We start from the raw sequence: 72089 nt of genomic DNA, 5'->3' as shown, positions 1-72089 counted from the left end.
TGTAAAGGGCGGCGCTACAAATGTTTTAACAATTGAGATTGAGCAAAAAGATGTGTAACGCTGTGAGGGGTGTGAGGGGCATCCTCCCGATGTGTCTGCCAGAAAACTAACTCCGCGTAGGGGCATTCCCCATTATATATTCGCTCGAAATGTAATAATCAGAATAATCAAACTAGACCTGCAATCGTGGCACAACGATATGCGTGCAATGACGGGCGATTTGGCACCAACGGTCGTCTATACTAACATAATTATAAACAGTATAATATGGTGTCTAAAATGCAATTAACTCACAATTTTGTGTGTGAACATATATAATACTTGGTATCATCCGAAAGTGCACTTAATTGCCGTCAGTTTGACACCATTGTCATCTGCGCGCAATGTACTACACGCATTTAACACGCTTTTACGTAATGCATAGAAAATTCATCATTTTTAGCGATAACTTTGCGCTGAGGTCATTGAAATTTACCAAACTTGGCAGACAGTTGTCACGTATATTGATACATGTGTCTGCTAAGTTTCATTGTTGTAGGTATAATGATCGCAATTTTAGAGCAAGTTGAATTTATTTCGCAATTTTCTCAAATTTGGTCAAAGATAGGGCATATAATTTCGTATATGGCTTGAAAGGGGATATCTTCGGGTATCTAAATCCAAAAAAGGGTACGGGTCTGCCAAGCCATTATGGAGATTCGGCCACAGAAAGAAAGCAAATTCCCAGAACTTTAGAGAGCGCTTTTTATTTTGTGGATAGCCATTTGAGCGTTAAATTTGGCATGGCTATGTGCAAATATGAGATAAAGATACTGTGAGATTTAAATACAAAACGGAATTTATATGGAAAAGTTATGGCAGTTTTAGATTTATACGGGTCCATTTTTCAAGAATTTGAGAGATTTTTGACGGAGTCGGTTTTGGATTTGAATTTTGAGTACGAAGATGGCATTTTGAAGGTCAGGTTATACGTCGCAGATGAAAGAACATCTCTTAGACTATCTAAAGGAATTTGGTAGAAGTTTGTAGGATCTAGGATAGTGGAGATAGGAAGAAAGAAAGAAAGGCCTAAAAATGGACCAGAAACGGACAAAATGGCGCCTGGATGGTTATGCATGAGAGATTTTGAAAATCGAAAAAATAGGTGACCTTGATGAGATGCTAGAGACTATGCCTTTGAAATTTGAACTGAAATGGACATGAGGAAAGCACCTAACTAGTATTAACAAACACTACGTGCATAACAAATGCGATTTCCTAACGAGGAAAACAAGAAGAATATTAATTGTGCATAATGTGAACGAAAACAAGGCAATGACGAAATTCGTCATTACAATTAAAGACAAAACAAAACTCGCTAAGGATGCCTTGGAAAGGGCGGCGCTACGAAAGGCCTTAACCAAAGAGGTAGGGCAAGCAAAAGTCTTAGACTGTGGTGGCTATCCTCCCGAGCATAGAGAAGAAATTTCAAAGATGACAACTCACTGGCCAGGAAACTTACGCTGCGTAGGGCATACCCCCTCACATATTCGCTCGAATTGTAATAATCAGAATAATCAAATTAAGGAAAAAACGAAACTCGCTAATGATACCTTGGAAAGGGCGGCGCTACGAATTGTTTAACCAACTTGAAATAGGGGCAAAAAGATGTGTTAGGCTGTGAGGGCCTTCTTCCCGAGCATAGAGAAGAAATTTCAGGGCCAGATGACAACTCACTGGCCAGGAAACTGACGCCGCGTAGGACATACCCCCTCACATGTTTGCCCGAATTGTAATAATCAGAATCGTCAAATTAAAGAAAAAACCAAACTCGCTAAGGACGCCTAGGAAAGGGCGGCACTACGAATGGCTAATTCAGATCTGGCCCAAAAATGTCTTATTCTGTGGGGGCATCCTCCCGAGCATAGAGAAGAAATTTCAGGGCCAGATGACCACTCAGAGGCCAGTAATGAGAATAACAAACTTCAAGAAAAAACGAAACTCGCTAAGGATGCCTTCGAAAGGGCGGCGCTACGAATGGCATTTAACCAAAGAGTTCGGGCCAGCAAAAGTCTTAGACTGTGGGGGCATCCTCCCGAGCATAGAGAAGAAATTTTAGGGCAAGATGACCAATCACAGGCCAGTAAACTGACGCCGCGTAGGGCATACCCCTTCACATAATCGCTCGAATTGTAATAATCAGAATAATCAAATTAAAGAAAAAACAAAACTCGCTAGGGATGCCTTAGAAAGGGCGGCGCTACGAATGGTTTAAACGAATGAAATCGGACCAACAACAGTCTTAGACTGTGGGGCATCCTCCCGAGCGGGGAAAACAAATTTCAGGGCTAGATGACCACTCACTGGCCAGGAAACTCACGCAGCGTAGGGCATACCCCCTCACATAATCGTATGAATTGTAATAATCAGAATCATCAAATTAAAGAAAAACCCAAACTCACTAAGGATGCCTTGGAAAGGGCGGCGCTATGGTTTAAACAATTGAGATCGGGCAAAAAAATGTGTTAGGCTGTGGGAGCCATCCTCTCGGACCGAGATAAAGTTCATGTTATGAAAAACGCCAGGGAAGTTCTTCAAGGTGAAAAGTATTATTTTGCTGACGATTTGACCAAGGCTGATCTCAGTGAAAAGAAAAAACACATGAAGGAAGTACAAGAGCTGTATACAAAAGGAACCAAACTTCGCTTCTTTGCTGGGCTTTGGAGAGGAAATGGTGGTGTCCCTTATTTTACAGCGTAGTGTGACTTTAAACCACATCCTCTTGACCACACATTGAGCTGCCATCGACCACACAAAGAGCTCTCTATTTATTTGCTTTATGATGCGAAGTAGATGTAGATCCATGGTCACATACCTCTTCACTGAATGTAACCAGTTTTACAGTAATTTACTACTGGTCTAAATGTATGTCTTCTTTCCATTCTACCTTACATTCTTTTGTAATATTCGTGTTAGCTTTTCTTTTGTAAACAGTACATAATTTAAGGAGAGGGTTTCACTGTCAGTTGTTAAACATGTATTTTTGTTATCTTTTAATCTTTTTTCCAGTGTTCTACTGCTTGTTTCATTTTTGTTTTTCTTTTCCACTCTCTATCCCTCTTTCGCTGTTTTTCTTTTTCTTGCCGACTTTTTCTCTCACTTTTTCCGTGTTTTATCCTGTTCTTCCTATAATGCATATTTTTGAGTATATTCAACCGTTTTTGTTGTTTATATATATGTCCTTTTCTTTTGCACGTAGTAGGCTGCCTTTCTTTATGAATGAATCTTTTAATTATGAATACAAATGATGATGATATACTTAACTATCTTGAATCTAGCGCAGACTCGTTAGAGTATGATCTTGGTGATGGCAATGACGCTGTCACGAGTCACTGTAATTATTGTACAGAAAGCCAATTCTCTCAAAAAATAGGTAATTCTGGTGATAACGAGCTTTCTTTTCTACATTTTAATGTTCGTAGTATGCAAGCAAACTTTGATAAATTAAATGTATCTTTGCAGAACATGTGCTACAGTTCTACGATTATAGGAATCTCTGAAACTTGGTTATCGAGTGAAACTGAAGGAAATGTATTTTCTCTTCCAGGAAGTAATTTAATTATGAATAATCGACAAGATAGAAGGGGAGGAGGTGTCGCGTTGTATGTCCCCACGCAGTTGAATTACCGAGTTTTAAATGAAGTTAATGTGATGAATGATTTAATGGAAAGTGTTTTTGTAGAAATGTTTTTTCCTGGCAGACGGAATGTTATAGTTGGGGTCGTTTATAGGCCGCCACAAGGTAATGTGAATTTGTTTATAAATGAAATGCAAACTGTGTTGTCAAATTCAATAGTTTTGCATAAAACAGTCTTTGTCATGGGTGATTATAATGTTAATCTTCTTCAGCACAATGAGAATGCATACGTTTGTGACTTTTTGAACATGTTTATATCTTTCTCTTTATTGCCCTTAATAACTAAACCTACCAGAGTTACAGACACTTCTTCTATTCTCATCGATAACATTTTTTGTAATGTACGACCTTTACCAGATGCGGGTATTATAATTTCAGATTTGTCTGACCATTTTCCAGTATATGCAAGGATGTCTTTTGGTATGAATATCCGTGATATTTCTAGTAATAGATATGTTCGAAAAAGTAATCCTACCAGTATTGCTAAATTTAGAGATGAGTTGTTAGCAAGTGATTGGAGAGAAGTATTGAGTGATTATGATGTTGATAGCTCATATGATAAATTCTTAAATACATTCTTTTTGCTGTATGATAAAAATTTACCTTTATGTAAATGTAATACCAGAAATCGTAGAACAACCCCTCGATTGCCATGGATCACTAATTCTATGTTGAGGTCAATAAATAGGAAAAATAAGTTGTACTATAAGTATAAGATTAGTAAATCTCAGTCTTCACATAGGAAATATACTATTTATCGGAATACTCTTACTTCAACCCTACGTGCTGCTTAGAAGCAGTATTACTTTGCTCAATTTCAGGCGACACATAATGATATAAAAGGGACATGGAAAGTGATTAGGAATGTTTTTAAGCCAAAACAGAAAGCGTCTGATGTAAGTAAATTAAACATTGATGGGAATGTAGTGGATGATCCAGAAGTTATTGTAGATAAATTCAATGAATATTTTTGTAATATTGGCCAGAATTTGTCGCGTGTCATCCCAGAGTCTCAAAAAACATTTCAATCTTTTTTTTAGAAAACCCTAATCATAATAGCTTATTTTTATTGCCAACGACTGTAGAAGAATTATTTGATATTGTACATTATTTAAAGAATAAGAAAAGTCCAGGTTGTGACTTTATAACAAATGAGTTGATAAAAAATGTAATTGATGGTATTGTACAACCCCTCGTACATATATTTAATCTATCAATGACCACTGGTGTTGTACCCATGAAAATGAAAATTGCAAAGGTTGTGCCCATTTTTAAAAAGGGTGATGCCCTTATCTTGAATAATTATCGTCCTATTTCTTCGTTGAATTCCTTTTCTAAAATTCTTGAGAAGCTAATGTATACTCGGACGATAAAATTTATGATGAATGCTAACATTTTGTCTAATTTTCAGTTTGGTTTTCGTGAAAAACACACTACCACTCATGCTATTCTACATTTGGTTGATAAGATATCCAGTGCCTTAGATGCACGCATGCATACATTGGTGTCGTCATAGACTACTCTAAAGCGTTTGATACTGTAAATCATTATATTTTAATAGATAAACTGTGCCATTATGGTGTTAGGGGAATAGCATTAGATTGGTTTAGAAGCTACTTAACAAATAGGAAACAGTTTGTTACTTTAAATGGAATTGATTCAGATTTGCGGGACGTCACTTGTGGGGTCCCACAGGGATCCCTTCTAGGCCCGCTTTTGTTTATTGTGTATATTAACGATTTTCAACTTTTCGCAAGAATGTTATCATTCATTTTATTTGCAGACGACTCGAGTGTATTTTTCTCTCACAGAAATCCACAAACTCTTTTGCAGACTGTAAACTCTGAGTTGACAAATGCGACTTTGTGGATTCATGCAAACAAGTTGTCTTTAAATCTTAAAAAAATTAATTATATGCTCTTTAGTAATTCCCTGAGTATATTGCCTGGAAATATAATGTTCAATGGTGTTGAGATTGAAAGAGTATCTACATTTAAATTTCTTGGCCTGCATATTGTAGTATCATATTAGTAAACTTTGTAAATTATTGTCAAGAAATACTGGGGTAATTTATAAATTGAAATCTGTGTTCCCACTGAATATTTTACGTATGTTGTACGGAACTTTAATTTTGCCATATTTGCACTATGGTGTGCTAGCTTGGGGCAACTCGTTCAAATCTCAAATGGATAAATTACTACTGGTACAGAAAAGAGTAATACGAATTGTTTGTAATACACACTATCTTGCGCATACAGATGTTCTTTTTTATAATAGTAGTGTTTTGAAAGTTGAAGATATTTATCATTTACAACTAGGAGCTCTAATGTATGAATTGAATGCAGGTCTACTGCCAGTAGCCTTGGCTAGAATATTTAAGAAAAATAACCAAGTTCATAGTTATTCCACACGTCAGGCGCAAGCATATCACTTGCCTCTTGTTAGAACGCAATTTGCCCTTACTACTGTGGGGTCCACTGGACCGAGGTTTTGGAGTTCCCTTGAACCAAGAATAGCGCAATCAGTCAGTATTTATGTATTTAAGCGCAAACTGAAGTTACTATATTTGAGTCGATATCGTCTAGATTTATAGTTGTGATCAATATTTAAGAAAATTAATTACTATATAGGTCAGCAAAATTCTACTCCCATCTCTCACATCTATTCATCTGTCTGTCTTTTTTTGTTTTTGTCTGTGTTTCAGTCCTGTTGCTCGTTGTATTTTCCTGTTTCTTTTGTTTATAGCCATTATTTAGTAGTCAGTAGATTTTATTTTATTATACTTATTTATGTTTATATTTTATCAGTTGTTTAGTTAGTTTAGTTTGTCAGCACTTAAATGTATGCATCATAAGCTACTCATGAGGGACCTTAAATCCACAAGCCTTGCTTTCAACCAAGGTCACCTCATCTTTCTTTTGAAACGCCATATTCTGTAAACTTGTTATATTCATGTCATATTTGTAAAGTGTGTTATGAAATAAAGATAAATAAAACTTGAAACTTGAAACTTGAAACTTAAAGAAGAGATTTCAGGGCCATATGACCACTCACTGGCCAGGAAACTCACGCCGCGTAGGGCATACCCCCTCACATATTCGCTCGAATTGTAATAATCAGAATCATCAAATTAAAGAAAAAACAAAACTCGCTAAGGATGCCTTGGAAAGGGCGGCGCTACGAATGGCTAATTCAGATCTGGCCCAAAGTTGTCTTAAACTGTGGGGGCATCCTCCCGAGCATAGAGAAGAAATTTCAGGGCTAGATGACCACTCACTGGCCAGGAAACTGATGCCGCGTAGGGCATACCCCCTCACATAATCGCTCGAATTGTAATAATCAGAATAATCAAATTAAAGAAAAACCCAAACTCGCTAAGGATGCCTTGGAAAGGGCGGCGCTACGAATGGTTTAAACAATTGAGATCGGGCAAAAAAATAAGTTAGGCTGTGGGAGCCATCCTCTCGAGCATAAAGAAGAGGTTTCAGGGCCAGATGACCACTCACTGGCCAGGAAACTCACGCCGCGAAAGGCATACCCCCTCACATATTCGCTCGAATTGTAATAATCAGAATAATCAACTTAAAGAAAAAACGAAACTCGCCAAGGATGCCTTGGAAAGGGCGGCGCTACGAATGGCTTGAAAACAAATTTCAGGGCCAGATGACCACTCACTGGCCAGGAAACTCACGCCGCATACGGCAAACCCCCTCACATAATCGCTCGAATTGTAATAATCAGAATAATCAAATTAAAGAAAAACCCAAACTCTCTAAGGATGCCTTGGAAAGGGCGGCGCAACAAATGGCTAATTCAGATCTGGCCCAAAGTTGTCAGATGACCACTCACTGGCCAGGAAACTGACACCGCGTAGGGCATACCCCCTCACATAATCGCTCGAATTGTAATAATCAGAATAATCAACTTAAAGAAAAAAAACGAAACTCGCCAAGGATGCCTTGGAAAGGGCGGCGCTACGAATGGCTTAAACGAATGAAATCGGACGAACAACAGCCTTAGACTGTGGGGCATCCTCCCGAGCGTAGAAAACAAATTCCAGGGCCAGATGACCACTCGCTGGCCAGGAAACTCACGCCGCGAAAGGCATACCCCCTCACATATTCGCTCGAATTGTAATAATCAGAATCATCAAATTAAAGAAAAAACGAAACTCGCTAAGGATGCCTTGGCAGGCGCGGATCCAGGGGGGGGGGGCGAGCGTGCCTTGCCCCCCCCCCCCCCCGCGCGCAAAAAAAAAAAAAAAAAAAAAAAAAAAGAGAGAGAGAGAGAAGGAAAAGAAGGGAAAGAGGAGAGAAAGGGAAAAAAAGAAGAGGAAGAAGAAAAGAAAAGAGGGAAGTAGGAGATCAGGGGGGGGGGGAAGAACTTGCCTCCCCCCTTCCCCCCCCCCCCAATAAAAAAATAAAAGAGAAGCAAAGAAAGGAAAAGAAAAAAGATAAAGAGGAGATAAAGGGAAGGACAAAATAGGAAGAAGAAAAGAAAAGAAGGGGGATATCAGTTGCAATTTTTGCCGCCAACAAGTTGTGGATCGAGGGAGGGGGGAAGACCCTAGCCTCCCCCCCCCCCGTCCCCGCTAAAAAAAGAGAGAAGAGGAGAGCTAAAAGGGGACAAAAAGAGGAAGAAAAAAAGAAAAGGGAGAAAAGAAGCGGAGATCAGTTGCGGTTAATCCCGCCAACAATGTGTGGAGCGGGTTGGGAACCAAAATGACCTTGCCCCTCCCTCCCCCCCCCCCCCAGCAAACCTAAAAGAGAGATAAGGAAGGGAAGGGAAAGTGAAAGAGGAGAGAAAGGAAAAGAAAAAAGAGAGAATGAAGAAAGGTAAGGGATATCAGTTGCAATTTTCCCGCTAACAAGGTGTAGATCGAAGGGGGGGGGGGGGGGGAGGCACTGGCATACTGATAGGGGAGGGGTTGGGAGAAATAGAATTTAAACGTGGTTCATTTATAATTCCGTAACGGTGGTTAACAAATAATGCTGAAATGAGATAATTTTCCTCACTTCATGCGTTTGTTGGAAAATGACAAATTCCTAAATTTACAGCCAGGCAAGAAAATGCTTCTTGAGATGCCTACATATCAGGGCCAGCGGAACGGCGGGGATCGGGATCCTCGAGCCCCTCCCCCCACACTTTCTTTGAAAAAGTATATTAAAGAGAAATAGAAAGAAAGAAAGCGAGAAAGAAAAAAATAGTCAACTGCCAGTGTCACATTATAATGGGGTATCAAAATATGCTCATCTGACCGTGATTAAAATTAATGCCTAAAATCCTAAGGGCTCTGCCCCCTGGATTCCACCTAGGGCCCTAAGGCGGGCCCTTAGATGCTCACATGACGGTCATTTAATGCCTAAAACCCCTGATTTCTGGGGGCTCTGCCCCTTGGACCCCACGCCAAATAGTGTCCTGCTAGTGTCACAAATAATAAGGTATCAAAAATGCTCATCTGACCGTAATTAAACGCCTAAAACCCCTGAGCTTCTGGGGGATCGGCCCCCTGGACCCAACCAAGAGCCCTTACGCGGGCCCCTCGATACTCATCTGACCGTAATTGAGTGCCTAAAACCCTTGAGATTCCGGGGCTCCGCCCCCTGACCCCCAAGCCAATTAGTGACCTGCCATTGTAACAATTAGGTATCAAAATAATGCTCATCTGACCGTAATTAAATGCCTAAACTCCTGAACTTCCGGGGCTCTGCCCACTGGACCCCGTCTAGGGCGCTAAGGCGGACCCCTGAATACTAATCTGACCGTAAATTAAAACCTTAAACCCCTGAGCTTCCGGGGCGGACAAGGTATCAACATATGTTCATCTGACAGCAGGCGCGTAGCCAGGGGGCGGTGGGGTGGTCCCCCAATAAACGCCGGCCAAAAAAGAGAGGAGTGTAAAGGAAGAGGACGTAGGAAGAAAAGGGAATAGACAAAGAACACAGTGGCGGATCCAGGGGGGGGGCCGAAACGGCCGCGGCCCCCCTATTGGCGGCGCAAAAAAAGAGGAAGAAAAGAAGAGAAAAAAAGAAAGGAGAAGAGGAGAAGAAAAAAAGGAGAAGAGAAAAGAAAGGAGAAGGGAAAAGAAAAGGAAGAGAAGAGAAAAGAGAAAAGAGAAAAGAAAAGATAAAGAAGAAAGCCCAACTCCCCCCCCCCCCCCCCCCTCCCTCCCACTCCGGGGTCGGAGGGACCGAATTTGTGTTCCCAAAATTTCCGATAAAGAGTTACTTTTCACGCAACAAAGTCCGGCCCGTAATACACAAAAATCCGGCCCGTACTGACTTACACCGGAGATAGAGGGGTGCTTTCTAAGAGAGGGAACATACATGTGCGTACCCTTTACTGAGTGGGTGGGGGGGAGAAAACTCGGTGAGAAAGGGGGAAAGACAAGGAAATGGCGCTAAGTGATAGTAACGACGAATAAGGGAAAACTGCAATCGGGAGATTTGGGGTCATTCCAGAAGGCTTGGCAAACGTTATTGAATAGAGGGGGCCGAGCCGGCCGCATAAAATCTCGAGCCGCGGATTCAAAGTTAAACGAGAAAAAAAGCCTCTGCGCTACAAAGGTCATCACTCTTTAGTGAGAAATTTGAAAAGGGCACAATATTTTGGATGTCTTTTAAATAGAAGCTATATTATACTCAGCAGTCAAATTTTAAATTAACGGTAGGGCCGCTTCATAACTCTTATTTTGCCCTTCATTTGGATTCAGCTCATACCAACTCGCTTGTGCTTGTATTTGAACTCATGTTGGTAGTAATCATGGACAGGAGCGGCAATCCTGGGCCCGATAGGGAGACACGTCCCCCAGGAAGTTTAGAAATATAGCTAGAAAGAAATATAGCGGAATTTTCTAGAATGCATGATTTCAACATTGCAAAATCTCGCTTGGTCGCTACGCCCCGGCCCTCGCCCGATAACACAAAACTATGATATGACGCTCCCGGCCGTGATTTATCCATGGTTGGTGTAATAGATTTTTTTTCCCCTTTCATTACTACTAACCTAATTGTGTGCTATCACAATCATGATTGTTTCATTTTCCCTTTAAAGCAGGCGCGTAGCCAGGGGCGGTAGGGGCAGACAAAAGTCGAGAACGGTACAACGAATCGTCTTATTTCTCTAATAATTTAATGAAATGTCAAAGCTTCCGCGCTTCGCTCGGGAGGGGGGGGGGCAACTGAAATCAGACAAGGAATGGTAAAAAGAATCGTCTTCTTTGTCTAATAATTTAATAAAACGTCAGAAGTTTTACGCTACGCGCGGGCGGGGAAAAACTGAATTCAGCCAAGGATTAAGAGTCGAGAATGGAACAACGAATCATCTTCTTACTCTAATAATTTAATGAAACGTCAAAGCTTCCGCGCTTCGCGCGAGAGGGGGAAAACTGAATTCCAACAAGGTTTAAGAGACGAGAATGGTACAACGATTAGTCTTCTTCCCCTAATAATGTAATGAACCGTCAAAGCTTACGCGCTACGCGCGGGCGGGGACAAACTGAATTCAGACAAGGATTAGGAGTTGAGAATGGTACAAAGAATCGTCTCATTTCTCTTATAATAATATTTAATGAAACGACAAAGCTTCCGCACTTCGCGCGGGAGGAACTCAATTCAGACAAGAATTAAGAGTCGTGAAAGGTACAACGAATCGCTTCTTTCTCTAATAATTTAATGAAACGTCAAAGCTTCCGCGCTTCGCGCGGGAAGGGGGGGGGGGCACTCAATTCAGACAAGGATAAAGAGTCGAGAATGGTACAAAGAATCGTCTCCTTTCACTTATAATTTAATGAAACGACAAAGCTTCCGCGCTTTGCGCGGGAGGGGGGGGGGGAAACTAAATTCAGACAAGGATTAAGAGTCGAAAGTGGAACAACGAATCATCTTCTTTCTCTAATAATTTCATTAAACTATGAAAAGCCAAAGCTTCTGTGCTTCGCGCGGGAGGGAGCCGAGGGGGGCTGAATTTAGTCAAGTAATAAGAGTCGAGATAATAATAATTAATTAAACGTCAAATCTTCCGCGCTTCGCGCTGGAGGGGTAAACTGAATTCAAACAAGGATTAAGAGACGAGATTGGTTCAAAGATTCGTCTTCTTCCTCTAATAATTTAATGAACCGTCAAAGCTTACGCGCTACGCGCGGGCGAGAAAAAACTGAATTCAGACAAGGATTAAGAGTCGAGAATAGTACAAAGAATCGTCTCCTTTCCCTTACAATTTAATGAAACGTCAAAGCTTCCGCGCTTCGCGCGGGAGGGGGCGGGGGAACTCAATTCAGAGAAGAATTAAGAGTCGAAAATGGAACAACGAATCATCTTTCTCTTATAATTTCATTAAACTATGAAAGGCCAAAGTTTTCATGCTTCGCGCGGGAGGCGGGGGGGGGGGGGGCTGAATTCAGTCAAGTAATAAGAGTCGAGAATATTACAACAAATCTTCTTCTTTCTATAATAATTAATGAAACGTCAAAGCTTCCGCGCTTCGCGCGGGAGGGGGAAAATTGAATTCAAACAAGGATTAAGAGACGTGAATGGTACAACGATTCGTCTTCTTACTTTAATAATTAATGAACCGTCAAAGCTTAGGGGAAACTGAATTCAGACAAGGATTAAGAGTCGATAATAGTACAAAGAATCGTCTCCTTTCCCTTATAATTCAATGAAACGTCAAAGCTTCCGCGCTTCGCGCGGGAGGTGGGAGGGGGGGGGGGGAATTCAATTCAGAGGAGAATTAAGAGTCGAAAATGGAACAATTAACGAATCATCTTTCTCTAATAATTTCATTAAACTATGAAAGGCCAAAGTTTCCGTGCTTCGCGCGGGAGGGGGGGGGCTGAATTTAGTCAAGTAATAAGAGTCGAGAATGGTACAACAAATCTTCTTCTTTCTCTAATAATTAATGAAAAGCCAAAGCTTCCGCGCTTCGCGCGGGCGGAAGGAAACTGAATTCAGACAGGGATTAAGAGTCAAGAATGGTACAACAAATCGTCTTCTTTCTCTAACAATTAAAGAAAGGTCAAAGCTTCTGCGCTTCGCGCGTAATTGGGGGGGGGAGTTTTTGATATCTTATCTCGTTTATTTTGGTGATAAATTACACTTTCATAAAATACATATTATGCTCAAATTGTAGCTCGCTCGCTTCGCTCACTATTTCGAATTGTGAAACCAGAAAATTACTTTTCGGGCAAGAGGCTATAGCCCCCCCCCCCCCCCCGATGAAAATGTCAAAAATTGTACCGGTATGGTGCTTCTAATATGATCTTGTCAGTATTGGTATGTTGAGTTGAAAAAAACGGTCTGCGCAATTTTCAAATTTCCGGCCCCCCCCCCCCCCCCCCCCCCCCCTATTGGAAAGTCCTGGATCCGCGCCTGGAACATATTTGAAATTCAGACAAGGATTAAAAGTCGAGAACGGTACAACGAATCGTCTTCTTTCTCTAATGAATTAATGAACCGAAAAAGCTTCCGCGCTACGCGCGGGGGAGTGCAGGGGGAACTTAATTCAGACGAGGATAATTTTCGGGAACGGTACAACGAATCGTCTTCTTTCTATAATAATTTAATGTAACGCGGAATTGATTTAGACAAGGATTAAGAGTCGAGAACGGTACGACGAATCTTCCTTTTTCTCTAATGATTTAATGAAAAGTAAAAGCTTCCGCGCTTCGCGTGGGTGGGGGAAACTAAATTATTTTCGAGAGCGGAACAACGAATCGTCTTCATTCTCTAAAAATTTAATGAAACGTCGAAGCGGGGGGGAAAACTGAATTTAGACAAGGATTAAGAGTTGAAAACGGTACAACGAATCGTCTTCTTTCTTTAATGATTTAATGAAACGTAAAAGCTTCCGCGCTTCGCGTGGGAGGGGGGGGGGGAAACTGAATTTAGACAAGGATTAAAAGTCATAACGGTACAACGAATCGTCTTATTTCGCTAATGATTTAATTAAACGTAAAAGCTGTATTCAGACGAGGATTATTTTCGAGAATGGTACAACGAATCGTCTTCTTCCTCTAATGATTTAATGAAACGTACAAGCTTCCGCGCTTCGCGCGGGATGGAGGAGGGGAAAACTGAATTCAGATGAGGATTAAGAGTCGAGAACGGTACAACGAATCGTCTTCTTTCTCTAATGATTTAATGAAACGTAAACGCTTCCGAGCTTTGCGCGGGAGAGGGGGATGAATTAAGACGAGGATTAAGAGTAAAAAATTGTACAACGAATCGTCTTCTTTTTCTAATGATTTAATGAAACGTAAAAGCTATTTTCAGACGAGTAGGCACGTACGGAAGAGGGGGGGGGGGGGGGGGGGGGGGGGGGGGGGGGGGGGGGGGGGGGGGGGGGGGGGGGGGGGGGGTTTTAGGGGGTTGACCCTACCCCTTTCGGTTTTTTAAGTGTGTATTTTGGAACAACCCCCCCCCCCCTTTTCTGTGATTTTTTTTTTTTAAATTAAAACTCACCCCCCCCCCCCAACGGAACAAAATGTCAAATTTTCAAATTTCGAGACCAAAAAAAAAAAAAAAGTGTCCTCTTTTCCCCCCCCCCCCCCCCCCCCCCCCCCCCCCCCCCCGGGATCCGCCACATTTTACAAAACACACAAGTTCTCATAAGATGAATCAGAATGTACATAGTTTACAGTATTTATTCACTTTTGGTGAAAGCTAGGCCACAATGAAAATACATACATGTATTTAAAGGGCAAGTCACCAAAAGTAACTCACTTTCAATAGAAGAAGAAAAATCAGACAAACCAATAAAAAAAAAGTTTGAGCAAAATCGGATATGTTATAAGAAAGTCATGGCACTTTAATGACATGAATAACTTTGAAAATCACAAGACAAATTGGCAACTCACTCATAAGTCCGAGAAGTCATTTGCCTTACTAAAGTTTTCTTTATATTGATAATATAAATGTCCAATTTTACTCGTACAAACCTTATTTCCTCACACCAGCTTCCAAGTTATATTGAAATATGTTTTTGTGGATACTATCATATAGATTATTTTTTCCAGTTAAATCATGAAAAATGTGAATTTTTGAAGAAAAAAAATTCATATAAAAATCAATGATTATGAATAAACAATATTCAGAAAATATCAATTCTTCAAAGTTCATAAAAGATTTTTTGAAATACCATGCATGCAGTATGATACAAATCATATAACTTGGGCAAAGGCATGGGGAAATACCTGCCCCCCCCCCCCACTCAGTGTTATTTAGGGTACTCGTATGCATGTTCCCTCCTTTTGAAAACACCCCCCTAAGTCAGGTGTGTAAAGTCAATACGGGCCGATTTTGTGTGTGTCACGAGGCGGACTTTGCTGCATGAAAAGTACCCCTTTACCGGACATTTTGGGAACATGAATGCTGTCCCTCCGTTCCCAGAGAGAGAGAGAGGGGGGGGGGGGGGGGGGTAAAGTTCTTGGGGATAAAAAGGGAAATTAATAGGATAAAAATATATAAGGCAATTGATAAATAGTGAGGCAATGATGTCACAAACTGATAACCAGAGTGGCAATTGGTGTAGTGATTTGTTAAGTTCCACAGTTTTTCAAAAAATCATAACTTCCTTATTAGTTATCCAATTTTATTCACTTTTTTTGTTGTTGCTCTGTTTCTCTGCATCTATTAAAAGCAAATTATTTTTTAAGTGGACTTAGCCTGAAATTCTTCCTTTTTTAAAATAAAAAAACATAAATCAAGAGGCTGTTTTCACAATGCATTTACATTCGTTTGCTTCTGACAAAACCCCTGAGCTATATTGAAAAACTGTAAAATTGTAAAATTAACATTTAATGGTACTTATCAAACATGCCCCACACACTTGAAAAATTATCATACACAAAAAGATAAAAATCAGTTAACATTTATAATGAGTAATTTCATTTGGATTAGCGATTATCATTAATCACTACTGGACATGTACTGTATTTTGACTGTAAAAACATCCATTCATTAGCTTTTCAAATCTTTATATACGAGGGAAATTGGTAACATATAATACCATGTTATGGTACTTTAGTTGATGGCCAGTAATTTAATTTAATAGCCTCCTAAATGCAAATGCAATCATGGATGTCTGAAACTTTGCCATTGTTAAAAATATGTAACAAAAAATGAGACTTTAGGTTTATTTATTCTGTATTCTTGTTATCATTCTTCGTACTTTAAATAATTAAAAAAATTATTGTTGGGCTTTATACATATGTATATGATATTATAAAAATATTTACAAGAAAAATTGCTTTGTTTATTTCACACCAATCTTCTTTCCCACTAAGTGATTCAATGCACATGATGTAAAAGCCTACTGAGCTAATGTACATATTTTTGTTTCTTTCACCTTTACACAGTTTGAAAATGCTATTTACACGAATTTACAGCATACCTGTACATGAATATACTTGTCAGATGTTCACTTAAAACCCCTACAATTTCTATTCCTACTCGTACTATACCCATGGAGGCAAAGCAGCTTTTTGAAACATGGAATGTTGTAAAAGTTTGTTGGGTATTAACATGTTCATGGCGACTCCCTGCACAACTTCCAGATGGACTACCTTGAAAAAATGCTGCTGGAAAAAAAAATAGTGGACATTTTTGTTTTTCTTTTTCAAATGACACCTCACACATGGTAAGATTACGTTCAACATTAGTTTGACATAGTGGCCAATTTGAAAAATGACCTCCCCCCCCCCCCCCCCCCAGCAGCATATTTTATAACAAGCAAAATGCTCTCGGCAGTCTCGCCTGCATTACGCAATTCAATATGATTAAAAATTGAGGTTAGGACATTATTTATAGGCAGGGTGGTCCATTAGCAGGCCCTCCCAAAAGTATTCTCTGAATATAATCAGCATTTTGAAGTGAATATTGACTAAGAATCATCAGAAGACTTTAATGAAATATGAACAATTTTTTATTTTTATTAATTATAGTATTTAGTTGTGAAAACATAATCCAAGGCTACTGACATTTGACCTTGACTTTGTGTCATATGATAACCCTTGGGTACAAGTTTCATGGAATTTGAACAAACACTTGAAATTATGCTAAAAATTGAAAATCTTGATGTTGATACCAGATTACAACAAAGTCTAAGTTTGCATACCTGATATGACTTTTGACTTTCACTTTGTCACCTAAAAGACTACTCATATGATGGGTGATACTTAATAACCCTATGTCCAAGTTTCATGGAAGAGGATATAATGAGGAATGTAATTCTTTCAAACTTAAATGTTAAAAATTCTAAATCTTAACCTTTGGTTAAGATTTTGATGTTGATGCCACAACATAGTCTAAGTTTGTTGACCTGAAATGACTTTTGACCTTAACTTAGTGACCTGAAATTCTACTCACAAGATTGGGGATACTTGATAAGCCTTAAGTCCAAGTCTCATTGAATAAGAACGCTTTTGCTATGTAGGCAAGACAAAAATAGTGCAGGGAGGTGCCCTGAACACGTTGAAACGGAACAACGTTTTACAACATCCAATGTCTCAATAACCCTAGAATGTGTCCCGTGGGTACTAAATAAATGTGCACTAGATGATTTCAGAATAACGAACCTGATGTGAAAAAAGAAATTGCGAAATATCTGGAATTGACCTACTTCTATAAATTTGTATCCACAGCATGTGAACATATATATATATTCATCAAGTTAGATAATAACGTGAATTTATATTACATGTCATACTTTTATGTGCTGCTAGCGTGTCTTTTTGAAGTGCTTCAAAAATAAATCATTATAACGATTATCAGATTATTAAAGACGATTTATGAAGTCATTAAACACCATATCAGCAAGGCATTAGCAGCATGGGTATTCTGGCTCAATAGCTGAGTGTATGTATGCAGGCATTCCCGTACTAATGTTCGTGTGCTGCACACACATACATATCACATATCATGGTCTCCAAGCTTACTGGTTCTAACACACTGTGTACATGATTGGGCATGTATCAGAAGGGTTTTAGGGTCGTACAAGCTAGGCCATTGGACACTGTTGGATACATAGTATCTCCTTCAAGTTCCATGCGCTCTCACAGGTCAGCTTATTTAACCTTCTTTTGGGCAGTTCCAATGTTACACTCATTAACCTGTACAAATGGAGAGAAAAAAAAAATAATGATAAAATAAAACAAGAGAGAGAGAGAGAGCAAAGTATATGAAGTGAAATTTATAATCAATTCTACGCATTCTATACAAAAGAGCTGCCAACTTTCAGCAGATCATTCTGTTTCTATTTAAACGCAGTATCAAAATAGTTCAACCCTATTTTAACCGGGCTATATCAGACCAGGTTTTTACAGAAGGGGGGGGGGGGGGTGGGGTGGGGGCCGGGGTCAATTTGACGCCCCCCTAAGATCACAAAAACCCTAAACAACCCTAAAAAGGCCGCGCTATTTGAGGTCTTGATACGGCCGGGGGGGGGGGGGGGGGGCCACTATGCCCCCCCTAAGATCTCCGCAAAAATTTGCACGCATGTCAAGTGAAGTGTATAGAATACTATGGTAATTTCAATCTTTCACTCATTTGCATGTTTATGGTAATTTATGCAAATAAGTTCATAAAATTCAGATTTTTACCCATAAATCATATATTATTCATATTTAAGCATTCTTTTTCACTACATATATTCGTTAGACCATTTGGAATAATATTATGGAGGAGCCAAGTTATTCCTTATGTTATCTTATATTTTTGTTAATTTCTTATGTATTTCATTTTTTTTTAACTTATGTATTTTATTGTTTTTGTAGTTTTATTCCATTTCTTACTACAATTCAACTATTTTGACCCCAAAACAAACACCTAAACTTTAAACAAGACTAAATAACCAATGTTTTATCTCTTTTTAGAAAAAATGATTTTGTACACAAATCACAAAAATTAGTGATTTTCGGTCTGACATGCAAAGAAAAAAAAAGGTCACGTGACTTTGTATCTATACGTCCAATTTTCAAAAAAATTGTTTCAAAAGAGGCTTAAAGCTCGAAAGAAAAAATGATTTGTTATGTTTCTTTATGTACATGTACCATATTGATCATTGCTCTAATTAATAATAAAACAATAATAAAATCTTGACTCTGTTTTGTTGGGGGTAAACTCTGGGCCATTATTATTTTCTTTTTTGTATATGTTAAAGACACATAAAAGTGGAGTCTAATGGGGAATTTGACACTGTTCAGGTGTTTACTCAATAATCAGGATTATCCTTCAGTTTTATGACCAACAAGCTTTATGTAACGCTCTGTCTTTTCACCACATGGTAAGTCCTTATCTGACAATTGCAACAACCGAAGACTCTCAGAGAGACGAGGGAGTATTTGTTGAGTGGACTACAGGTATGCTGTGTGCAGGCTTGTACACCCATTTATGGTATTCCCCCCCCCCCCAAGTCTGGTGTCAGCAAATTATGACCTACAGCACATGGAAACTGCGGACCCTCCCACTTTAAATGGTGCCTCAGCTGCTTACCTTGGTGGCGAATCTTAGTGAGCAAAGCGTCTCTTGGAAGCTTTCTTCCCTGGGTGAAATGTTGACAAACATCAGTCTGTGAGAAATAAAAAATATAGCTGGCTATTGATCTCAAGTCTCAACAAAACAAACACTTTTTAAAGCTTCAAAATAAAAGATTAGTTTTAAGACAGAGTAACATTAACATCGTGGCTAAAACAGGAATTAACTGATATATTAAAGGTAAAGACCAGTTATGGTCATGTGATTGCATTGTGAAAGAAACATTGTGGAATCGATCAGAAAAGGTTGATCATCTAGCATATAAGTATTGGTGTGTACTGCAAGGTTCTGGAATCATCAAAATGATAAGAAATATGGCCCAGTCTTCGTAAAGTTACATGCACTGTACACAGAAAGATGTATATGGGACTATACGCACACGTGCGCGACACATGCGTTTATCTCTCACAGACCATGTAGATAAACTAATTTACCAAATATATCAATATAGTAGGCGGTTTCCCGGCAAAATTCTTATCATCATGTATTAGTCAAAACATATTCTTTCACATGATTGGTAATAGAGCTTCCATTTCATTTTTTTGAAATTTGGGGCGTTTCCAATACTGGTCTTTACCTTTAACATAAATTTTCAATATGCCAACAGTATCGTCTCATACTTCTAACTAATTTAACATGATAGATTCCACATGGCTATCACTGCATTTTAAAAGAGAAAAATAAGGGAAACGCTCTCGGCGCTCTCGCCTGCGTTACGCAATTTGATATTATGAAAAATTGAGGTTGGGACCTTATTTATTGGCAGGATGGCCCATTAGCAGCCCCCCCCCCCCCAAAAAAAAAAAAACATGGTCTGAAATAGCCCAGTTAAATAGGGTTAAATTACATTTGACGTTTACTCTGTCACCTAAAAGACTAATCACTTGATTGATGATACTTGATATCCCCTATGTCATTTTTCATGGAATAGGAATGTATACCGGTACTATCAAAATTATGATAAAAATTCAAAATCGTAACCTTTTGTTAAGTTTTGATGTTAATGCCTCAACATTTTGTTGACCTAAAATGACCTTTGACCTTTTTAAACTTAGTGACCTGAATTCTACTCAGATGATTGAGGATACTTGACAACCCTTTAGTCTAAGTTTCATTGAATAAGAACTTATACTTTCAAAATTATACTACAATTTCAAAAACTTAACCAGAGGTTAAGTTTTTGATGTTGACGCCGCCGCCATCACCGGAAAAACGGCACCTATGTCTCGCTTTTTGCTACGCAGGCGAGACAAAAATCATTCATCAAATTAGAAAAGTAATGTAACCCCAAATCATTCTTCTTACTGTCTGTTGTGTTGTGTACATGCACCTCAGTTATCTACAAATATCTTAGATTTCACACTTACAGGAAAATTCAGCCAATGGATGTTAATTTAAATTCTATTAAACCATGAGAATAGATTGATGAATAAAGCAATAAATTACAATAACTTTAAAAAACAAACTTACGTCTTTGAATTGCCTCCCAGTGAATTCTGAAGCAGATGAGTGAGTTTACTATTCCTATAAGGAATATGAGAGTCTTTGTTTGCTAGGGCCAGGATAACTTTACCCAGGTTGCTCAGACTTTTGTTGATGTTCTGTGTTTCTTTAAGACGATCACCAGTGGAACCTGATGATGAGAGTCGCTCACTTCCAGCTAAATCAACTAGATTCAGTGTGCCTATATCATACAATGAGAAGGGAAATACAAATAATAATGCAGTAAGGGTATCAATTGAATATAAATTCTTAACCTTATGTAGCCTTGGGGGGGGGGGGGAATTTTATGACTTTTTTCTTTCGAGTCTTGCGCATCTTTGAAACAAATCTTTTCGTGATTTGTGTCCAAAATAGTGCTGTAGCTTGGAACCTAAAACCCAAAACCCAAACCCGGCAATTTTCCAAATTTATAAACGGAACCCGGAAAGGTCCGGTAACCCAAACAGAGTTGGACTGAAATAATATTGACTTTTAAAAAGGCTATTAAAAGGCATCTACAACACATCTTGTATGACCTACTGACCCTGTCACCACTACATTTTTTATCCTGCTGTGGTCTAGACATGCCACGTGCCGCAACTTCCAGCTGGGATTCAAGACAGTTACAATAAGTCCCAGGTCAACATACATTATCATCTCTTAATCTAGACCACTCCTTATGATGGAGCACTAGTCAAAATACTGATGTCCCTGTAGCTGTCAGAGTGCCCATCCAACATGCTCTACTACGATTGGTCTGTCAATTAAAAACAAGCACGTGCTATACGCGCACTGAGATTTGCATACATTTCGGAATATGCTGGCCCTGGTAGCCGATAACAAAGGCCATGTTGAATCTTTGAACCCTGTTCAGAGAAACCGTGGTGTAATGTTACACTCAGCTGGGTGCAAGATGTCTGGCTTGCATTAATCAATCTCTGATAGGCAGGCCAGGGAATGTCTGTGTTTTTGTTTTTTAAATGCTATGGGGGAACTGAGAATATCAGAGCGAAAGAGATATTAAAAGAGATGTCAATGAATTTTGGGAAGGGATCAAGAGACAAAATGAAAGAAACTCAAATTGACTCAGTAATATTGTTAAGGGCTGATGAAAAAACTGCATAATTTTTGTATGAAATGTTACATATTATATTCCTTTTACTGTAATAACCCTCTAACACAAAATCTTGAAAAAATTCTCAAAACACAAAGATATTTATGTTTTTCTTTGAAGGTGTCACTGTACGACACCCTTTAACAGAAAATTCTCCCAACCTTTTTTTGAATTTTCCTGATTGTTTTTCTATGAAAATAAGACATAAGAAAACGTTTTCAACATAAATGTCTGGAATGGTATATAGAGCAAATTCATTGCTTTGTGACGATTCACATCCACCCAATATGTAATTAAACTAATATAGTTGGGAGAATTAAGGAATTTATCAGATCAGTTTTTCCCAATTTTTATCATTATAATAATGGTTTGTTTTTAACTCAAACTTTCAGGTTATCTTTAATTGTACACCTTAGCACCATTTTCTCTCATCTGAAAATTGTTACCGAGTCCCTTTAAAGATAAACTCCAGTACTGGTAAAAAAAAAATTAATTCTCACACAATCAAACGAAACTTACACTGAATGTTCAAGATTACAAATAAATGACATGTGCCAAACAATTTTGGAAGAAAATGTATACTGGCTGAGTAATGAGCATAGAAAGACGAGGACGAGGTGTGTTGTCCCATATATAGCTTTCTATGTGAGTACTTGTTACTTTACCAAGACTCGGTCAAATTTATTATGATTTTGATGACTCCAGAACCTTTACATTTCACATTACTAACACACTCTTCAAGATTTGTCAAGCTAACCGACTGGTGACGGGGTTCAAGGATTACATACAATTGCGTATCGTCCGCGTATGTTACATGGTGTATGTGTATATGTCCATTAATTACATCGCTGAGCGGACTCGTGTATAAAATAAACTTGAGCGGCCCGAGGACTGAACCCTAGGGCACGCCATGCAAAAGAGGGAAAGGGTTAGATATACTTTTGTTGATTACAATTCTCTGTTCTCTATGTTCAAGGTATGATGTAAACCACTTTGAGGCTGTGCCACCAATCCCAAACGTGTGGCAGAAGCGTTCAACCATAGAATGATGATTGATAGTGTCAAACGCTGCTGAATAGTCTAACATTACTAAGGCTACTTCTTGACCCTTATCAACTGCCAATAGTAAATCATTGTACAATTTGAGCAGTGCAGTCTCTGTAGAGTGAAACTGCCGGTAAGCTGATTGCATGTCAGAAAATAAACAATTATCATTAAGATACGCTTTCAGTTGATTAGCTACAGGGCGATAATTCTTTAAATCATTACGATCTATCTGAATGGGGCTTTTTCAACACCGGTGTTACATGATACGCACTTGGGACAATACCAGTACATAATGACTGGTTGATAAGCTTGGTAATAAACGGAACCACTTCATCAATAGAATCCTTGAGGAGAGTTGTTGGTATCGGATCAAGCCTGCATGACTTGGAAGGACTCTCCTTGATAGTTCTTTGTACAGTTGCCTCGGATACTACATCAAATCCATTGAAGGAGTAGTTGCAGGGAGACAAGCTCTCAGCAAGATTGCAATCACCACCTAAGGAAGAGACGATGCCTTGAACTTTCTGGTGGAAGAACTGTCCAAAGTCATTAGCTAGCTGCACATCGGATGAATGGTCAGGAAGGATATGTTCAGACGCAGGTGCAGTAAGTTTCTTCACAAATCTAAAAAGCTGCTTAGTATCACACTGTTCTATGGTTGATGTAAAATAGTGTGACTTAGATTGCATCAGAAGTTGGTTGTAAGAGCAGCACTGATCCCAATAAAGTATTTCAAGACGAGACTTCATCCATTTACGCTCAGCTCCACGACGATGCCGTCTCGCCTCTCGAACTTCATCATTGAACCAAGGGGCAGACGGTCGAAGAGAAACAGGGATTGTGCGCTGTGGTGCATGTTTGTACAAAAGTTAACGTATTAAATTACAAAATTTGTCTGCGAGCAGTGATGGATCCTCAGAGCAATATTGTTGGAGGCTGGAACTCATAATGTCACTCCTGAAATCGAACTTAGGCTGTACATGTATTTTGATACCATGTACACTTGTACCTTCATATCAAATTTCATTAAAATCTGTCAAACAATACTAAATTTATGGATCGGAGTCCAGATTCGCATATTTAATGAGCTATGACCTTTGACCTACATACTCGGAAATTGAACTTAGGCTGTGTTTTGATACCATGTACCTTCATATCAAATTTCATTAAAATTCGTCAAACATTACTCAAGTTATCTAATGGAAACCAGATTCGCATTTTTAATGAGCTATGATCTACAAACTCCAAAATCGAACTTAGGCTGTGTTTTGATACCATGAACCTTCATATCAAATTTCATTGAAATCCGTCAAACGATACTAAGGTTATGGATCGGAGACCAGATTTGCGTATTTAAAGAGCTATGACCTTTGATCTACATACTCAGAAATTGAACTTAGGCTGTGCTTTGATACCATATGTTCCTTCATATCAAATTTCATTAAAATTCGTCAAACATTACTCAAGTCATCAAATGGAAACCAGATTCGCATATTTAATGAGCTATGACCTTTGACCTACATACTCCAAAATCGAACTTAGCCTGTATTTTGATACCATGTACCTTCATATCAAATTTCATTAAAATCTGTCAAACATTACTGAAGTTATCGACCGGAAACCAAATTTGTTACGGACGCACGCACGGCAGCATTTCAATATCCAACTCCGACTTCGTCAGCGAGGGGATAATAAATAACATAAGGAATGTCCTGGCTCTTCCAAATTTGTTTTTGTATATGGCAAAAGGGACATAGTATCTTTAAGTGGAACATAAATTTAATAATAAACAAGATGTATATTTATTGATCAATGATTCTGTGAACTTGAACATGTGACCTCACAAATTAAAACTATTTACAATTAATCTTTTTGTGCTTAAACCTACTTAAGCCCATTTTGGTTGAAATTGAATCAATTTTTGTTAATTCATCACAGTAATGAGATATTTTCTGGTAGTCACCATGGTCACCATAACACTTTCATGATATTTTACATCTTCATTCTTGTTAGCTATTTCCTACACACTCATACATAACTCAACCAATGTTGGCTAATTCCTACACACTCATACATAACTCAACCAATGTTGGCTAATTCCTACACACTTATACATAACTCAACCAATGTTGGCTAATTCCTACACACTTATACATAACTCAACCAATGTTGGCTTTAATTGCTCCAATGCTTTTCAAGTTATACCTATAAAGGCTGATTCATATATGACGTGCTTCACAGATAACACAGAGCTCAGTGAATACGTGCAGTTGCCATTGATTTACACATTAAAAAAAATAAATTATGTGGCTTTTTTTGCAGCGGATTACAGTGCCTTATCTAAACAAGCCTTTACCCCATATTTTCTGGTATTTTTCACCACTTACAGTTCATCCTTGCATTCTCATACATGTATATACTTTCTCCAAATTTGGTTAAAATCTGTTCAACTGGTTCTCAAATTATCATGAAAAAACGAACAGACAACCCAACAAAAATAATGCCTCTTTCACCACCTTCGTTTGCGAAGATAAATAAAAATAAAAACACATTTGTGTAAAATGTAAATACCCATCGATCATTGAACAACACATAAATTGTAAATTTTGCTGGGAGCTTAAGGGGGGTCAAGCCTCCCCCCTAATCACCTGATATAGCCAAGTCTTCCATTAGCTGATTGAAGAAAACACAATCTAAAGAGGTAGTAAGACTAACCTTGGCAATTTTCCCCTGTGAGTGTGTTTATAGCAGTGAGTTTTAGTCTGAACACACTGTGGCTCCTAGATGATCTCTCATTACAGTTAGTGGCTGCCACAGCCCGGTTCTGAGATGCCTTGCTTAACAGTTTGTTCACCTGCATTACACATAAATTGAATAGAGAGAGGATAGGATTTAATGCTGATTTCATCAGGGCCCATTCATAAACAAACACCAGATAGTTGACATCTATAAGCAGAGCTCACTTTGCATTTCAGTATCCTATAATACACAGATGAGATAGCATGTTGTTCATGCTGCCTTTGTTGTTGATAATGACCCCCTACTACAACTGAGGCAGTTTACAGTGTCATGATTGAGGCTTAACCCTAAAAAGGCCGTGCTATTTGAGGTCTTGAAATGGCCGGGGGGGGGGGGGGGAGCCACTATGCCCCCTCCCCTAAGATCTCTATCACCGCGAAAATTTGCACGCATGTCAAGTGTATAGAATAGGGGAAGTAAGTGGGATAAAAGTATATAAAGCAATTGATAAATAGTGAGGCAATGACGTCACAAAGTTATTATTGCATTACGAGTAGTTAGTTGGGGCTGGCTGTGCCTTGGAGGTGAAAACAAGTATCAAATTTCTTCTCCTTGGATGACTGCTTGGGATATATGGGTGGGACACTACACCAGGGTTCCCCCTTACTCTTTCAAGAGTGCGGTGGCTTCTTAACGTGGAAAAGGTGGCGACTCTCCTACTCTCAAAACCCCCATTTAACATCCTTTCCATGAGACTGTGTCTTTGGTACCACCCCTACTCTTTAGTCAATCAAGGAGCAAGTGGGTTGGTTCCAATCAGCCTGGCTTACACTCACCTCATTCTCTGATTGCACATCTACAATGTTGATGTTCGTCACCTCAACTTCATTGGACTTGGCCTCAACCATGCGTACCTCATGCTTGACCTTAGAGTGTGGCGCCCCCAACAGGTCTCGGATAGTCTCATTGTAGATTTCAAGGAAGCTGGCTTGAAATGTGTACTGCAATAAACCAGTTCATATACATGTATGACAGAGCATTCTTATCCTACAGGTTAATATCATATTTTCATCAGTATTATAGAGATTGCATAAATCAGTTGTAGCCTAGTCAGGAAAACCTAGGAAAACTTGAGTATGATGCAATAATACACACAAAATGTAAATACATTTCTGTACTTGTCTGAAAAGGAAAGAAAAGTAAAACATGGTTTATTCAGTTTATACAGCATGACATAATTAAATATTTGTAGGGTTAAAATGGCATCGTACAGAATTCAATAAATTTGTTTTAGAGCATGACTGGCCTTAAAAAATGCAATAGTAAATACTAGCCTAAGTACAAATAACAAGTCCATCAAAATTGTCATTCAAACAAATCCTTCATCACAATGCAGGATTCCTTTGCTGATTCTTGCACACATGCCCAAAAGTTAAAAATCTCCTTTAATATATATTATGCATTTCTTATGCTTTTACACAAAGATATACAGTAGAGAAAGGCATATGAATCTAAGGCTTACAACATGTTCGAATGCCCAAATACAGAAATCTTTGATGTAAAAGATAAATAGTTGGGAGCTATTTTTCATGCTGCTTAAGCCTCGGTCACAAATGCCTTTACGAACTACTACGAACGCCGTACGAACGATTTTCAGACAATGAAAATTGGGGAAGACAATGGAAAAACAGGGAGATTTGTACGAAATTATTGTTCGTACGAACCTTTTTGACCGTAGCATGACCTAACATCCCTTATCTTCTAAACCAGCAGATGTAAAGACTGGAATGCGAACTTCATGCAATGAAACCTACCATTGATGGTAAATTTGCCATTAATGGTAACTTCTAAGGAAACCTTGATTTGATTGGCCGTTGAGTGATATTGCCATGGTAGTAATATTGATGTCAAAGTTATCATCAATGGTAAGTTTTATGCAATGGGCCCAGCTGGATAGCTTACCTTCCATCTGTTAGCTTCTAGCAGATATAAAGACCTGCTGGACAGCTAATATTAATGTACTGCTTACCTTCCATCCGTTAGCATCTAGACTTCTAGCAGATATAAAGACCTGCTGGACAGCTAATATTGATGTACTGCTTACCTTCCATCCGTTACGTTCCAGCCGATTACGGGCGGTACGATTTTCATACCATAAATCCCGGATTTTGCAGATTTTGCCGATTTTCAAAATTAGCACTTTAAGGTTTAGCACGTACTTTTGACTATTGCAGCGCAGCCATCCTTGAATCCATGCATAGAAATCCCATAGGGCTTCCGATTGGACAATTTGTTATCTAGCACACCCCTTTCACAGTGCAGGTGCATACATGTGTGTCTTTGTATATTCTGACTGTGTACGTGTGTGCGTGTGTGCCCAGCAGAGAAAGACAGCTTCGCGAGCGGGGGCCGGGTGAAATACCTCTCTTGGCCGCGCCGCTACTGCGCGGCCAGCGCCAGGCCTCGCTACGCTAGCGCCGTGTACACTGTCGGATTTCTCACAGGCTGTCACAGCGTTCGTCGATTTTCGTCGACAATCTGAACTCATGTTGGTTGGATTTAGATATCAATCATCATGTCTTCCACAACTAAGAAGCGTGGCAAGAAGTTACAGACTTTTAAAGAAGAATACAGTAAGAAATGGAAATGCATCGTTCTTTCAAAGAAAAGCCTGAATCATGCTAGGTGCATGATATGTGCATCAGATTTCAACATTGGACATGGCGGGGCAAACGACGTGCAGTGGCATATCAAGACTCAAAAACACCAATCAGTCGTTGGAGCCAGTGGTAGCAACACAACAATGGAGAAATTTCTTGTTTCTGGAGATTCATCTGTGATCAGAGCAGAAGCCCTCATGACAAATTTCTTAATAGAACACAATATAGCTTTCTCTGCAGCTGACCACCTCAGTGACATTTTCAAAACAATGTTTCCCGACAGTAACATTGCAAGGAAATTTTCATGTAAGAGAACTAAGACCACATCTATTGGTCGGACATTGGGCCAAGTAGCTAAAGGTGAGTCAAAGTTTCATTATTTTTACTTCGCTACCCATGATTTCCGTAGACCAAACTTTTTACTTCAAACCTGCCGCATTGATCGGTCTAGGACTAGATCTATATTAACTGAGCCTGCGGCATTCGGGCTGTGTAACAATCTATGTTCGGAGCCTATACTATAGTCTCATCAAGTCAATGCCGATTTCCTAAATTCTTGACTATGTGCAAAACTGAAAACTGAAAAGATATTTGGGCATTTCCATGATAAGTGGGTACATTATCTTTAAAGTCTTGCAGATACATACATGTACATGTAGATGTATCAAACAAGTTCTTCAATTTTCGATGATCATAAAATGTGGCAGTGGCACACACAAGGGGGCAGGGATATTAATCAAAAATATTTCTAGTTTTTATTTTTTTTTCTTCCAATTTTCTCTCTCTTTTTCTCTCTTTTGCTAGTTTATGCACAATTGTTTAGAAATAAAACAAAATATTTAGTCACAAAAATCGAACTCCATTTTCATCTACAATTCTGGTGGGGAGTTGCTTGTTTTGTTTGTTTGTTTTTTAAAACTTTTTTGGGGTGGGGGGGGGGGGGGGGTGATGATTTCCCAGACAAAGCCAACATAATATACATATTTTCTTGTATTTTTTTTTTCAACAGAGGATGTTGTGAAGAAGCTTAGAACAAGGCCTTTCTCAATTTCCACCGACGGTAGTAGCGACAGAGGAGCACAGGAACAATTATACCCCATCATTGTCCGTTATTACGACGATGAGCATGTTGTCAGCTCTCTTCTTGAGATATCATCAACTAAGGAACGTTCGACTGGAAAAAAACATTTTTCTGTTATTGGACAAAGCACTGAAAGAGTACTCCATCCCTTGGAGTAATGTTATTGGCTACTCGGCTGATAATGCTTCCGTAATGATGGGTCAGGTCTCAGGTGTAGCAGCGTTCATTCAGAAATCTAATCCAGATACCTTCATCAACGGGTGCCTCTGCCACCGCTTGCATCTTGCAGGAGAGAAGGGTGCCAAGGACCTTGCCTTCTGTCCAGGAGATCTGTTGATCAAGATCTACTACTACTTGGAAAAGTCAAGTAAGCGGAACAAGGAATTCAGAGAAACTCAACGAAGCTTGCATGTGGCTGATCATGTCATCTTGAAGTACATCTGCACAAGGTGAATATGATGTATTTTGGTAATTTTAAAGGTAATCTGGAGTACTGTTCAATGTTATGAATATGTGTAGAATCACAAATTAGGCATGTTCAATACTATTTGACTTTGCCCTACGTCAAAAAAGTACATTGTCCCATATATTGCCTTTCTGTGTTAGCTCTAGATTTTGTCATAATGTTCTACTGTTTCCAGAGTCTAATTTTGGTTATAGCACAGTGCTGTAAAGTTTGTCTTATTCATTAGCTTAAACATATATATGCTTTAAATTTTCATTTAAAATAAGATACAGTGCCATGTAGTTTATGTGAGAAGTTGAATAACTTCAACATAAATACATGTATTATAGAATGTACAATTGTACTTATCAGTTTCCTAAATGTACATGTACATTTAAAATTCATTGTGTATTGAATAACACATTTATTTATGTTAAATGATCAATATAATTATTGTATCATGGCTTAACAGTTTCATCCCTCTTTTTTTTGGTCTCATTTGTATGTAGATGGTTGAGTTTGGAGGCATCACTTGGGAGATTACTTGAACAGTGGGAACCATTGTTGGTGTACTTCAGAGAAGAAGCACAGACAAGGTGTCCTAGCGCTGCACCAGCCAAGAAGTCAGTAACCAGCACTACCAAGCAGCCATCAAGTAGTGTCAAGTCAACCACCAGTACTACCAAGCAAGCATCAAGTAGTGTCAAGTCAACAACCAGTACTACCAAGCAGCCATCAAGTAGTGTCAAGTCAACAACCAGCACTACCAAGCAACCATCAAGTAGTGTCAAGTCAACCTCTAGTACTACCAAGCAGCCATCAAGTAGTGTCAAGCCAACCTCCAGTACTACAAAACAAGCATCAACTAGTGTCAAGGGTGCTCTTGTTAATACACTTATATTCGCAGGTGAGAAACTTCGTCCACATGTCAAAGCTGGTGAAAATTCTCCAAGCTAAAGAGGAAGACAGATCATGATCCTGCACCTGTGCCTACAAAGAAATCTGTCAGTAGCACTTCTTCCATTGCTGCCATGTCTGCCAGAACGTTTTCTTTCCTTCATCAGCAAAGAGCATTCAATCTCGTAAGGAACAAACAGGCAAATCTACTGAACACACCTCAACGTCCAAGGTATCTAAGAACAGTGGAGCAACTAAAATAAGGCTGGGGAGATCTATGATCAACTGAAAAATGATAGGAACAAACTTTACTGTCTCTTTCTGCAGCACACCATTCCCCTTCTTAATACTCTTAACCTACAGCTTCAAAGAGATGAGCCCCAAATCCACTTGCTGCATGACCTTCAGCAGGAACTGCTACGCAATATCTTGATAAGGTTTGTGAAGCCAAGTGTGGTTTCTGCTGCCGCTCAACCTGACAAGTGCAGATACCATCAAACTCAAAACCAGCGAGAAGATGACGAAATGATCATTGGCAGTCAGGTTAGGCTACTACTTCGTGAGATGCCTCCTACCACACGTGATGAGTTTTTCACAACGGTGCGCCGATACTTCATTTCAGTCCGCAATTATATCACAAAGACTTTCCCTCTAAATGATGAAGTGCTGATCAATGCACAAGTGGCAGACATTAGCAAGAGGCAGGAGTCAAAGTTTGCCAGTGTGGCATTCTTTGTGTACAAGTTCCATTACATGGAGGAGTCTATCGATGACCTGCATGGAGATCGAATTTGGTAATTTCCAGGTGGATCCCCTGGAGTCTGTGTCTTTACAGCAGAGATCAGATGAAGCATGGGTTGCAATCTCACAGCTGACTGACAATTCATCAGGAGAGAACCGTCTGAAGTATGGCAACCTTGCCAAAGTGATGTTGGTTATCCTGTCACTGCCCCATTCGAATGCAGAGGACGAGAGACTCTTTAGCTTAGTCCGGAAGAATGCAACTGAATTCAGACCAAACATCTCAACTGCCGTCCTCTCCGATGTCCTCACTCAGAAGGTATACTCGCAGTCCAAGAACTTTGTCTGTCACAAGATGGTCTTTGATGAAAAGACTTTGGAGAAATGCAAGAAGGCTGCAACAGACTACAACAAAAAATAAAGACATTTTTTGAGGGAATCCATTCAATTTTTCAATATAATTAATCATTGGTAGTTATGTTGGCTAATATGAACATGTGCAAGAAGGCTGCAAAAGACTACACGTGTAGCAACATAAAGACATTTTGTGATTGTGAGGGAGTTCATCCAACCTTTCAACAGAACACTTTCAATGTGGAGTTGACAGCAACTAATGAGCTTACAGGTGCAAGAAGGCTGCAAAAGACTATAGCATCATATCAGAACATGTGATTGTGAGGGAGTTCATCTAACCTTTCAACAGAACACTTTCAATATGGAGTTGACACCAACTTATGAACTTACATGTGCAAGGACGCTGCAAAAGGCTATAGTAACATATCAAGACATTTTGTCATGAGTTCATCCAGTCTTTCAGTAGAATACTTTCAATGTGGAGTTACATGCACATGTAACACCAACTAATGAACAGGTATGTTACTTTTATTTAACTTGTTGTGCTATCGCGCTTACCTGCGGGAGCTGCGCTTGCCAGTGTGCAGAAAAATTTGCGTCGTGCAGAAAATTACTGATTTTTAGCCTTATGACTACTGATTTGTGCTCTGAAAGGTTGGCATCCCTGAGCTTCTAGACTTCTAGCAGATATAAAGACCTGCTGGACAGCTAATATTGATGTACTGCTTACCTTCCATCCGTTAGCTTCTAGACTTCTAGCAGATATAAAGACCTGCTGGACAGCTAATATTAATGTACTGCTTACCTTCCATCCGTTAGCTTCTAGACTTCTAGCAGATATAAAGACCTGCTGGACAGCTAATATTAATGTACTGCTTACCTTCCATCCGTTAGCTTCTAGACTTCTAGCAGATGTAAAGACCTGCTGGACAGCTCTTGAGATCATTCCAATGTTCTCTTCATTCACTTCTTCAGGACCTTCCATTGTGTAGGTTTTCCCACTTCCCGTCTGCCCATAGGCGAAGATACATACATTGTATCCATCAAGGGTGCTCTGATTGATATCAAAGATAAAACAATCATATTAACAATTCATTTCATCTAATTTGGCAATACACAGGAAACTAAGGGTTTGAAGTCCACTCCAAAAATAACTTACTTTCAATAGAAGCAGAAAAATCAGACAAACCAATCAATAAAAGTTTGAGCAAAATCGGAAAACTAAAAAGAAAGTTATGAATTTTTGAATAAAAGCAGAAAAATCAGAGAAATAGAATGCAAAAGTTTGAAATAATTTGGACCAATAATAAGGAAGCTATGAATGCTTCAACTATGCGAATCTCAAAATTAGGAATTTTGTCAGTGGATTGAATGAACTCGTACTATCCCTGCAATGTTGTGTGTAATTCATACCTGTCAAATTAATCCACACCAGAGCCCCCGTTTTATAAACACTTTTTATCAATAACAAGTTACAATAATTGCACAAGCTATACAATTTTTTAAATTTGATTTTTGCTGAGAGACAATTTGTTATAGACAAATGTGCACTTGTTATAGATAAAAGGCTAAAGCCTGGGTAATAATTTCCATAGCTCTTTGGAAGTGCATGGAGACGCTATAATGTGATATGAACTATACAAGAAGGGAATATTATTCTGATTATTGAGTTTACCTGCACCAGCTGAGAGATTTCCTGAAAGACCTCTGCTTGATTGGAGTCTGGTTCAAATACTTGGTCAAAGTTAAACTCATAATGGGACGTTCCATTGCGCCCGTTCCTTGTACTCATAGTACTCTGTGCACAAGTCAAAACAGAGAACAAACAATAACAAATAATGTTAATAGATCTACAAAGTACTTGAACATGGTGGAACATAATTAGGTGATATGTATGAAATATACGTATCGCCTTTTGATTTCGTCAAGATTTTTCTTTATTATTCATCATTATTATTTATCTTTATTATTATTCTTCCTCAAATTTTTTCGCAAGATATCTCAAGAATGAATAAAGCTATAATCATGAAACTTGTAATGATGATAGATATTAGTCTAACTTAGAACTGCGTGTTTTTTCAGAGACTCAAGATCACCATGACGTCATCTAGGCGCCATTTTGTGAAAATCAACTCATGATCATATCTTCATAACAGAAAGTCTTTCCTCATTCATATTTATTATGATCAAGGTCAATATCCGTCCAATCAATATCAGTTTTAAAAAAACGCGCATGCGCGTATATCCGCGCGCAAAATTTTTAATTGCTCCAAATCATCTCAAATTCATTTTGCATACGTTTCATGCCATTATAAGCATTTTATAAAAAATTGCGCAAACGCGCATTTTCGTCCTTCACAGCCAAACACAAAATAATTACCAGTCATTTTTTTTTGACAGGATATTCCTCATATTTGTCCGAACGATTTGACCATGTTTATCTCTTTATCACTATTAATAACGGAATGAGTGTCTGTTCAAGGCGTATGCGCGAGTTTTGTAATACATAGCACATATTGGCAAAAACATGCCTATACAAAATCCATTAGGCCTATAGCTCTTTTGTTGGAAAGGAACCCTCATTTTGTTTTTATATTTAGATAGAGTATAAGTCGGAGATATGATTTCATGTCTCATTTGGCCATTAAAGGTAATACAAAGTTTTGGGAAATTTTGAACATTGGGTGGATAGTGAATCTTTACAATTTTGATATATTTGGATACCCCTGTGGATGTATTATAAGCACTAAAAAAATTAGCCCCTTAAACACTTCCGTTTTCGAGAAAAATTGAATATAAAAGTTTACCGGTGCTCCCGGTAAATTTTGATAAATTTCAAATAGCGCCTATGGCCGTACAATGGTAGCTGCGACCATGAAAATCTCAGAATATGTAGTTGTGATATTTAATTTCCAAACGGGAATAGCTAATCGGTCGATTTTAGTCAATAAACATTGTTTCAAAGCTAAATTAATATCTTGACCTTGAGAGGGACCTATACAACATAAAGAGTTTATTATTCATAATTTCACAACTTTAGACTCGATTTCAACCGCGACAACGATCAATGAATATTGTAGGAACGCATATGCTTCCAATATGTTAATTTGAACCAAATTCATGACCCCATACCAAAACTTTGTAATACCTTTAAATATATTTTGACATAATCATATTGACCTTGGAACTCAAAATACGAATTTGTATATTATGACGTCGGCATATTTACGGAAAATGAATGTATCTCTGCAAATATTTATCAATTTTCTTCTAAATTTGATATGTTGTAGCTGAGACAAGTTTCCACAAGATTTATGTAGACTATCTAACATTATCATGACGTTATCATAGTCAATAATTCAATCATAGGTGACATGTCAATTATCATATATATCAATCCTCAATCGAATACCTGAAGGGGGCGCTATACCACTTTTACTCATGGTCATCTGAAAGGCATTGTTCTCAATTGCATCTCTCTCTCTCCTCTCTCTTGCTCTTTTACTTCTCCTCTCATGTTCTGCCCCTCTCCTTTTTTGGTCTGTCTCTGCATCTATCTATCTTTCTTCTCTTTCACCCTTTCCCTCTCTCTCTCTCTCTTGCCTTGCCTCCCTCTTATTCTCTTGGTCTGTCTCCCTCTGCCCTACAGTTGAAACTTGACTCATGGATAGATCATAATGGGAGTAGTAACGAAAGATGAAATCGTGAAAATGCGTTCTTCATTATGTTACACATGAGCATACGTACCACCTAATTCGTCAAAGTGACGAATTAAAGTATAGTACTTATTTTGTGTCTGTATAGAAGAAATTATTATTATTCTTCCTCGAATTTGTTCGCAGGATATCTCAAGAATGGCTGAAGCCATTGCCACGAAACTTTTCCTGAAGATCGATCTTAGTCCAACTTAGAACTGCGTGACTTTTCAGTGATGCCAGGGCATCGTGACGTCAATATGACGTCATTATGTAAAATGTCATTAATGGTCGTATCTCAGCGCAGCAATATCGATTTCAATTCAAATTTGGTATCAATCATGCTCAGGTCATGGGTCAGAAATTTATCTCACGCAAATGCGTCTGCCCCTTAAAACGTGCGCGTACACGTGCGTCAAAAATAAATTGCTCAAAACTCCAAACCAAAAATTTCTGCGCGTGCGGTTTAGCGCGCTCGTAATTACGTTTGTAACACACGCAGATCGCATTTCTTCCTTTTTTTTTCTCGTTTTGAAGTAATGATAGTCTCATTTACAATCCCTGTAAATTTCAGTCATTTTTTACTCAAATTGATGTCATATGCGCGCGTCAAAGATAACATCACGCGCATGCGCACATTTCCCAGAAGAAAAAAAATATGACTATGTTTAATTGACCATAACTTCTTTAAATGATCGGATACCCAAATTGTTTTATGATATGTGGATAGAGTATGAGTTGTAGATATTATTTCCTACATCTTTTTGGCTAATCGGATTTTCCGACATCATCATATTGCCCGTTAAAATTAATATATTTAATTTCATTCGATTTTAATTGATTTCGAAATCAACGACAGTGCACTTCCAACCATATATCGTTTATCTTTATTCAAATCTCTCCCAAATTTGAATATGTAGTAGCTGAGGTTATGATGCTGAGGTTCTTGATCATGAAGGAATTTGTAGTCAAAGACAATGGGTCAAAATCAAACTTCCCTTTTTGTTCCTTCTTTTTTTACCATCCTGGCCTCGATGATTGCTAAGCTCCTTTCCCTTCCGAATAATATCTTCAGCTATCTACAGTTCCATGCATTACTTGAACAAAAAAAATCAACATTCCCTGCCTCTAATTCTTTCTCTTTCCTACATTATTTCCTGTTAATTCAACTCTTGTCTAATCCACATTCCTTATACAGTGACAGTTTATATCCATTCGATATTTAAAGATTTTATTATCAAGCAACTAATGAATCTTACGCCGACAACTAAAAATGATCGCTTATGTATTCCCACATTTATTTTGACTTTTCATTTACGCCGGGACATCGTGACGTCATACACTATTCACTTTTTATTATTCAGGCATTTTTTATAAGCTCTTATTTATCAATTTCATTTTCATTTTTTTGAAAATGCGTTCTTCATGATGTAAATTAGAGTCAAAGGTGTAAGTGGTTACTGCACAGGGTCAATGGTCATATATCGTCACAATCTATCTTCCCTAGATCCATGATGATCAAGGAGACAATTTAATCTTGACATATGGATAGATCATAATGGGAGAAGCATGTTATAAAATAACATATCGTGAAATGCATTATTCGTTATGTAAACCATTATCATACGTATCACCTAATTCGTCTAAGTGACAAATTAAAGTCTAGTTTTATATTAGATAGCTTAGACAGACACCAAGATGTGATTGGTCCAGAGCTCGTCACGTGATATCAATTGCGAGGATCCAAATTGTTATATTTTCCTGGCCGGTTATATTTTACCCGCTGGTGAAATGAATATATTTTTAATCAATGCATGTCGCCCTCTTGATGACTGTATTTCACCAATTCCACATATTACACCATTACCGAGGGTAATTTTCTTTTTTCATTATTTTTTTTTCATTGAATTATCTTGAAATATTATTTTTCAGTCACTTTTCTTGTTTGCACTTCTTTTTCTAAAATTTTGATTGTCCCCGAAAAAAGAAGAAAAAAGAAGAAAAAAAATTCAGGCAAAAAATAAATAAAACCAAGGCTATCTAATATAACAGTTATTTACTGGCAGGGGGTGTAATATAACATTCTTTGGACCTGAAGGGAGTTATATTTTCCCTCGTGACCATATTTTCCCTCAGCGCTGCGCGCTTTGAGAAAATATAACCACTTGGGAAATATAACTCCCTTCAGCAGTCCAAATAATGTTTTTATATACCTTACTTAATCCAGCCATCTGATTGGTCTAAATTGCAGTCATGGTTTTAGCCATTCCCGTAAATAAACGAAAAATGCCAAACCCATGTAATAGTTCTAAAGTAAATCGGTAAAATCCCGGCAAAATTCCAGTTACCATGGTTACCGGGAAAATAGTTAAGTCTTGCTGAAATACCCATTGGTTTACGTGTTAAAAACTGGTTTGAGCGAGAGCGGATACCATACATTGTGTGTGTGCGAATCGAAGTCCCCTCTCATTCATAGTGTACACACACATTTATGGACATGGATCGAAGTCCCTGCTCGGCCCCGCACGCAGACGCAATAAAGCTAGCTGTGTAGAGGAATGATGAGAGGGGACTCGGATCACGATAATGCCCTTACAGTTTCCAAACAAGGCAAAAATGGCTGAAGAAACTCTCACTTCTTGATGATGATCAATTGCAAGACATGATTAATTCTGCTGACAGCAAGAACACCAAAAGGGTACGTGAAATTCTCCATAAAAATATTGAGATAATTTAGTTGTAGATCTAGGCTATCTAGTGCAATCTCAATGGGAAGGATTTTAGCACACAAACTTGAGTGGTGCATCAAGTTTGTTTACGCTATCGAGACCTAGTCTAAGGTGTCTAGTTCTAGATCTAGGCTACCTGCAAGTTATCAACAGAGACCTCGATAGCGTAAACAAACTTCCAAATTCGGAGCTGGACAACGTAGATCTAGACTGCATATTTATGCGTGCAATCTCAATGGGAAGGATTTTAGCACCCAAACTCGAGTGGTGCGCGATCAGACACCCTAGACTAAGGTCTCAATAGCGTAAACAAACTTGATTACCCTGATTGGTAAGTTGCACATGTATGACCCTTTTCGGTATATAAAAGTATTAATGACTGCTTTAATTTTCGAGACGCTCTCGGGAAGGTTACAATCGAGCTATTGCCCTCGGCTTTCAAAGCAGTCATTAATACTATAATATTACACCCCCTGCCAGTCAATAACTGCATAACATCGTATGGAAATCTCTGCTGCTCATACTATTTTCCTTCTGGGGGAAGGAATTGGAAAAGCTTTACAGGAGGTTGCTAAGGTTCAGATGATTTGCCTGGGGTGAGCCCTGCCAATTAAGAGCCAGTCGCATTGGGTATGACTAATGATTAGACAGACCAAAACAAGACAAAATGAAAACAATGATTTAAAGGGGAAGTCCACCCTGATATTAAGTTGGTTAAATAGAAGCAGAAAATGAGAAGAACAGGTCATTGAAAGTTTGAGTAAATGCTAATTAATATTAAGAAAGTTATGAATTTTTGAAGTTGCGATCTATCAAACACAAAATTGCCAACTCTGAGACATATCTTGCAAGCTCCCTTCCTCCCATTTGCTTCGTACTAAAAATAAATCTGAAATTTCCAATCATAGATGCAACCTACACATAATTATTGCACATCTGTTTCTATGCAACTTCTGTAGCCCACTTGCCCCATGGTATAGAGGATACTCAGTAGCCTGCTTGCCCCGTGGTATAGGGATAATCAGTAGCCCACTTGCCCTATGGTACAGGGGATACTCAGTAGCCCGCTTGCCCTATGGTATAGGGGTACTCAGTAGCCCACTTGCCCAATGGTATAGGGATACTCAGTAGCCCACTTGCCCTATGGTATAGGGATACTCAGTAGCCCACTTGCCCTATGGTATAGGGATACTCAGTAGCCAGCTTGCTCCATGGTATAGGGTATACTCAGTAACCCACTTGCCCCATGGTATGGGGATACTCAGTAGCCCACTTGCCCTATGGTATAGGGATACTCAGTAGCCCACTTGCCCAATGGTATAGGGATACTCAGTAGCCCACTTGCCCGATGGTATAGGGATACTCAGTAGCCCACTTGCAACATGGTATAGGGATACTCAGTAGCCCACTTGCCCCATGGTATACGGATACTCAGTAGCCCACTTGCCCCATGGTATAGGGATACTCAGTAGCCCACTCGCCCCATGGTATGGGGATACTCAGTAGCCCACTTGCCCTATGGTATAGGGATACTCAGTAGCCCACTTGCCCCATGGTATAGGGATACTCAGTAGCCCACTTGCCCTATGGTATAGGGATACTCAGTAGCCCACTTGCCCCATGGTATGGGGATACTCAGTAGCCCACCTGCCCCATGGTATGGGGATACTCAGTAGCCCACTTGCCCCATGGTATGGGGATACTCAGTAGCCCACTTGCCCCATGGTATAGGGATACTCAGTAGCCCACTTTTCCTATGGTACAGGGGATACTCAGTAGCCCGCTTGCCCCATGGTATAGGGGTACTCAGTAGCCCACTTGCCCCATGCTTTAGGGGATAATCAGTAGCCCTAAACAGTCAAGAACCCATACAATTGACTTTTTTCAACTTAGGTGACATTGATTAAGAAATGAATCACTTCATAAGCTAGCAAGCACTAGAAGCAGACCAGGGCGGTGTCATTTGTAGCCTTAAAATAAAACATAAGAAAAAGCTAAAATTTCGGTATTTTAGACTTTTCATCAATCAAGAACACAAAATTACCTTGATAATAGAAAATATGTATGATTTGAATCAATATTTTATGCCTTTTACAAAATATTTTCATAGATGCTAATGGCTTTCCATAATTGTTTAGTCCAACTTAAAGATAAGTTCAACTAAGGATAATTGTGAACCCCCCCCCCCAGGTACATGGAGCCTATAAATTGTTTGACATTGCGAGAGAGGGAAGTGTTTACATACCTCGTTAAGGCTGACGTCACTGAGTTTGTCCAGTACAAGTGTTTTACCATCGACATCAGGAAAGCTGATATGAGGGATGTCATCTCCACCAATCTGTTCAGATCCAAGAAGAGGTCGAACCCTGCAGAAAACACGAATGTTACCCTACATAGGAATAGGAGAAAAGTTAACAGCATTATTCATTAGGCCTGGGACCAAGCCTTTTATTAACCGGGCGCCAGGCGATTTTTACCCAACGGTCCCTGAATTTTGGCGCCTGGTAAGACGGGGAAAATGAGTACCGGGCGCCGGTCATTTTTTATTTTTGGCGCCCGGTCTGGGAGAATTAAAATTTCCTGTTTCAGAAAATTCCACATGTCTAGCACTAAATGCTCACCAAAGTGATAAAAAAATTACTTGATACAAGTTAAATGTGGACTAAATGAACCCTAACAAATCATTTTATGATGAGAACCCTAATTGAAATTGCCCCGAAATAATTGCAGCACGACTACGAGCGGCCGCTAACATATCTCCTACTCCTAGCGCCACCGCTAGGGTTAGGGCGGCTAGCTAGCTGGCGTGCAGAGCGAAGATCGAGAGTGTGCGAGCAACACTGTCACTCCGTCTAAAAGTTTGACTTCGTTGGGAAAATCTTACTTTGAAAAACGATTCTCAAAATCCAGTATACATGGCCTGAATAATCACAATCCAAACTTTGATTTCACAACTCTTTTCCTGGAAACTATATAAGAATCGTGGCAATCATGATGGAAATAGATCACAATTTCAGAATTTCGCGCAAAATGTCCGACCTCCGATCAATAAAAATGATCGGGAAAAAATCGGTAGAAAACAAATATTTGAATATTTCTTAAAAATAAATATGCCGACAATTTTTAAGTTTTGGGCTATCAAATACTTTAAAAAAAAATGCATAGCTGGGATAAGTTTGTCATTCAGAGTTATTGTAGACCGTGTTTGTAGATATTTAGTGTTTTTAATGACTTTGAAATTAATGACATTCGTCTAAGAGAAGAGGTAAAAAATGCGAGCCGCCACTTTGGATTATAATGTAAGCACGCATTCTGTTTTTATCATGTTTTGCCTTTTCTCTTAGACTAATATTATTAATTTCAAAGTCATAAAAAGGCACTTCATATCAACAAACATGGTCTACAACAACTCCAAATGACAAAATAATTCCAGCTTTGCATGTTTATTTAGTATTTGATAGGCTAAAACTTTTTTTTAAATATTCTTTCTTTAAATATTTTTTTAAAATTCCCCCCCCTTCCGATTCGATTAAAGCCCTAACTTACAGGGTTATTTTATAGTGTACTGATATAGACTAATGACAATGAATAATGACTAAGTAAAAGGTAACGGTTAACAACTTGATTTAACCCTTACTGTACTGGGCTATTTTGAGCACCTCCTGACTGGGGGGGGGGGGGGGGGGCCTGGGAGGCCCCCCCCCCCCCTATGATCTCGGCCATCGGATGTCCGATGAACACGAAAATTTGCATGTTTGTGGATGGTTACGTAACGAACAAGATGGTGTAATTAGTTTTTTGCGAATATGCAAATTTTTGTCGTTATAGCCTAATTAATTATGCAAAATGCTAATTCTATGAATTTTACAGAAAACGTGTCAAACTTCACTTTTTGAACGTTGAAACTCATTATTCATATGAAACTTCTTTTCTAACACAAAATATTTATTTGGATGTAATTAATAATGATAATTTATGCAAATTTGATGCGATTTTCAAATATTTATTTTCTTATGTATTTTATTGTTTTTTTTATTTCTTATTATATCTATTGTTTTTATTTCTTATGTATTCTTTTGTTCTGGAATACATCAAGTTACTTTGATAAACATATAAAAGCAATTCGATATCAATTCATATCACCCACTGAGGAAGGAATACATCTAAACCTGTATTCACATTTCTACTTGTACATGAATATATGCAATTATAGCATATTTTTGATGACATGCGCATACTAATTGTTATGTAACACCTCACAGGTATATCCGATTGTGACGAAAATGGTATCAAAACGTGCGTAAGACTTGAGGGAAAAAAGTCATGAAACGACAATTCAAAATTTCAAGCGGTTGCGGCGCAATCTCCGAAAATGTCGAGGGGGGGGGGGGGGCCTCCCAGGCCCCCCCCCCCCCCCCCAGCACAGTAAGGGTTAAAAGAATACATATTTTCATCAATTTTGGAAACGGCTCCTGGTCCTAGAAAACGGCTCCCGGTTCTCTAAAAAATTTAAGGACCGGGAGCCGCTTTTTCAGATATTTGGCTCCCGGTCTGCTTTGTCTTAATACAAGGCTTGCCTGGGACTAATATTCAAATATCCAAACTATTTGAAGAAACATCAAATATTACTTGTTCCATTATTTGAAGATTCACTCAATGCATGCGAAATGTGGCTTGCCAGTTTGTATTCAAATTTTGAAGTAACGAATATCATGGTTTATTTGATACTCAATTTTATTGACTCTTAGTCTTAGGTAAAATGTATTTGAATAATAATCTTTTTTTGTAATTGTCTCAGTGGTATTATCTTTTTTCCTATCTTATTTCACCTGGTATTACGTGGCTTGTTTACTTGTGTGTACCATGCGAAATATGCAGAGCTGCCAACCTTGTGCGACCAAAAAAAGGAATCATGATGGCAAAAAAAAAAGGAATTCATAAAAACGAAACTTAAAACGACGCGCGGCACACTTCCAATGCAGAAATGTTCATTCATCATTTTTTGGGGTGGTTATTTTGGTATTATTGGCATTTCATTCCTTTTTAAGTATGTTTTAATTTTAGTTTTCTTTTGAATTTGTGATCAAATCACCATTTTAGGGCAGTTGTTTGACGTGCGGTGTGTAAAAAAAATATTTAAGAAAAAAATAATAATAATAATAATAAATAAAAAAACGGATTTATGAAGAAAAAACGTAATACCGTAATTTAGAGTAAAAACAGAATGGTTGGCAGCTCTGAATATGGCATGTTGGTCCAGATCAAAAACTTGAAGCAATGCAGAACAAACGTATAAATCTTCAATACATCTCAATTTACCTTTAATTCCTGGATGGTATTGTGGAGTTTTCTCCTCATCGTTTCATCTTCTCTGATCCTCCCTTCTTTCTCCTCCACAGTAGCCTTGAGCGCCGCCACCTCTGCTTCCAGATCGGAGATCCTGCTACCTTTCTGTCTGCAAGACTCCACAGACTGCTCTAGCTGGTGCTAAATGTACAAGAGCAAGCAAACACAAAGACTACTTGTCAAAATGTACACAATAGAGTGAGATCAATGTAACACTGTAAATTGTCTCAAATAACTACCAAGGAAGACTGAACTAAAGCTTTGCTGTGGGGTAAAAGTACAGCTTTTTGCATCAATGACCCTTGCACTTGCTGATCTGTATGTCTAGGCTTGAAGAGTCATTGATTTTCTAAATGGCTCTGGTTTGTTGACATGATTATACTACAATGTATATGTGTCCCCAAGACAGTGAAAAATGAAATTATGTTTCCAAAATTCAAACATGTAATTTTAGTATCAGGACCATTTATATTTTTCATAAATGCCAATTTTTGGACCTTAATCCTATATTCATATTTAGTAATCAGATAGGAATACTATAAGTTTTTACAATTTTACTGTAAACTACCGTATTTGCCGGCGTAAAGGCCGCAGTATTTTCGGAAGAGAAAATTTCAAAAAGTCTGGGTGCGGCCTTTGCGCAACAGCTAAAAATTCAGCGGTCAAAACAGCACATCCATTCCTACATATGGGACTCAAATGACTATACAATGGTACAGGACATTTCTAGAATAACTCCACACATCTTACCGACAGTTCTATGTTGCATTGTTGACATGAAGACGAAAATAAACTTCATTTCTTATTTTTCTGACAAAATCTACCAGTAGATCTAGATTTAAGTACGTGCCATTGCATCGTTAAACAGTAAAAGAAGGGACCGTAGCGGAGCTAGCTACCGCGCAACGCAACTGCGCATCCTGGTATATGTAGGATACCAAACCTGCCTGTGATGCAGTACTAATTTAAAAATCGATGAAGATTTGCTAGATTTCAATCATTTTTTAGGTAAACTTCCTGTAAATTTATAAGAATATTGATGAATTTGGGTATCAGTTTGTAGAAAAAATAGTGTTCTACGAGAAAATTAAGATTATTTTGTTTGGTGCTTTTGTTTTTTTCCTTTGGTTTTTTGTTGTTGTCCTCTACGAAATGTCAAAGTTTGGGGTGCAGCCTACAGTGTATGCAGCGCTACGGCAAATACGGTATAGCAAATCCAATAACTGTGATATCAAACTCATTTGCTACAACTAGTCTTTCAGAATGTGTTTCAGAAATATTATTCATGCACATTTTTGAGTTTCTTTTTTGAAGGCAATCACCGGATAGCATCTCACCTACGTGTGACCAAATTTAGTCAAAATACAATTAACAATTTCACAGTAATTAGAAATAAAGACATTTTTGAAGTTGCAATCATTCAAACACAAATTGGCAACTCTATGACCTACATGAATCTTACAAGGTTCCCTCCCCTTTGCTCTGTACTAAAAACAGAATCAGAAATTTCTATTTAGTATTTACCCTAAAGAAAATGTTCAATCATACATGTATCCTAAATAAAATTATTGCAAATATGTTCCTATACAACCCCTGTATAAAACAAAACTTTTCAGTTATCACTAAGAGAATGAAAGTTTATGAAATTTCTGTACAGAGCAAACTGGAGAGGAACTTGCTCGATACGTCAAAGTGTTGCCAATTTGTGTTTCACCGATGACAACTTTAAATATTCATGACTTTCCTGCTTTTAATCTGATATTGCTTGAATATTTCACCAATTTGTTTCTTTTATTTATACCAACTGATTATTAGGGTGGACTTCCTCTTTAATTGTAGGAGGTACATGTAGATAATAGACCAATCTTTACCTTAGTGGCATCCAACTGCGCTATATGACCAGCTTGTGCTGCTGTCATGGAAGCTATAGAGCTTTTTAGACCCGAACACTCCTGACGTGATGCTGTAAGATCGCCCTCTACAGTCTCAATTTGTCGTTTCAGACTTCTCATCGTCATCTCCAAGTCGTCTTTCTGTTGATTAAGACGTCGCTCCACTATGGAATGCTCGTCCTCCGCATTCCTACAATCAGAAAACAAAGTTTGAAGAAGAAAATGATGGGGTAATCCCGGGTTTCGTTATCATTGACATTCTAGGCCACAAGACAGTCCACATCGTCATCATTCATACATTACAGAGATGAAACCATATTTTGAAAATAGTTGATACAAGGCAGTAAGCTTAACTCAGATCATATACAGCTGAAAATAAAATTCACTAGGTTCTACTCTTAAACTATGATCTGCGTTGGGGGTACAATAATCCTGAGGAATGATATCATATCCAGAATAAATTTGTATCAAACTTTCATCTCTGCATTGGCCACTATGCGGGCATGGTAATGCAAGAAAGTAAAATACAAACAATTTGGAATCACTCACATGCTCTACAACCAATTAATCAAATACTTGTACACACAAACATACCCACTGACTACATGCCATATCCTGCCTTAATGCAGGCCTGCAGCTGTGTCAGATCTATGTTTAGATTTTTTTAGATCTTGATGCATAGCTATTGACACTATGAAGTCAGAAGGTTCTCTATGAGATACACCATTGATATCTGGGGCCCGTTCACAGAAACCAACATTACTAGCTACTATCTTGTAAAATCGGCGAGTAAAAAGAGCCAAGCCACAGCCTTAGTCGCAATACCACCGGAATATTTAAAAAAGTAATATTAGGTAAAATGCAATTATTTAAATGAATTAGGAACAAAAAGATTGAAAATGATACCAGGAAATAAGAGATGCAATATACATGTACTTCCAAATTTGTGTAGATTATACAATATAATTGTGAGTATTTCATTACACGACCGGGGCATCAGTTATGTTCTTGAGTTGGGTACCCCCCAGATATTTTCATTTAATAGTACAAAATATTATCCTTAGGAAAATACGATGTAATCAAATTTGTGTCCAATGTTTTAAGCGTCAGCACATTATCAAAATTACAAAACTTCAACATTCCAAATGTTAAAACATATGTTTTAACTATTCAGTTTACACATTTGAAGATAGAATTTACCTCAAAATTAATGTAGGTCTGAAAATTAGAGAATACACTTCTAACTATGGCTTGCTTACCATGGCAGATTACCCAAAGATACAACAATATTAGAGATAACACAGGGTTCAGAATACAGCCCCTGGGCAGCACTGTCAGGCACGATGGAGGCGCAGGCAAAGTCATTAAGAACTGTCTTAATAAAGCCAGCAATGCACTTAGAATGCTCAACAATATATGGAGTTCACAGCAGTATAGCACCAAGACCAAGCTAAAAGTGTACCAGAGCTGTGTCCTTTTTACGCTCCTGTACAGCTCTGAATGTTGGAGAATGACGAAAAACGACCTCAATAAGCTATCGGTCTTCCACACAAAAGAGTCTGAAAAAAGTATCGGCAATTCTACCCCTTTCCAAATCATTAGATATTGCCTCCGTTTCCTCCAATATTCACAGGAAGAAGGGAAAAATCCATATAGATGCCCGGTATGTAATCATAACAATTTGTCGATCCCTTTTCTGATCACCTTTTCCCATTTTCTGCCCCTGGGTTATTTGCACGTCGACACGTAGGCCATCACTCATCAGCCAATCTTGCCATGCGTGAAGCTTGTTCTTGTAATAGAATATTTGCTCTCATGTCATAGATGGCTATTACATGTGTTATGTCTGGGCTATGAATTTTTTTGGGGGAGGGATTCTGGTGCCAAGCGGTGCATTTATGAATCATAAACACTGGGAGAGAGGCTTCAAAGTTTAGACATTTCCTGACTTTTGAAACAACTTCCATCATGCATTCTCTACTTCTGAATCATAACATAGGGAGACAGATCTCATATTTCTGTTTCTCACTCTTTTTCTTCTTTATCTTCTTCCTAGACCGATTTCGAGACGTAGTTGTCATGCAGCGCAGTAGACCACGTGATATTCGCGTGCCTATCACATGATTTTTTCCTCTCTGCGAGCTGCCGCATGCTGTCTATAGTCTACTGCGCTGCATACAAATTACGTCTCATTTAAAAATGATGGCTAGCTGAACTGGATATCGAGTACGTAGCTCATGAAATATCATTATTTCTGTAAGATATTTTGAATATCTATAGTATTATTTGTCAAAGCAAATAATTATTTTACAGTAATTTTGTTGAATTGGAGTCCCTTGAAGTCTTACGTGATGTTTTTAATTGGTTTAATGCTTACTCGGATGTCTGTGTAGGTATGTAAACAAAACATGACTCGTAACTTCAGCTTGCCGTTATACACACATTTTTAGAACGAACGAAAGGCACTTCGATGTTATTTCAAGCGCTTTAAATTATTTTGCTTCATCAAAATATCAAGGGTAAACCATTATGTTGTGGATATAATCGGTTTTTGCATACATAATGAGCCCTGTGACCTTTGACCTCGTGACCCCAAAATCTAATCAGTTCATCGGCTCTGCAAGATACATACATGACCAAAGTTTGGCAGGAATCCATCAATCAGTTCTTCATATAACGCGATCACGAGAACGGGACGTACGTAAATATGTACGGACGGACTGACAACCCGAAAACATAATGCCTCCGGTTACTTCGTAACGGAGGCATAAATACCCAAAACCCGAATATTCAAACCCGGGTTTCGGCGCAACGGTCAGGGACCGGGCGGGGAACCCTTTTGACTCGGGCCTAATTACCTTCAATCAACACTGCTGATTTAGATTTAAATGTGGTAAATACCTGAGTTTCCTTTCTAGCGAGCGAATAGTCTCTTCAGCCTGGTTAGACAGGGTCTCCTTAATCTGGACAGTCCCTTGAAGCTGTTGATTCAAGCTCTCCAAGAAATCGATGCGCTCATTATTCTCACCGATCCTCCCTTCCAGATTCTGCAAAAAGGACAAATGGCACAGCCATGCAACCACATCAAAATCACATGAGTAAAGAGAATGTCCACCAACGATGTCCAAGAAAAATCAGTTATTTCTTTCTTTAATAATACTATTACATGTAAATAACAACATAATATCAACTACTACATGTACTACTAATGATAATATATTAGTAACATCTATATACATGTAGCACTTAAAGCTACTTGCGCCCTCTATACAGCCAAAATGCCTAAGCGGTACCCATTGGCCCCCCCCCCCCATGGTCCCCTTTTTCTTATGTTAATTGAGAGCTGAGTTGATGAGACAACCACCTGTCAGTGATCAAGCAGGGAGGTCTAATCTCTCCTGGTCAAACTAGTGCAGATAGGCTTTAATACTATGTTTCTAAGCTCTGTCCTATTACTACCCCAGCATTAGCCAAGCTACCCTGATAGTGATAAGGCACTCTGGCATTTGAGAAATTTCTTCCTACCAGATACCCATTAAACAAATTCAATTTGTATTTCCGAAACAGAATAATCTACAAGTGGTCCTGGGGCACTGCCTAAAGCAACAGAGGGAGTGAATAAGTAAAAGAAAATGCAGGGCCAAGTCAAAATAATTTTGTTTCCCCTTAAACCTCTATCTGACTGTACAAAATCGTTGACTACCACACAACCGTTGAAGATTGTGACAAATCTTTTTCCTTTTAAGTGTCTTGTAACTTTAGAGACCAATTTCCACAACATTTGACAATCTGTTGCAATAAGCATTTTTTCAGGGATAACAAAAGTGCAGCGGTACTCTTTGTGTGGAGTACGAATGTTCACAATGACTTTGTATTAATTAAGCATGGCTTGTCGCCTCAACTACATGTATACTGTATAGGTGAGCCGATCGGTGAACATGTTATGTTGTCATTGTAACTGCGGCAAATTTCACCCATGTTGACCCTCAACGTTATTCTAACTGGGCTATTTCAGACCAGGTTTTTACCAGGGGTGTCAATTTGACCCCTCCCCTAAGATCTCGGCCGTTTCACAGCCAATCGCCGCGAAAATTTACATGCATGTCAAGTGAAGTGTATAGAATACTATAGTAATTTCAATTGATTTTCGGACTGACATGCAAAGACAAAAGGTCACGTGACTTTGTAACTATACGTCCGAGTTAAAAAAAAATTGTTTTAAAAGATGCGTAAGAGTTGAAAGAAAAAAAGTCATGAAAGGAAAACTTTATATCTGCCATGGTTTAGAGTAGTGGCTAAATTACTACAGGGGGGGGGGGGGGGGGGGGGGGGGAGGGGTCAAATTGACCCCCCCCCCCTCCAGTTAACATGGGGTTAATTTGGAGAATGAGGTTTTAAGTTGTTTTTGTGCAATACTGAATGGAAAATTCTTTTATTCCTTCACATTTGTATTCTACATTCTTTCAGCTTTCCATTGATTAAAAACAAAATCTCATCAATTAGGGTCTTTTACAGACTTGCTAGAAACTTGATATGACCAGGCAATAAACATGAGTTATTACCTGATTTGACATTGTCCTGTTTTCCATAGCAGCCTCCATATCTGCTAGCCGACCCTTTAGATCCCATGGCTGTCTCTTGCTCTTACCACCACCAGCTATACAAACAATAACAAAATAAGGTTTCAAGAAGCTGGTACATTAAGAAACAAATGGAAAACTACCCCTACATGTACATGTAACTATACTCTTAAAGCGACTTCCTCTAGACAATGTTAAATCTTGGGTATAAATGTGTTATCAGTGTCTGTGATATCGTGTAATATTGAAGCCCTAAACAAAATTGCTCTTCAAAATGATCAAGAAGTGCCTCAAAAAGTAAAAAATATTTGAGTGACTGGTTTTTACCAAACTCATTTCCTCCAAGTTATATTTTTGTGATAGTAATACATGTATGTACAGCGCCATGAGCGTCAGAGCCTGGCGGATACCAGCGCTATATAAGTATCCATATTATTAAATAGACTGCAGCATTATAAGAACTGTTAGGAAAACGAAAAATTGAAATTTTGATTTCCAATCATAAATATCTTGATAATCAAACAGGCGATCAGCCTGTAAAAGTCATGGGGTTCCTGACTGACCTATAGGTTTATAATTATTATTGCAGCATGAGCTAAATCCATTATTATGCTTCAGAATATGAGGCAATGTTACTGAGTCACTTAAAGGCAATTTCCTGCAGACTAAACTAATATGGCTTTTCTTATTCACATCACATCTTATCATGATTAGCAAGCCAAAATACAAACTAATACAGGGCTTAAATTAATCCAAGGCCACCAAGGCAGCCAAAATACAAACTAATATAGGGCTTAAATTAATCCAAGGCCATCAAGGCAGCCAAAATACAAACTAATACCGGGCTTAAATTAATCAAAGGCCACCAAAATACAAACTAATACAGGGCTTAAATTAATCCAAGGCACCAAGGCAGCCAAAATACAAACTAATACAGGGCTTAAATTAATCCAAGGCCACCAAGGCAGCCAAAATACAAACTAATACAGGGCTTAAATTAATCCAAGGCCACCAAAATACAAACTAATACAGGGCTTAAATTAATCCAAGGCCACCAAGGCAGCCAAAATACAAACTAATACAGGGCTTAAATTAATCCAAGGCCCTTTAGGATGCTCCTCTCATTGGCTTTGGAGATTTTTGGTGCCCTTTCCAATTCTTCCTATTTGTGCTGTAATATAGGAGTGTGCCCTACAGAAAAGTGGCCTTGCCCTAAAAATATTGAAATTTAAGGCCTGCTTATAGTTATGTCACATAGCAATTATGATGCCACAAAATTATGCACATCAAACTTATCAAATTCCATTATTTCATTTGACTTCACTCACAAGTCCATAATGTTGATGCATAAATGTCAATATCACAATTACCAAAGACCAACCGCTCACAATGGTGGTCTTGTGCATTCTTAATTATACCTCTCTAATTTATTGAAAAATATTTTCTTTATATTTCTTATCTTAGACCTTAAAAAAACAAAGATGTTATATTACCCTTTGCGACCGACCCAAAAATCTTGAAATCTATGGTCGGCATTTAAAAAAAGTTTTTTTAGGGAAGAAAAAAAATTAACGCATTCAAAACTGGAATATATCAGCCCAAAGAGGGAGAAAAAAAAAAGGCAATACAACATTTTTTTTTAAAGGCCTTATTTGTATGCTTGTATAATATGTAACTCAAAATACAAAAATTTGAACAATAACAAATACAATGAATGAAATTGTAATATTGTAATTGTAATATTGTAATAATATTTGTACATGATTTTCTAGTTAATTACTTTTGTAAAAATGTCATTCATTGTATTTGTTATTGTTCGAATTATTGGAATTTGAGTTTGAATTTGTATCTTTTATAACACAGAATAAACCTAATACAAACAAAAAACAAAGAGGTTATATACTGCCAATTTATAGGTAATAAATACAAATTGTGTTAAATGTTATGAGTGATAGAGTATAGAGATCTTAGACATATTGGCATTACCTGGTTTGCTTGGAGGTGGCGCAGTGGGTTTGCTTGCCCTGGCACCTGGTCTGCTAGTAACGGGTGCTGCTGCATGTCTAGCTTTTGCTGCTGTTTTTGTTTTTGTTTGGGGATGCATGAGAAAGGTAAAGGTCAAGCTGCTTTTATTTCTTTTCAACCCCCCCCCCTTTTTTTTTGGGGGGGGGGGGTAAATATAATGACAATAACTGCAAAGAAATATATAAAATAAAAAGATGGCAAAGGAATATGAAGAATGAGAAATGGGGCAAAGATTAGTAAGTGAGCAATGGTACAAGAACTTGTAAATTAGAAATTGAGAGGGTGAGATTTAATAATAATAATAATAATAATAATTAACGTTATTTGTATAGCGCATATCTCTAACACAAAGAAAGTCCCTATGCGCTAAATTAAGCTTAGAAAAGAAGCACATAGAGATAGGGCGGAATAGAAATGAACATTTATGCCTGATACATGAAAATAATTAATTACAAACAACAATAATGATACGCAATTCATATATAGCTTACATGTAACAGATTGTACATTCAGGTATTACAAATTTAAACATGAAAATTAAATGATAATTAAATTAAATATGTACAAGATACTCTAACCAAAGAACTCACTAAACAGCTGGAACAAAATGAACAATTTACAAAAAGATAGGTCTTCACCAGAGTCTTAAATGATTCTGTTGTGCTTGCCTGTTTGACAATATCAGGCAAACTGATCCACAATTCCATAACATTTTGTTTCAGTACTTGGAGCTACCAGGAGGGATTTACTATTTGATCTTAATTTTCTTGTAGGGGGATATTGTAGAATGAGATCTTGGAGATAAGACGGGGCTGTACCGTTTAGGCATTGATATTTCAGTAAAAGGATCTTATAATTAATATGGGACCTAACTGGTAGCCAGTGTAATTGTTTAAGTATGGGTGTTATATGTTCCCTGTGTTTAGTTCTAGTGATTAGTCTGGCTGCTGAGTTTTGGATTCTTTGTAATTTATTGGTGTCAAAATATACAAAAATGTGTGCTATTAGAGGAAGAAAATAAGAAGGAAAACGGTCATGAAGAACACTTGAAAACAGAGCTAGGTTGCAAGAAATAATTAATAAAAATTCAATTTTTGTTTATCAGGCAAAGCATGTGAATTTTTCATCTTTAACAAGTTACTTCTGAGCACTGAATTATAAAACCAAAGTAGCTCATCTTTTATTGAAACAAAGGTGAAAAGAGGCTGCATTATATTTGAGAAATTTGTTTAATTTGTTATTTATCCACAAAAGGCAATTTTATTTGGCTGGTCACTCAGCTTGGGAGGAGCACCCCCCCCCCCCCCTCCTTCTCCTTGGCCATGGCCTCTTAGGGTTAATTTAGCCTTTGAAGAAATGTTATGATGTGTATATATTCTTTGGCTCAATGAATACGTTAACATGCAAGCAAGCTTGAAAGTATGAATAGTTTATGACTCAGTCTCAGCACAATTCAAAGGATCTCAACAAACCTGGTTTAGCAGGTGCTGCTTTGGTATGAGCTCCGACCCGTGGTCTCATTGTAGCAGGACCTGGTCTAGCAACTGTAGGTCTAGTGACTGGTTTTGTTATTCCTGGTCTACTAGTGGCTGAAGGACCAAGTTTCCGTGTAGCAGGAACGGTGGGCCTCTTAGCTGGTGCAGGTTTAGTCATATCGAGCCGAGTTTTCTTAGCCACTGGAGCACCATTTTCAGCCTTTTTGTGGAAGAAACATTTCTTTTTAAAACACTTTTTCAAGGATAATAGTTACAAAACATTGTAATGTTTCTATGTAGTTAGAATAATTTTAATAGTTTCATACTATTAATTAAATGTAATGTTAACTGTTATTGTATAATTGTTTTAAATGGGGGCACGTTACAAGATTCCTATCTCGCACCCTGGGGCAACGTGTCTGACACGGCCGGTTGTAGCAACTATTCCGAAGATCAAGACACATTAATCTTGATCTAAGGAGACACGAACAAACGTAGTTATGAACGAATTTCATGTATTGCTTTATGGTTCACAACAAAATTTAAATGAATCTAGTAGAGTATGAATTTCTAATTCGTTTCAGAGAGACATTCAGTCAAATTAATTGCACTCACTCTTGGATTTACTTCACATGCATGAAACACCTTCTTCATTGTTTGGACAATAACATTATGAACATCCATGTATTAGAAATTGCTTAGACCCCCCAAAAAGGATGTTGTATCGCTCTTTAGGTGCCAAAACATGGGTCTGGCGGTCGGAAATCTTTTTTTCTTTCTCCCCCTTTGGGCTGATATTTATCAGTTTTATACGCTTTAAAACGATAAAAAAAAAAAAAAAAATCATTTAACCATTTCCCCCATAAAGTTTTACAGATTTTGGGGTCGGTCGCAAAGGGCAATACGACTTTTTTTTTTTTAATGCCTTATATGGAGTAAGTTTTCTACAGAAAAAGAAAATAAATAGTGTTAACACTGTATTGTTGCTCATACAAAATCAACGACATCTTCCTTTTGCATTGATTATTTCATATCTTATTCCTAATTTTGTGTAGAATGGTATAATACCTGGTTATCAGATAAAAGCATCCTCTTGAGTCCAGGCTGTGGGAGCTTAGAAGGTGGTCTCAGCTTACTCACACCACGACGGATCACATTGGGATCCTGTTCAGATAAAGCTGATCCCTGCAAGTGTGGAATACAAACACAATTGAAAAGAGTAATGTAACGTCTAAATAAATGAAATGACAGTCAACTCATACACAAGTTTCTTGCATTTTGTCAGGAAAATAAAAAAAAAAGTTTGAGGGCTCCATTATCCTACTCCCCCCCCCCCCTCAAGATTGTCAAGACATGGGCTGCACATTAAAAGTTTGACATAGGAAATAATTGTGTCTAGGTCTAGTCAGTATAAATAAAAGAAAATGCAACAAATGAAAGCGGTCAACACGGTCAAGACAAGAAACTGATAAATGATTCTACTCTGCCTGTGCTATCATACTATGATTAAAGCCAGAAGCAACATGGTTCCTGATTTCCTTGTGCACAGCAAGTAGTAATAGTAACCAGTAGTACACTGTAAGTATTACAAGAGAAATTGAAAGTAAGATGTGACTGAAATGTATTTCTGTTTTTATGTATCTTCCTATATATCCCCCAGCAACTTTTCACTATTAACATCATATCACTAAAAGAGCTATTCAACAAATTGCTTGAACTACAAATACACTACAAAGATTCTCACCTGACGAGACATACTGATGTTAGGAACTAAAGTGCAAGGTTGAAGAATGAAACTCTTTTCTACCTGTTGCTGCCTGCAAAGACAAAAAATGGAGGAGTAATTATCACTGTCATCAATCAATCAATCATCAGTCAAAATTGATCTGCAAGTAAAAAGTCATAATTGTGAGTGACATTGAAGTTGTCAGATGTGGGGTCCAACCTTGATAGACAAATATTAAAGATAAACTTTAGTACTGGTAATGCGATTGCGTTGTGAAAGAAAAGGTGTGGAAAGGATCAGAAACAGTTGATCATGTAGCATGTAAGTATTGGTGTGCACTGCAAGGTTCTGGAGTCATCAAAATCATAATACATTTGACCGAGTCTTGGTAAAGTAACAAGCACTCACATAGAAAGCTATATATGGGACAACACAGTGGTGTCGGGGCTAGTACTACCTTGATTTCCTTGTCTTTCTATGCTCATTACTCAGCCAGTATACATTTTCTTCCAAAATTGTTTGGCACAAGTCATTTATTTGTAATCTTGAACATTCAGTGTAAGTTTCGTTTGATTCTGTGAGAATTAATTTTTTTTTTTTACCAGTACAGGGGAGTGCAGGGAATAATTTTCCTCAAATTTTTTGATTAGCAATTTCAGCCGATGGATAAATATTTCAAATGAAATTCTGTACATTTCTATGGAAGAAAACTGCTACACAAAAGATATTTTGTATAGCAGTCATGCAAAAATGCATAGCAAATTGCGATGCGATACCAGGAAAATTATTCCCTGGAGTGTTTCACAAAGATCCTAAGTAGAACTTAACACTAAGTTGGACTTAAAAAGTATGGACAGCCATTGGAGCCTTAAAATGAAATATATTCAAAAGCAAAAATTGGAGTATTTTAGACTTTTCATCAATTCCACATCAAGAACATGAAATCTCCCATGATAATAGAAAATATGAATGATTTGAATCAACATTTTATGCCTTCTAAAAAAAAAATTACAAAATATTTTCAAGGATGCTAATGGCTTCCCATAAATTTTAAGTCCCACTTAGTGTTAAGTTCTACTTAGGATCTTTGTGAAACACCCCCCTGGAGTTTATCTTTAACAGAAAGTCAGACAAATCAGAAGCAGACTGGTGAAACTTTGAATAAAATTGAATCAAATATATTGAGCTTTTAACCAGTTGTGATGTTCTAGTAGAGAATATCCTTACAATATTTATTTCAATTCCAAGTCTGATGTCTGAGGATATTTCAGATAAAAACAACTTTGAAAGAGAACAGTGAGCAACATCTGGGAGCGGTTCAGTAGTTTTGTGTGCTTTTTCAGATGTGGATGGAGAAGAGCAATTCAGCTTAAAAAAAGCTTGGATTTTTAATTTCACCCAATCTGTGACTCTAAAAATGTCAGCAGGAGATTTGAAAATATATATACACTGTATAAATCAATTGTTCAATTTATTTAATTTTATCTATGAAAGGAGAAGTCCACCCTGATATTAAGCTGACTTTAATAGAAGCAGAAAAATGAGAGGAACAGGTCAGTGAAAGTTTGAGCAAATTCCAATTAAAAATAAGAAATACATTTTTTAAAGTTCCGATTGATCAAACACGAATTGGCAACTCTGTGATGTACATTATCTTGCGAGGTGATCTCCAATTTGCTAGTTGTTATGAACATTTTCATAAACTTTCATTTTCTTTATTATTGATGATAGAATAGATAGGGGTTGCAGGATTTGGGGCTCATCTTTTACATTGTAGGATCATGGGGGGGGGGGGGGTTGTGTGTCTGAAGTCTGGGATACCTTACATAAATAAAGCCTTCTCTTTTGCTTTCAGAGTTGGCTAAACATATTCATGAAATAGCACTATAGCCCAGTAACCATCATGAAACAATTTGTCTTACTGTCTTTATCATGACTTTTTTAGTTGCAGCGCGCACTCCGATCTGACATCAAATTTGTTAGATCTTAGACATTACAGTTAGATCGTGATATCTCCGGAATCCTTTGAACAAGTTTGAAAGTTTGAGTTTGACAATTAATACATTTTCTAATTGAACTAATTTGTAGTAAAAAACTTTGCCGTACATTTGGTTATAATTGAAATATATAATATTGTATAGAATATGAACAACCATAGATCGAATATCACATTTTCTAATATTTTCAAAATTTCTGGGAACTTTGGTCACCCTTTTAATTTCAAAGTAAGTTCTTTTCAATACTGAATTTCAGTGAATAGTCTATTACTATTAGATTCATATTGCTCTGGTTTAAGTGAATGGACACCATAAAATGAACTACTAACAGAAGGGGAGCTGGTCCGAGAATAAGGATCGTCTGCATCAATGAGGATCGTCTTTGTAAACGCATACCAATGCGTCCTCAAAAATAGGGATCGTTCGCTCTTTTGCAGATGTTTCATATTTTTGATCAGCGCGTTGGCCATGCAAAAGACAGATTCCGGGATGTTCATGAAATAGCACTAGCCAATTATTGAAGGAACCAGATCATGAAAAAATTTGTTCTGTATAATGTTGTCTTTATGACTTTTTTAGTTGCAGCGGGCACACCGATCCGACATCAAAATTTAGATCTTAGAGTTAGATCGTGATATCTCCTGACTCCTGAATCCTTTTTGAAAATTTTACTTTGAGTTTGACAATTAATACATTTTCTAATTGAAGTTATCGAACTAGAGTAAAGTAGGGAGTTTTCGGCCACTAAAGCAAATCCTATTTTTGGACTTTTACTTCCTATTTATTATCATTTCTCTCATCAACCCCATACTATTATTATTTTAACAACAAAAAAAAAGAATCCCAGAAAAAAATCATGAATTGCCATGGCAATATTCATTGTCATGTTCACTGTTTCGAAGGTAGTTTTCGGCAGCATGAACGTACGTAGTCAATAGGGAGCGCGCCCCGTGCATTCCCCGCTGATCTATAGCACTGGCTCGCTGTGGTACGAAAAAATAAGACATGTGTGGTAAGAGCACGTAAACCCCGCATGGCCGAAACTACACCTGTGGGATCAGAAATTGGAATCTAAACTGAACAGAGATACGCCGCTACAGTATCTGACTGCAGTGAGATACTTTTGAGCTTGCGATACTCAACAAATCTGACTCTAAATCTGAAAAATACAGCTCATTTTATGGTAGGGTAGCGCGCCCGGTATTCGGTAACTTAAGGGGAAATTGCAAGTATTTTACATTCTTACCTCCTTTATTTGGCAATCTACCCATCAAAAGAAAAGAAAATCAGTCCTCTAACAGGATTTTAAAGTCTCTTTAATATAGAATGATCATGATGATAAGCAAAATATTTCCGAAAGAAGAAAGAGTTTTGTGGCTCATAAATTATTTGTTAGTGTGTTACAGCTGTAGAAATGGCTGTCTGACCGAATTCTGGTAATTGACCGAATACCGGGCGCGCTACCCTACCCATTTTCAAATTCCACAGTAACGGAAGGACACTCAGACAAGATTTTTGAACTTCAGGTTCATACTAAAAGAACTGTTTTATTAGTATGTATTAAACTATGGGGAACAAAATGTGTTTCAGTCAAGTGAAAAGCTTCATCAACTTCACAAAGTTTGGATAAACACTAATTAACTGGAAAAACCATGTCCATTTTTATGTCCTTCCGTTACCGATATAATTAATATGCACATTCTTAAAGTACTTAACTTTAATGACAATTTTTTTGGGGAGAATTAAAGGCACTTATATAGGTATTATATCTTTACTGTTTCACATCTTATACTAATAAAACAGTTCTTTTAGTATGAACCTGAAGTTCAAAAATCTTGTCTGAGTGTCCTTCCGTTACCGTGGAATTGCCCTATCACCTTCAGGGGCAATCCTATATTTTAGTGTGTTTTATTATTTTGGGTTTTTAACTTCAGTTAACAGCTCTACGTGCATATCATAGGGTTAGGGTTAGGGTTAGGATTAGGGTTAGGGTAGGGTTAGGATTAGGGTAGGGTTAGGGTTAGGGTTAGGTTTAGGGTTAGGGTTAGGGTTAGGGTTAAACTGAAGTTAGAAACCCAAAATAATAAAACACACTAAAGTAGGCCTATAGGATAACCCCTTCAGGATCACAACAGATTAAGGTTTGAATCTAAATTATTTTTAAAAACTTGACCAATTTTGCAATGCACATGACATAGACTCTAGACCTAATCTAACTTTTAGATCTATAGGGATGTGTGCAATAAGTATGGGAAGGGTTTAGCACACAAAACGTGGTGCGCGATCAGAAACCCTAACAGTTAGTATACAAATAACGCACGTCCCAGAGTGCAATAGCGGTGAATGCAGAATGCGCGAGGTTTCTTTAGATTGGTGCCGCTCTGTGCAACGAGCCGCTTGCGGCGAGTTGACAGTGCGAACCATCTGAAGAAACCGAGCGAACACTGCATTTACGTTTCGCACAACAGGGTCAAGTGCGTTATTTGTTTTATAAAATAGCGACACAAACAGCAACAAACAAAAGTTTAGATCTTAAGTATACGAGAGTTCGATCTAGATCTAGAGTTATGTTGGTTCTAGAAATAAAATGAGGGTCTAAGACCTTGCAGGCTTACCAAAAAGTCCACGGGATTCATTGTTTGATTAAAAATAAAATGCATACACTGTAGGGTGTCTAGAGACGAGTCTACTTCAGACAGCTGAAATTCCTGGCTTCATTATAAAATCCAAAAGTCAAAACGGGTCTAAATCCAAGGCAAAAGTAAAACAAAAATTTGCTTTCTAATAATACCCCGTTCTAGCTAGAGCTAAGCTACGCGTACGCTGCGCTGGGGATCATGGTGGATATGGAGCGTACAATATTAGCTACGCGTAGCCTATAGCCTACAATGTACTCGAGGGAGCGTACTAGTACTACGCGTACGTGCGCGCACTGGATCTCCATGGTCACGTACGCGCCGTGCAATTATAACTTTTTGTTGCGCTTTTTCTGCACTCATTTCTGCAAAATCGTGCTTGCATCAAAAATTTGTCAATGTCATGTGACGCGTATTGACCAATCACGATGCTTAAAATACTAGAGCCATTTTATAATGGCAGTTAGTAGACCCTAGTAGCCTAGTAATGCCATTGGTAATGGTAGACAGGTAGACAGGTCATTTCTTTAATAAAAGTTAAAACTGCGGTCAGAGGAGCCAGTAGACAGAAATAACCGTCTGATATGGGTCATTTCTTTAATAAAACTGACATTTGTTGACATTCCCCATATACATAGAGGCGGTCAGAGGAACAACCGTCGATATGATATCAGGGACTGAAGCTTTCGGTCTAACAGGTTATGCCTAGGCCTAGATCAGTAGATGCCACTGTGTGCATCGATCGACATTTGGCAATGCCAACCATAGACCGAAAGCTTCAGTCTCTATAATCGTCGGTTGTTCCACTGAGACTACGTCTGGCTCCACTAGACCTCCGGTTATAGAGACTGAACGATCGCCTATACCATCGTATGTTGAAGATATCACGGCTAGATTTTAGCCGCTAGGCCCCTCCCACAAACATGACAAACTTGCCACGGCCACGGCCGTATTGTTATGCCCCCAAAATCCCCCAAAATGTCATTTTACCTCGTTCATTTCCAATTTTAAATTAGGCCTAGGCTATAATACATCGGTTCCACTTACTAACTTTATTGATATAATCCGTTTAATGGTCCCTTTTAAGGAAATTATGGGTCAAAATCGACATCCATGTTGAAAATCTTGCAAGCCGTGTTAAACTCTCGCTGCCGTCAATCTCATCCCTTCTAGTCTACGCCGAAGGCAAAATGATTATGAAGGAAAAACTGCGCCATCTACACGTTCGTAATGGCGTTATCACAGTTTTTCCTTAATGAGGTAAAATGACATTTTGGGGGATTTTGGGGGCATAACAATACGGCCGTGGCAAGTTTGTGGGAGGGGCCTAGCGGCTAAAATCTAGCGGAATAAGTTCAACACAGGCTGGCATAGGCAGTCGTTCAGTCTCTATAACCGGAGGTCTAGTGCCGTGGAGCCAGACGTAGTCTCAGTGGAACAACCGACGATTATAGAGACTGAAGCTTTCGGTCTATGCCAACCATAGACCGAATTTTCCGTCTCTTTCGTTCGTTAGCCTCTTATTGGGGTAGGGTCGGCTCTCTCTTTAGAGACGGAAGCCGTTTATACACATGTCCTTGCTAACGCCACGGCCAGTTCTGGTCGTAGCGTTTTGCCCCCAAATTAAATCCCCCAAAATGTCATTTTACCTCGAGCATGTTAGATCTAGATCTATAGTCTATTGTAAATTAGGCCTAGGCTATAATAAATCAGTTCCACTTACCAACTTGACTGAAATAATCAGTTTAATAGTCCCTTTTTAGGAAATTATGGGTCAAAATCGGAATCCATATTCCATGTTGAAAAAGATTTTCAAAATGGATTTCGATTTTGACCCATAATTTCCTAAAAAGGGACTATTAAACTGATTATTTCAGTCAAGTTGGTAAGTGGAACTGATTTATTATAGCCTAGAATCTAGGCCTAATTTACAATATAACATGCTCGAGGTAAAATGACATTTTGGGGGATTTTGGGGGCAAAACGCTACGACCAGAACTGGCCGTGGCGTTAGCAAGGACATGTGTATAAACGGCTTCCGTCTCTAAAGAGAGAGCCGACCCTACGGCCTACCCCAATAAGAGGCTAACGAACGAAAGAGACGGAAAATTCGGTCTATGCCAACCAATGCAATGCCAATGCCATGGCTTTTAATTCAAATATTCCAATAAAGGCAATATTGCTCCAATATAGATCTAAAGCTGCAATCTAATTCACTGTAAGATATGTATTGATTTGAAGCACATTAAAATTAACACTATTCCATAACCTGTAATTTCATACTCGTGACAAATCTTACCACTTTTCCGGGGATTGCGATGGACACACCTCACATGCACAGCGACCGGCTTGGTGGTTTTGAAATTCACAGCATTCAGATATCTATGACGTGATTGGCCAAGGAATTCAGGGGAGATTCACAATTAACAGCGCCCCCACCGGCAAGCCACGACTAGCCAATTTTTGAGCTCGCGGTAATACCACAACTATACACGTACTGCTCCTACAAACTATTGTTCTCATGTTAGTATACAACAGAACCACATTGTATGCAGGGGCGTCGCTAGACCTTCTTCAGTGGGGGGTGTAGAGGCCAACGATTACCGACAAAAATAGCCACCAATTACCGAAAAAATTAAATGTCCGATATCTATAAATTCAACCCTATAAACCTGGGGCCGAAGGCTAAATTGTTTTTCCTATGGACTATCTATAGTACTTGCATATGCGCAAAATGGTCATTTTCCTCGACGACATAAATATACGAATTATTTCTTCAATTTAGTTAGCATATCATAGCTATATATTTTAATGCAGGCGCGGAGCTAGGATCTTATTTTAGGGAGGGGCGGTAGTGAGCAAGAGAATCATTTAATAGCGCGGAAGCAACAAATGTATTAACCCCCACCCCCTTCTATCACTCTAAAAGTCATATGCGCCAAACGTTTAAGTTTGTTCTGGACATTGGTTGATATGCGCTCAAATAAGACCTTTTTATTGTCGGCTGCTAGAATTTTTACACACCGTATTCGATGAGGTATATAATAATCTACATTTCATGTGAGTTTCAGCATATTTAAAGCACATGGGAAATTAGCAACGAATGTATTAACCCCCACCCCCTTCTATATACTCTAAAAGTCATATATGCGCCAAAGGTTTAAGTTTGTTCTGGACATTTGTTGATATGCGCTTAAATAAGACATTTTTAATATCGGCTGCTAGAATTTTTGCACCCCGTATTCGATGAGGTATATAATAATCTACATTTCATGTGAGTTTCAGCACATTTAAAGCAAATGGAAAATTAGCAACGAATGTATTAACCCCCACCCCCTTCTATATACTCTAGACGTCATATGCGCCAAACGTTTAAGTTTGTTCTGGACTTTGGTTTATATGCGCCCAAATAAGACCTTTTTAATGTCGGATGCTAGAATTTTTGCACCCCGTATTCGATGAGGTATATAATAATCCAGGCGCGGATCCAGGATTTCTTAGGGGGGGGCCCAAATTTGAAATTATGCGAGACAAAAATTGGTACGTTATGGTGACCAACAGTGACGTAATGCGGGGGGGGGGGGTCGGTGCGAGTTTCCCCCTCCCAGGCTTTGACGTTTCATTATATTATTAGAGAAAGAAAACGATCCTTTGTACAGTTCTCGAAAATAATTCTCGTCTGAATTTAGTTTTTCTCCTCCCGCGCGAAGCGCGGAAAATTTTACGATTTATTAAATTATTAGAGAAAGAAGACGATTCGTTGTACAGTTCTCGACTCTTAATCCTTGTCTTAATTCAGTTCCCCCCCCCCCCTCCCCCTCCTGCGCGAAGCGCGGAAGCTTTGACGTTTTATTAAACTATTAAAGAAAGAAGACGATTCGTTGTACCGTTCTCGAAAATAATTCTCGTCTAAATTTAGTTTTTCCCCTCCCGCGCAAAGCGCGGAAAATTTTACGATTTATTAAATTATTAGGGAAAGAAGACGATTCGTTGTACAGTTCTCGACTCTTAATCCTTGTCTAAATTCAGTTCCTCCCCTCCCCCTCCTTCGCGAAGTGCGGAAGCTTTGACGTTTTATTAAACTATTAAAGAAAGAAAACGATTCGTTGTACCGTTCTCGACTCTTAATCCTCGTCTGAATTCAGTTCCCCCCCCTCCCGCGCGAAGCACTGAAGCTTTTACGTTTCATTAAATCATTAGATAAAGAAGACGATTCGTTGTACTGTTCTCGACTCTTAATCCTTGTCTAAATTCAGCCCCTCCCTCTCCCCTCCTGCGCGAAGCGCGGAAGCTTTGACGTTTTATTAAACTATTGAAGAAAGAAGACGATTCGTTGTACCGTTCTCGACCCTTTATCCTCGTCTGATATGAGTCCCCCCCCCCCTCCCGCGCGAAGCGCGGAAGCTTTTACATTTCAATAAACCATTAGAGAAAGAAAACGATTCGTTGTACAGTTCTCGACTCTTAATCCTTGTCTAAATTCAGTTCCTCCCCCTCCCCCTCCTGCGCGAAGCGCGGAAGCTTTGACGTTTTATTAAACTATTAAAGAAAGAAGACGATTCGTTGTACCGTTCTCGACTCTTAATCCTCGTCTGAATTATGTTCCCCCCCCCCCTCCCGCGCGAAGCGCGGAAGCTTTTACGTTTCATTAAATCATTAGAGGAAGAAAACGATTTGTTGTATAGTTCTCGACTCTTAATCCTTGTCTAAATTCAGTTCCTCCCCCTCACCCTCCTGCGCGAAGCGCGGAAGCTTCTACGTTTCATTAAATCATTAGAGAAAGAAGACGATTCGTTGTAAAGTTCTAGACTCTTAATCCTCGTCTGAATTCAGGTTCCCCCCTCCCGCGCAAAGCGCGGAAGCTTTTAATCTTCATTTAATCATTAGAGAAGAAGACGATTCAGTGTACCGTTCTCGAAAATAATCCTCATCGGAATTTAGTTCCCCCTCCATCCCGCGCGAAGCGCATAAGCCTTTACGTTTCATTAAATAATTAAAGATTCGTATTACTGTTCTCGCCTCTGAATCCAATTCAGTCCCCCCCCCCCCCCTCCCCTCCTGCGCGAGGCTTTGACGTTTTATTATTAGAGAAAGAAAATGATGCGTTGTACCGTTCTCTATACTCTTAATCCTTGTCTGAATTTCAAAGATGTTCTTTGTCTGCTCCTTTTTCTTCCTACGTCCTCTTCCGATTGAGGGGGGGGGGCCGCCCCCCCCCCCTGGCTACGCGCCTGCGGTCAGATAAACACATCTTGATACCTTGTCCGACCCCGCAAGCTCAGGGGTTTAAGGCAATAAATTACGGTCAGATAAGCATTCAGGGGCCCGCCTTAGGGCCCCTCGTGGGGTCGAGGCGGCGGAGCCGGCCCCGGAAGCTCAGGGGCTTTAGGCGTTTAATTAAGGTCAGATGAGCATATTTTTGTGTATACCTTATTATTTTGTGACACTGGCAAGTCACTATTTGGCGTTGGGTCCAGGGGGCGGAGCCCCAAAAAATCAGGGGTTTTAGGTATTAAATTACCGTCAGATGATCATCTAAGGGCCCGTCGTAGGGCCCTAGATGGAATCCAGGGGGCAAATCCCCCGAAGCTTAGGGGTTTTAGGCATTTAATCACGGTCAGATGAGCATATTTTGATGCCTCGAGGCTCTCGATCCCCGCCGTACGTCGGGCCCTGACATGTAGGAATCTCAAGAATCATATTTTTTGCCTGGTTGTAAATTTAGGAATTTTTTTATTTTCCAACAAACACATACAAACGTATAATTTACTAAAAAGTGAGGAAAAATTTCGGAAATTATGTCATTCAGCATTATCTGTAATACACCGTTGTGGAATCAGAAATAAACCACGTTTGAATTTGATTTCCCCCAAGCCCCCCCCCCCCCTCTATCAGTACGCCAGTATCTCCTCTTTTCCTTTTTTTTCTTTCCCTTTCCTTCCTTCTCTCTTATTTTTTTTTTGATCGGGGGGGGGGGGGTGGGGGGTTAACAGCCTGGGAGGTAAGGCCCTTTCGGCCCCCCCGATCCCCTTCTTCCCCCTTTACTTTTCTTCTTCCTCCTCTTTCTTTCCCTTTTTCTCCTTTTTCCCTTTCTCCCTTCTTTTCCTTCTTCTCTCTCTCTCTCTCTTTTTTTTTTTTTTTTTTTTTTTTGCGGGGGGGGGGGGGCAAGGCCCGCTCGGCCCCCCCCCCCCTGGATCCGCGCCTGTAATAATCCACATTTCATGTAATTTTCAGCAAAATTAAGACAAATTGGAAGTAGCGGCGAATGTATTAAACGCCGAAACCCCCTTCACCGATATACTCTACATGTTATGCGCTATACGTTTAGGTTTGTTCTGGACATTGGTTGATATGCGCTCAAATAAGACCTTTTTAATGTCGGCTGCTAGAATTTTTGCACCCCGTATTCGACGAGGTATATAATAATCTACATTATTTTCATGTGAGTTTCAGCACATTTAAAGCAAATCGGAAATTAGCAACGAATGTTTTAACCCCCACCCCCTTCTATATACTCTAGACGTTATGTGCACCAAACGTTTAGGTTTGTTTTGGACATTGGTTGATAAGCGCTCAAATAAGACCTTTTTAATGTCGGCTGCTAGAATTTTTGCACCCCGTATTCGACGAGGTATATAATAATCTACATTTCATGTGAGTTTCAGCACATTTAAAGCAAATCGGAAATTAGCAAAGAATGTTTTAACCCCCACCCTCTTCTATATACTCTAGACGTTATGTGCACCAAACGTTTAGGTTTGTTCTGGACATTGGTTGATATGCGCTCAAATAAGACCTTTTTAATGTCGGCTGCTAGAATTTTTGCACCCCGTATTCGATGAGGTATATCTAACGGCCACGCCACGCCGTCTTCTATTATGATGAAATAATAGAATCGAGCTCCGAGTGAAATCAGGTTTTTGTATTGGTCCGCTAGCTATATGACTTTCACTCGGGGGTGGGGTTAGTCTCAAATAGACCACTGTATCAATGTATGGTATTATATTATTAAAATATAAAATACAAAGAGACAAATCCAGAAATAAAGTGCTTGGACACGATTTGAATTACGACGTCACTTGGTAATTATTTAATTAATATGAATGACAAATCTCATCCATCAAAGCAGGATAATAAAAATAATACAATTTATATATAAATGTTGCAATAAATATAATTGCAAAGTATTCTTAAGAGTTAAAGGGTGACTTAATTCTTACTTAATTACAGTCTAATGGGGAAGGGGAAGGGATAGGTTAATGGAAATGAAGTTAGTAATTATGGCCACTTAGCTCGCTGATATTTCGATCGAGGACTTGACTTGGGACGAGATGCGACTGGGACGAACGAACTTGGACGAGACTTGGAGGAACTTGACTTGGAGGAACTTGACTTGGCGGGAACAAAGCTGGGCAGGATATGACAGGAACGAAGCTGGACTTGACTTGGCGGGACTGGAACTTGACGGGTACGGGAACGGAGCTGGACGTGACTTTGTACTAAACTGGATACAGTTCTTTTATAGCGTGGAACAGACACTTTCCCAAATGACTGGAGTTGGAGTTGACTTTAAAATACGGAAGGTGTATTTTAGAATTTACTCAACCTCTCGAAGTGTCTACACTGTTGCTCGCTGATATTTCTCCAAAGTCCAAATCTTGAAGTATGTTATATATTTGATCTTGGAGCACTGATGATTATTAAAAATGTATTAGCAGAAGAAGGGTTTCGGATGAGGAGGTTCCAGGTGAGGGTTTCCAAGTGAGGGGGTTCCAAGTGATGGGGTTCCAAGTGATGGGGTTCCAAGTGATGGGGTTCCAAGTGAGGATTTCATGCAGGGGATGGGGGTTTTATACCTAATTACATATTCACAATCTCAATATCGAGATCTCCTCCTACAAAATATTCTTACCCTAAACTTAACTATTTCATTATTATTACTGTAGGTGACTGGGCGGGCATAATACTTGATGGACACTCAAACAGTGTTCCTGAACCATTAATCCTAACATTATGATTGGGCAAAAGTAAAAATAAGGGGAAGGAGTAGAAAATACCAAGGCTCATTGGGCAGTTGGGTATATCCCTGCTACTACTTTCTTAAATGACTCAGCTCCTTTACCAATAAAACAAATGTTCTGTCTTCCAGCTCAAACTGGTATGCAGAGGGATAATTTATTTGTCTGTTTTCCCACTATTTGCCTGTCTATAATCAGTCAACACAAACACTGGTTGAATATGGGCTTTGTCTACAAACATCCTATTCTTGGAATCTTTGGACCAGTGGAAAATGACCAGGTATCATCTCACTGTAGTTCGCTGACCTCATAGGAAGAAAGATGATGAAATAGGAGAGGGAAAGAGGAAGAGAGAGAGAGAGGGTATCGTCTCACTGTAGTTTGCTGACCTCCAGTAGAGAGGATGATGCAATAAGAGAGAGAGAGATGCAATAAAAGAAAGAGAGATGCAATAAAAGAGAAAGGGGGGTTACCTGGTTTAAAGGGAGATATCTCTACTTCGCTACATGTATAATAATCTACATTTCATGTGAGTTTCGGCACATTTAAAGCAAGTTGGGATTAGCGGCGAAAATATTAAAGCCCGAAACCCCATTCACCGATTTACTCTCCACGTTATTCGCTATTAACGAAAATATTTGTTCTGGACATTGGTTGATATGCGCTGAAATAAGACCTTTTTAATGTCTGCTGCTAGAATGTTTGCACCCCGTATTCGACGGGGTATATAATAATCTACATTTCATGTGAGTTTCGGCACATTTAAAGCAAATCGGAAATTAGCAACGAATGTTTTAACCCCCACCCCCTTCTATATACTCTAGACGTTATATGCACCAAACGTTTAGGTTTGTTCTGGACATTGGTTGATATGCGCTCAAATAAGACATTTTTTACTGTCGGCTGCTAGAATGTGTACACCCCGTATTCGATGAGGTATATAATAATCTACATTTCATGTAATTTTTAGCAAAATTAAGGCAATTTGGAAGTAGCGGCGAATGTATTTAAGGCCGAAAACCCCTTCACCGATATACACTATTAGAAAAAAATTAAACAAGTTGTTTAAAATTTTAAAAAAACCCCAAGTTAACCGGTGAATCGCTCAACTGTTGTTTAAAAATTAAACAAATTAAGGTTGTTTATATTTTGAACACTTAGTTGTTTAAAAATGAGGAAACCTTTTAAACAACAGTTGTTTAGTAATAAAATTGCACAACTCGGTTGTTTAAAGCAAGTTGTTTAAATTTTAAACAATAATGTTTAAATTACTAAGCAACTGTTGTTTATTCAGTATTACTGCACAACTGGGTTGTTTAAAAGGAGTTGCTTAAATTTTAAACAGAACTGTTTAATGGTTAATATCTGGTTGTTTGAATTTGTGAAATGACCTACTAGAACCATTCCTGCAATAATCACAACGATTTATACATAACATGCAGAGCTTGTTGCCAATTTACTGCAACATTTGTTCATCATATTCATGGCAGTGACAGACAACATTATTATTTGTCTCTATAACTTCACCTAAACCCCATCGGCGAAGCCGAGAAGAACCAAGTCGTCGCCTTGCCCTTGTTCCGCCATTTTCGTCTGCACTGCACTGCACTAGCACTTGCACTGCACACTAGCACTGCATGCTTGCATGCATGTATTATGTACGTACTTTGTGCATATCGCATGTGTGTGCGTAAATTGCAATCGCGTATCGAGAAAATATCAACGACGCCCCCGGGACTTTTTAAACAACTCTGTTTAATTAAATCTTCTTTTTTTTTAGTTGTTTAAGCCAATCGAGCACTGATTTTTCGATTTTGAACAACGTTGTTTACTTTTTTAAACAACATTCTTTTAAACAGTGATATTTTAAACACCGTTCTAACAGTGCAGAAAAATTAACAATTAACCCAGTAATAATGCTCATTATCACTGGAAAAACAAATCCTGTTGCAGAATCTGGCGTATGATATGTTGTATTGCCAAAAAGAAAGATGTTGTAGTGCCAAAACATATGGGTCGGTCGGAAATCTTTTTCTTTCGGCTGATATTTCTCAGTTTCTCGCGTCGGTCGCAAAGGGCAATACAACATTTTTTTTTTAAGGGCTTGAAGCCCTTTAAAAAAAAGAAATGGTAATTTTACATCACCAGAACTGTTTTGGAGTCGAAAATGCCACCATATTACCAGGGGAACCTCCGGGGGAGATCCATGGCAGCAGAAAACTACTGACATGGGACTGTGACAACAGGGCCAGATATACACAGCCTAGCTACACCCTAACCCATTTACCCCTCAACTGATGATCTGGCCCTGCATGTGAAAACATGGCGTCACATCCAATACAGCTGCAGTCTCCTCCCTATATACCTTACAAACAGATAAAGGGCTTTTGTGACAGTTAGTACAACTTATCCCCTCCTCACCAACATTTCTTGTGACTTATGCATAAACATGATGAGCTGATGAATAATCATTGCCTGGACAATTGATTTCCCACCATGCATCTTAATATATGCACAATCAGTGAAAGCTGTAACAATCATCGTGTTGGTAGATAAAAGATTTTCAGCTGTTCCTCTATTTAAATACTCAATGAATGATACTGGCAAGACTTAGGCATGCTTGTTTTGGTAATGGCATTCTAATGTCTAGGAGTGTACACAATAGAGAAACGTGTTTGCTGTATTGTGTCATTAGCCGTGTTCACACAATGGCATTGTCAGTATGCTTCGATACACATGGCAAAGAATGCATTCAACCTTCTACATCAACCAGGCTCATTCTCCAGTATTCTGTATTCTGACCGACGGACACGGACACGGTGATTGAGCAAGCACAGTCTGCACGTTATCTGAATGGCGACTGATTCTAGGTAGATTCTAGGTAGAAAGAGCGGACACTCAGAGAACGAGCCGCGGAGTCTTTCCGGGGGAAGTGGCGGGAATTTCAAACGACCATCTTTGCCACGTGGACCTCAAGAGGCTGCCCTTCAACGTCAGGGACCGTCAGGGACCGTGAATTTTTCGAGTCGATCTGGATTCTGGTATCCTTTTAATTACTTGCACCTGGGGGTAAGACCTGGCCAAACCGGCGTTTTTCCTTGCACTTTTCATTCCACATATTAACAGATAATAATTAACCAACAGAATAATATCATTGGCCTCTAGAGCTAAATGCTATTGCTAGGCCCACTCAGTGTTATTTAGGGTACGCATATGCTCGTACCCTCTTTTTGAAAGCACCCCCTATCTGAGGACTGCCAACCTTTCCGAACCCCCCTTTCGCGGGCTTTTGGCGGGCTTTTCCTGCCTTGGAGACCCCCCTAAATCAGGAAAATTTCTCAATGTACCCCCCTAAATTCGGAATAATTTCTCAGGAGTCCAAAGAGATGAGAGAGAAAAAGAAAAACACCCCCTTTTTAAAGAAATCTCCGGGTGAAAAGTCAAATACACCCCTTTTTTTACAAATCTCGGGCCGGACTTTGTCGCACGAAAAGTACCCCTTTACCGGACATTTTGGCAACACGCATGCGGTCATTCCGACCTCTGAGTGGGGGGGGGGGGCCGGGTTGCTGGGCTAGTTTACAATGGCGGAATCCTCGGGAGAGGAGGCATACGAAACTTTTGCCACGGCTATTTGTAGCCAAAGCACCCAGTCAGGATCGGGACCACTGTCTCCAATACTTAAGATAAATAACTAAAGGGGTAGGCATACTAGAAGTCCCGAGAAAAGAACGGGAAATGAAACAGTGATGGATATAGGAGGGGGAGGAGAAACAACGGATGATGAGGGCGGGAGTTGGCAGACTTTCATATCTCATAGAGGAAGAACGAGTAGGAATACTGAGAGAGATAGAAAGAGACCAAGAACAAGCAGCACCTTTGTGGAATCTCCTAAAGAAAAGGGGAAAATACTGAGTACTAAAGAAATAGATCTAACTGTAATAGTTGAAGGAGTAAACAACAATATAGCACAAATTACTCCAACAAAAATGGCGAAATTTTTACATCAAGAAATAGGACAAGTCCAAGTAGAAAGAAAAAGGAAAAGTTTGAAAATTATATGTAAAGATGCCAAACAAGTAGCGAAACTGAAAAACGTTATAGATTTTGCAGGAAAGACAGTAAAGGTTACGCCATATAACCCAAACGAATACAAGAGAAAAGCAGTAATAAGAGTAGATCCTGAAGTTCAGGAAGAAGAGTT

The 72089-nt window shown here is 38.7% G+C and overlaps 1 protein-coding gene across 1 annotated transcript; it reads right to left on the bottom strand.

Moving 5' to 3' along the window:
* Positions 1-16684: 16684 nt before the first annotated feature.
* Positions 16685-62296, bottom strand: LOC588585 (carboxy-terminal kinesin 2). The gene is made up of 17 exons (XM_030989148.1): positions 62167-62296; positions 55253-55325; positions 54577-54693; positions 53506-53728; positions 51995-52084; positions 49991-50085; positions 48330-48475; positions 45408-45618; positions 43510-43677; positions 40436-40579; positions 33442-33564; positions 32647-32820; positions 26425-26589; positions 25565-25703; positions 20677-20890; positions 19165-19240; positions 16685-17783 (listed from the first exon to the last, which is right to left on the bottom strand). The coding sequence occupies exons 2-17, from the start codon at positions 55262-55264 to the stop codon at positions 17739-17741; spliced, it is 2142 nt and encodes a 713-aa protein (XP_030845008.1). The 5' UTR covers positions 55265-55325; positions 62167-62296; the 3' UTR covers positions 16685-17738.
* Positions 62297-72089: the final 9793 nt, after the last annotated feature.

The sequence above is a fragment of the Strongylocentrotus purpuratus genome, unplaced genomic scaffold, assembly GCF_000002235.5.
Source record: "Strongylocentrotus purpuratus isolate Spur 01 unplaced genomic scaffold, Spur_5.0 spur5_scaffold_18, whole genome shotgun sequence".
Lineage (NCBI taxonomy): Eukaryota > Metazoa > Echinodermata > Echinoidea > Camarodonta > Strongylocentrotidae > Strongylocentrotus > Strongylocentrotus purpuratus.
The sequence above is the reverse complement of the archived record's forward strand: the minus strand, read 5'-3'. Positions and strand labels throughout refer to the sequence as shown.

What these genes read in the sequence shown, in the direction of transcription:
- LOC588585 (XM_030989148.1), bottom strand. An exon ending in AGCAGCACCTGCTAAACCAG is followed by an intron (nt 52,085 to 53,505) that starts GTTTGTTGAGAT and finishes AAACAAAAACAG; the next exon opens with CAGCAAAAGCTAGACATGCA. An exon ending in AAATCTCTCAGCTGGTGCAG is followed by an intron (nt 32,821 to 33,441) that starts GTAAACTCAATA and finishes GATATCAATCAG; the next exon opens with AGCACCCTTGATGGATACAA.